At 41.9% G+C, this 69,264-nt stretch overlaps 2 protein-coding genes and 1 pseudogene across 2 annotated transcripts; all 3 read left to right on the top strand.

Moving 5' to 3' along the window:
* Positions 1 to 20,298: 20,298 nt before the first annotated feature.
* On the top strand, positions 20,299 to 25,026 carry LOC133912291 (cyclin-L1-1-like). Its single transcript, XM_062354958.1, has 8 exons — positions 20,299 to 20,757; positions 22,028 to 22,109; positions 22,200 to 22,340; positions 22,570 to 22,736; positions 23,692 to 23,953; positions 24,041 to 24,389; positions 24,478 to 24,519; positions 24,610 to 25,026. The coding sequence occupies exons 1-8, from the start codon at positions 20,606 to 20,608 to the stop codon at positions 24,669 to 24,671; spliced, it is 1,257 nt and encodes a 418-aa protein (XP_062210942.1). The 5' UTR covers positions 20,299 to 20,605; the 3' UTR covers positions 24,672 to 25,026.
* Positions 25,027 to 25,707: 681 nt separating this feature from the next.
* Positions 25,708 to 27,047, top strand: LOC133883332 (E2F transcription factor-like E2FE; annotated as a pseudogene).
* Positions 27,048 to 29,095: 2,048 nt separating this feature from the next.
* On the top strand, positions 29,096 to 34,237 carry LOC133912282 (sucrose-phosphatase 1). Its single transcript, XM_062354946.1, has 9 exons — positions 29,096 to 29,287; positions 30,422 to 30,490; positions 30,595 to 30,894; positions 30,992 to 31,093; positions 31,201 to 31,395; positions 31,486 to 31,773; positions 32,041 to 32,227; positions 33,920 to 33,966; positions 34,097 to 34,237. The coding sequence occupies exons 2-9, from the start codon at positions 30,431 to 30,433 to the stop codon at positions 34,187 to 34,189; spliced, it is 1,272 nt and encodes a 423-aa protein (XP_062210930.1). The 5' UTR covers positions 29,096 to 29,287; positions 30,422 to 30,430; the 3' UTR covers positions 34,190 to 34,237.
* Positions 34,238 to 69,264: the final 35,027 nt, after the last annotated feature.

The raw sequence follows: 69,264 nt of genomic DNA, 5'->3' as shown, positions 1-69,264 counted from the left end.
AGGATAATGAACTGAACAACATATGGATGATTGAATAAAATTGCTCTCAGATAAATATAACAATTGGCCCCAGGACTATGATATCCTGCTCCCTAATTGTCCATTTGACACATCACAAGCTGGGTTAGAAGCTAAGATCACAACTAGATGTAAAACTGAAAAAAAACAATGTTCTCTGAAATTGAGCTTTCTTCCTGGACAATGCTGCTGGACATAAAAGCTGATAGTGAGAGGATTACTCTTTGAGAAACAAACACTAACCGAGTAGTAAAATATCAGAGCAGTACCAAAAGGTTTTCCTGCTCTTCCAGAATTCAATCAAAACAAGATGAATTGATTGAACAAATACAGTAGCTCCTAGTCCAGGAATCAAGCCTAACTGGCAATGTATAGACTACCAACAATAAGCACAGGGACTGAACAATGGAATGCACCACTACTATCAGGGCAATCTGTGCCGATCCAACAATAGAGAACAAACAGATTTAATACCTATTGCACTTAGACATCTAGCCCAACCTCAGTGTTCTATTTGATCATCACAGAGCATATCACCTCCAACATAGCACTTCCACCAACACAACAGCACCACCAATCGATTGCTTGAGCATCAAAGTTCTAAACACCACAACCGAGCTCACTCGGCTCAATTTCAATTGACTAAACCACCCAGTGGTGAAACTAGAACTCAATTACCAAATCAACCATTAATCTCACAGTACTTATCACTTCGCAACAACCACAAAACCCGTCTGGGAGGTGGAGGGAGACGACGGGCGATGGAGTACTCACCGCGATGATGTATTGGAGCTCAGGAGGATGAGAATGGTGCCGGGGAGGAGGACGAGAATGGCACCGGGGAGGAGGACGGCAACGGCTACGAGGAGGAGGATGACGGCATCGAGGAGGACAGGAATGGCACTGAGCAGGAGGACGACGACGGCGATGAGGAGGACACAGACAACGGGCATGGGCTCATGGACCTCTGGTGGTGTGGGCTCCTCGGCGACAGGAGGTGTTTCGGCGGACGGCATAGGGAACGAGAAAAAATTTCTAAGTGTCAAAGGGTGTAGGGTATCGAGCTATTTTATAGGTGAGGACTTTCACTGCCGGCTCAATATGACCACCGGCAGTGAAATGTTACCTTCACTGCCGGTTCACTAGGACAACCGGCAGTGAAACTACTTTCACTGCCGGCTCAATAAGTACACCGGCAGTGAAACCCCTTTCATTGATGGTGCCGCAGGGTGCAAAAAATTTATTTTAACTTCACGCACGCGCAGAGACTCGAACCCAAGCCCTACACCAAGTAAGATTGAACAAACCACTATGCTACTCAGGTGATTTCGACTGAGTTTATACTATCTATATTTATTAACATTAGGTTGACCTAGCAGACCTAATACATATTTATTTAAATTTGAACTTGCTATGTACCAAAATTAATTTTTGTATATACCTAAAATCAAAAATCAATATGGTCAGTAATAAATATATCTTCCACCATGCACTACAAATTGAAGCTTCCATAACAAAAGTGAGGTATAATTGCATCTAAAACAAATTCATACATAGTAATTAATACAATTTAGCTACTTTGTCTTAACGATTCACCCTTCATTATGATCACGACGTACATAGGGAGGTTTGTCGGCGTCTTCCATGGGACCTAGGTTGACGTCCTCTCCAAAAGGAGGTAGCACGTTGAATTGATTGTAGTCTTCCTCGTCACAACATTCTCCACTCCGACAATCCTTTTTTTCCCCTGAAGAACCACGTCGCGCTCCTCCTTATTAGCAGGGTCCGGGTCCTTAACATAGAAGATTTGCATAACATCATTCACAAGTACCAATGGTTCTTCTTTGTATCTAACGAGTTTTTGGTCCACTATAGAGTCAGACCCATTGGCACCGGAAAAGAGGAACATTTAGCACTCCATAGTCGAGCTCCCAGATCTCCTTTATGAATCCGTAATAGGTCTCCCTATTTCCATTGCAGTCGTAGACATCTATACGGGCACCGCTATTTTGGTTGGAGCTCTTATTATCTTGAGCTCTCGTATAAAATGTATAGCCATTCTTGTCATATCCTTGGAATGTGAGGATTATAGTAGACGGTCTGTGAGACAACACATTCAACTGAGCACACTCTATCTGCTTATGCATCACTTGTCTGCGTAACCAAGCGTCAAAATGATCTCTGTGCTCTCGCGCGATCCAAACAACGGACTTCCCTGGGTTTCTGGTGCGTAGCATCTTCTGATGTTCTTCGACATACGGGTTCACTACAACTGATTGTTGTAGAATTGCAAAATGTGCTTGCGTGAATGAAACAAGGTCGTTAGTGCGAAATGCGTTTGCACCTATCGTCCCTTTCCCCTGTACCCTTCCCTCATGGTGAGATACATGCACACCAATCTATTTGAGATTCATGTAGTCAACGCAGAGATCAATGACCTCATCGGTTCCCCAGCTCTTAGCCATGCAGCCTTCCGGCCGATTTCGGTTACGAACATATTTCTTAAGAACTCCCATGAACCTCTCGGAAGGGTATATTTGATGCAGAAACATGGGGCCAAGAATTCATATCTCTTTCACAATGTGAACAATGAGATGCGCCATGATATCAAAAAACGATGGAGGGAACAACGCCTCAAGCTAGGATAGAGTCTCGACCATGTCTTCCTGCAGCTTATCTAGCTTGGTCGAATTGATGACCTTCTGTGATATCGTGTTGAATAATGAACATAGCTTTATGATTGGGTTTCAGACCTTCAGTAGAATACCTTTAATTGCAATTGGAAGTATCTATGTCATCATCACATGACAATCATAAGACTTCAAGCCAGTTAATTTCAAGTCTTTCATGTTTACTAGTCTCTTTATGTTGGCGGAGTAACCGGATGGAACTTTGATGCCATGCAAGCACTTGCACATTGTAATTTTCTCCACCTTGCTTAGATTGTAGCTCATGGGGCCAAGATATTTGTTGCTTTCCTCCATCTCTTCGGGATGTAGATCATGTCTGAGTTTTAAACATTTTAGATCCTTCCGTGCTTGTTTTGCCAGGTATGTCTAGTAACGTACCAATCAAGCTATCACACACATTCTTCTTAATGGGCATGACATCGATTGTGTGTCGACCACTAAATCTGACCAATATGCTAAGTCATAAAAGACATATTTCTTTTTGAACATAGGAGCTCTAAGATTAGATTTCGAAACCGGTTTACTCCTGCGTCCCTTTCAAAGGATAACCCTAAGTCCCTTTATCATCTCATATACCTGTCTCCCAGTGTGATGCTTAGGAGGTAATCGAGTCTCAACTTCCCCATCAAAAGCTCTCCTGTTGTTGCAGTACGGGTGATCCTTGAGAAGAAATTTATGATGACCTAGGTACACCATTTTTTAGCAGTTCTTCAGCCATAAGCTCTCTATTTCATCCAAGCAATGCATGCATGCACAGTAGCCTTTAACAGTCTGGCCCGATAGGTTGCCAATGGCTATCCAATCTTGGATTGTTACGAACAACATTGCGCATTGGGTGAAGTTCTCTCGTTTGTATGCATCTCATACCTGCACATCATCGTTTCACAGTATTACAAGATCTTTCATTAATGGTTTCAGGTAGACATCGATATCGTTGCCAGGTTGCCTCGGCCCTGTTATTAGCACTGGCATTATAATGTACTTCCGCTTCATACACAACCAAGGAGGAAGGTTGTAGACACATAGAGTCACATGCCAAGTGCTATGACTACTGCTCATGTTGTCGAATGGATTCATCCTATCCGCACTCAACCCAAATCTTATATTCCTCACATCTTTTGCAAAGGGCTTCTTGTATGTCTTATCGATGTTTCTCCACTGCGTAGAATCAGCAGGCTGTCTCAACATTCCATCATCCTTGCGCTCATCGGCGTGCCATCGCATCAATTCGGCATGCCTTTTGTTCGTGAATAAACGCTCCAAACGGAGGACTATAGGAAAATACCACATCACATTCACGAGATGCCTTTTCTTCTTTCCTTCACCATCGATATCATCACCGTCCCGATTATACCGTGCTACACCACAGATGAGACACGCTTGCATGTCTGCATGCTCTCCGCGATACAACATGAAATCGTTTGGACATGCATGTATTTTCTGTACTTTCAACCCCAATGGGCACATAACCTGCTTGGCCTGGTACGTGTTTTCTGGAAGCACATTTTTCTTTGGAAGCAATTTCTTCAAGAACAGTAACAACTCTGTGAAGCTTGTAGCAGACCACCCGTTGCTTGCCTTCAATTGCAATAGTGACAACATGGTACGTAACTTTGTGTACTCCTTCTCGCAGCTCGGGAATAACGGTGTTTTAAAGTCCTCTAACATATACTGAAACTTTTGAAACTCTCTTTCATTGGTGAAGTTCCCCTCCCCATCGCGCAACATCTGCTCCAGATCATCGACATCGGTGTCAGCCAACATCTCCTCTAGATCATCATCGGCCAACGTATCTCCGGCATGCAACATATCGATGTATTCGTCGACTAGCATATTGGTACACATGTCTTTGTCTTCTCTTTCAATGTATTGCCCTTCCTGTATGATCTCAGCTTCACCGTGCTCGGTCCAACGGGTATAGCTAGGTATAAAACCCATTGGTATCAAGTGGGAATGTATCTGTTAGGTGGTGGAGAATTGCTTCTTGTTCTCACAATCTACGCATGGACAGCATATGTATTGAGACTATGTATTTGACTTGTGCGTCGCGGTTTGTACCAGGAAACAATCCACGCCGTTCTTATACTCTACGCTCACACGGCTCGCATCGTACATCCATCTTCTGTCTATCTACAATTATATCATTATTGTAAATCCAAATTCATAACATCTAGAACATTTTACGATCACCAACAAATAAATTACCTCATCATCTCCTACCGGCAATTGGCCCGGGTTGGAGGAGCCGCCTTTGCATGCTTTCGTGTCCCCTTCCGATGAGTATTTGTTGGTGCCATCCCTAGAAATTTTCTTTATTATTCAACACCTTATCTATGTCTCATTAATGAAATATGAAAAATAAATACGCTCATACATAAATATAATTGAATCTTGCTATAAACCTAAATATCATGGCAAATTTTTCTAATTCATTAAAAATCAAAATAAATACGCTCATACCTAAAATTTTCATATTGGGAATATGCTAATTAATTAAAATAGAAAAAATATAATTGGAGCTTTCTACATACCTAAATATCATGGCTAAATTTTCTAATTCACTAAAAATCAACCATAAATATGCTCATACATAAAGTTTCTATATTGGAGCTTGCTAATTAATTAAAATATAAAAAATATAATTGGAGTTTCCTATATACCTTAATATCATGGCTAAATTTTGTAATTCATTAAAAACCAAAAATAAATATGCTCATACATATAACTAATGTAAATCAATAATAAAGACGCTTTCCACCAGAATTGAAGTTTCCATATCATAAATGAGGTATAATTGCATCTACATTGTCTCAAAACATCATGGCCATAGATTCATCTCCATCATTTCAAAATATAGAGAAATTTAGCAAATGAAATTCAAATAGAAATGGATTGGAGAGGAAGTTACACACCTTAGAACAACTAGGCATGAGGATTCCTCAAAATTTGAAGCCACCAAGATCCTGGTGAGCAAAAATTGCCACCACCAAGTAAGAACAGAGCTCCTCTCTGTTGTGCTCGAGCTTGCGGAAGGAGAGGACGCCTTTTATATAGCCGGGACATCACTGCCGGCTCATTTAACCAGCCGGCAGTGATGTTATGCTATCACTGTCGGTCGGTGGATTAAGCCGGCAGTGATGAGTGAGCAGTGCATCACTAGCGGCTCAATCCATCAACCGGCAGTGATGGCCTTTATCACTGCTGGTTCATAAGCCATAATGGCTGATTCTTCCCACACAACTTATGAACCGGCAGTGATTGTAACACCCTGCTTTACAACTAAGCCTAATTATTTGAAAATAGGAAATTTTGGCAGCATTTCCTCTATAAGACGGTATAACTGACCAAAAGAGATCACAGGCAGACAGTATGTGATATAACCAGCATATATATAGAAACCTTCACGACGCTACCAGCGTCGTACCACGACATAAACGAAGCAAACGACAGACCATCAAAACACCACTTATAACACTGGTTGAGCTATCAACATGGTGATGAGGTAGTGTGTGCGGCTACCAAGATCCATCCCCAAAATGCACGTCAACATCTAAACATACCTGTAAAGATTTAACAGGGGGTGAGACGAGCTCAGCAAGTAACTGCTATGAATATAAACACATCTCACTTAGTTCAAAAGTATTTGGGAAATAAACATTCTTCTCACATCAACAAGAAAAACACATGGTTTTAAAGAGAATAGCCTTTCAGATCATTTGTCGAGAAAGTAACGACAAACTTCAACCCGGTCTCCCACAAAATATGGCATTCAATCCCCAGAATTCTGTATTCTCCAGATATCATAAAAAAAATGAATGAATACCATGATGCAACTCCATTTGAGAGCTGGACGATGCCAACATCTCATGCAACTCCATGTACCGGTACGAATCACGCACGATGGCAGTGATCGGCCTTTATCACCATATGAAGTGCATAAATGCATATGTATGCATGTGAATTGACGTCAATTCTTTATTCCTTTTTGAATGACTCGTGATAAAAACCACAACTGATTCATGAAGACAAAGGTACACTCCAAATCAATAAGAAAAGCATGGATTTAAATAATCAAATGCAACATCATCCATGATTTGAATGAATTAAAAAAACCATATACTTCGATTTTATTTGCAAAAGAAGTAAGACATGAATATAAACATAGCACGGAACCACACCCCCCACGTTACTTGCCTTTTACCAAAAGCGACGAAGAAAAATTCGATCAAGAATGCCCAGAAGTAGTACCACCTGTACATGTTGTTGGTGATATGCCCTAGAGGCGATTGAGTTTGCGGATTGGATCTGCTAATGGGCTTTAATATTGATTAAAGGACCATTAGGGTTTAGAGTCATAATGGGCTTTAATGTTGATTAAAAGCCCATTAGCGTGCTCTATATAAGAATAGGCAGGGGCCAAGGCGCAAGGTGTTCTTTAGAAACCCTAGCCGCCTCCTATTCCCGAACTCCCTTCGAAACCCTAGCCGGGCGCGCGGTGCTAGCACACCGGCGCACGGCGATTCCATCCTTGTACGTGTGGATACCGTGGAGGCGCTGCTACTATTGCGGTGCTGATCTGCTCGGGAGTACTCGGGACGTACCCGCGAGTACTCGGAAGGTGCTCGGGACGTGCTCGGGACGAGGTTGACGATCGACTACTTGACGCGCACGACGTTGGATTGGTCTGCTCCAACTCTTCTTCCGCTGCACTGCTCGTCAAGTGGTAACGATTCATGATCCCCTACTCGCATGGCTTCCTGGTTGAATGCGGTAGAGAAAATTTATTTTGTGCTAGCGTAGCCTACCCGCAACCCTTCAGTGGTATCAGAGCCATCCTGCGTAGTTTTCGATCTGGATCAGTCATATATAGAAGATATGTGATAGAAATAGATTAGATCTATTGTTTTTGATCAGTTCATATGATGGATTGATCAATGCACGGTTGGTTAGGTGAATTAGAGATCGGATGAGATGCCAGTCGATGAAACCACATAGCCAAAAAGATTAGCTCGATCTCCCACCTGTTTTTGCGTGCGACTTGCCCCTACCGGCTGGAATCACCATCGGGGCTAACTGCGTGCATCGCGACATGGTCGGGAGAACAGCAGATCGAGGTCGTGTGTGCTGTCATCGTTTCTGGAAAAACCTCACGCGATGATCAATAGGATTGATCTAATGGAAATTGAGGCATTATGAATGACTCGGAATTGGCTCGATACGATCGATCCGATGAGATTTTCATAGCGATTTCATAGATGCGATCTATGTATTTCCGAGAGGTTTTCAGGGCGCTGCCCTGAAACCCGCGGGGGGCGGCTCCCCCCTCGACCCCCCGCCCGCTGACCGGTCAGCGGGACCGCCGTTGCGTACACGCATAGATTGTTGTAATAACATGATCCCATCACGACATTAGAATTCGATTCTACGCTTAACTCGTTTTTGCAGAGAATGTTGTGACTGGTATGGCCTTGTGATATGTGATGCATGTGTGTAATTTTTCATGGCCTGCGTGTCATGGTTAATTGCAGCCCAAGGCTGTCATGTTATTGTATAACGGCCTGCGTGTCGACTTGTGATGCTTCTTCTCATGTAATTTATCTAGTGCTATTAGGTGTAATAGACTAGAACAAGATCATGGAGATTTGAAGCATGATGACCCGGAGGACAGGAACCGTGGCGATGAAGATCACCATGTGAAGGGGCCATACTATGTCACAGTTAATATGATTGCCTGTGATGTTTTTATGTTCCTGTCATACTATTCTTTCATGTTTTATATGTGGTGGATATGATTTTCATGATAGAGTAGTTTCCCTCAGAAAAATCAAGAGTAATTGATGCCCTTCCAATAGCTGCACCTACAAAGGTTTTGATCATTGTGTGGTAGGTCTGCCAAAGCAGGGTGCCATCATTTATCTTAACCAGTTAGAGTGGATGTCGGACATCCACACGCATAGTATTGGTTTACTTGATAAAGCTATCAAAACGGTTTTGGGCTTTGGGGCATGATGTTGGGCGCCGGGGCATTCGATGCCACCCAGCAAACAAGAGTCACATAGGGATGTGATTAGCAAGGCGTTGCTTACCTATGTCACTAAGTTTCTAGCAGTGATGCCAAAGCTCACTAGAACTTAGTTGAATATGGATCTTGATCCTCTATATGTTGTTAGAGGGAAAACACATATAGTGGAGTATCTTTTGTTAAATTGTTTAATAGAAGATTCACATAGGCATAGTGCTGAACCTGCATTTTCTGTTGTAGATCATGGCACCGGCCGCTAGTAACACTTCCAGTTTTAATTTGCGATCGATTCTTGAAAAAGAGAAGCTTTCTGGAACAAACTTTATTGATTGGTATAGAAATCTGAGAATTGTTCTCAAACAAGAGAAAAAGGAATATGTTCTAGAGGTCCCCTATCCTGATGAACCAGCTGATAATGCTCCTGCCGCGGATCGGAGGGCTTATGAGAAGCACACCAACGATTCACTGGATGTTAGCTGCCTCATGCTTGCCTGTATGTCCTCTGAGCTTCAGAAGCAATATGAGAACAGGGATGCCCATGATATGATTGTGGGACTCCGAGGCATGTTTGAGAACCAAGCTCGGGCCGAGAGGTACAACACCTCAAAGTCCTTGTTTGCGTGCAGGTTAACAGAAGGCAGTCCAGTCAGTCCTCATGTGATCAAAATGATTGGTTACATTGAAAGCCTGGAAAAACTTGGTTTTCCCCTTAGCCCTGAGTTGGCTACGGATGTAATTCTCCAGTCGCTCCCTGCGAGCTTCGAGCCGTTCATTTTGAACTTTCATATGAACAGCATGGAGAAAAGCATGGCTGAATTGCATGGGATGCTAAAACTGCTGAGGAAAGCATTAAGAAGAGCTCTAGTCATGTGATGATGGTTCAAAAGGATAGCAAGAAGAGAAAGCGCAAGGACAAGGCTAAAACTTCGGATGAGATCTCGAGTTCTAAGCCTAAACCTGTTGGAAAGCCCAAGGCTGGCCCTGCCGCTTCTGACACTTGCCACCACTGCCATAAGTCTGGTCATTGGCGGAGGAACTGCAAATTGTACTTGGAAGAACTCAAAAAGAAGAAGGGAAGTAAGACTTCATCTTCAGGTATAAATGTTATTGAAATTAATCTTGCTACTCGTCCTGATGATTCATGGGTATTTGATACCGGATCAATGATTCATACTTGCAAATCGTTGCAGGGACTGAAAAGGACTAGGAAGTGTGCAAGAGGCGAACTGGATGCTCGCGTCGGCAATGGTGCAAAAGTTGCTGCGTTGGCCGTTGGTGTTTACTCCTTATCGCTACCCTCAGGATTAGTTTTGGAATTAAATAATTGTTATTATATTCCTGCCTTGGGCAAAAACATTATCTCTTCTTCATGTTTGGAAGAAGACGGTTATGAATTCATAATAAAGAACAAGTGTTGTTCGATATTTTTGAATGGTATGCTCTATGGTAATTGTCCATTAGTAAATGGATTATATATATTGGATCTTGAGGATATAACTATCTATAACATTGATACAAAGAAGCCTCGGCTTAATGATTTGAATCCCACTTTTGTTTGGCATTGTCGATTAGGTCATATAAATGAGAAGCGTATGCAGAAGCTCCATAAAGATGGTCTTCTACATTCATTTGATTTCGAATCATTTGATACATGCGAGTCTTGTTTACTTGGCAAGATGACTAAGACGCCTTTCACTGGTCGAAGTGAGAGGACAAATGAATTATTGGCCCTAGTACATACAGATGTATGTGGACCGATGAGTTCTACAGCTAGAGGTGGTTTTCAGTATTTCATTACTTTCACCGATGACTTTAGTAGATATGGTTACATCTACCTAATGAGGCACAAGTCTGAATCCTTTGAAAAGTTCAAGGAGTTCCAGAATGAAGTACAAAATCATATAGGCAAGACAATTAAATTTCTGCGATCAGATCATGGAGGTGAATATTTGAGCCATGAATTTGGTGATCATCTAAGGCAATGTGGAATCGTTCCACAATTGACTCCACCGGGCACGCCACAATGGAATGGGGTGTCCGAGCGGAGGAACCGAACTTTGTTAGACATGGTCCGGTCGATGATGAGCCAATCTGATCTTCCATTGTCCTTCTGGGGATACGCTCTAGAAACTGCTGCTTTCACGTTAAACAGGGTTCCATCTAAGGCTGTAGAGAGGACACCATATGAGATATGGACCGGGAAGCGTCCCGGATTGTCTTTCCTTAAGATATGGGGTTGTGAGGCTTATGTAAAACGTTTGTCGTCTGATAAGCTCACTCCCAAATCTGATAAATGCTTCTTTGTGGGGTATCCTAGGGAAACCAAAGGATATTATTTCTATAACCGGGAACAAGGCAAAGTGTTTGTCGCCCGGAATGGTGTCTTTCTTGAGAAAGAGTTTCTCGCGAAGAGAGTTAGTGGGAGCACGGTGCAACTCGAAGAAATTCGGGAACCACTTGAAAGTGTTTCAGCTCCTATTGAACCACAACTCGGTATGCAAGATGTTGCAGAACCTGTTGTCGAGACACCAGCCCCACGTCGGTCGGAAAGGTTCAGTCGTGCACCCGAGCGGTTTATGTTCCTAACCACGGGGCAGCGCGACATATTATTGTTGGACAATGATGAACCTAAGACTTACTCGGAAGCGATGGTGGGACCAGACTCCGAAAAATGGCTTGGAGCCATGAGATCCGAGTTAGAATCCATGAGAGAAAACCAAGTTTGGAACTTGGTCGATCCACCTGATGGTGTGAAAACTATCGAGTGTAAATGGGTTTTTAAGAAAAAGATAGACGTTGATGGAAATGTTCACATCTATAAGGCACGATTGGTGGCGAAAGGTTTCAGGCAAATTCAAGGTGTTGATTATGATGAAACGTTTTCGCCCGTCGCAATGCTAAAGTCTATTCGGATTCTCCTAGCAATTGCTGCATATTTCGACTACGAGATATGGCAAATGGATGTCAAAACGGCTTTCCTTAATGGAAACCTAAGTGAGGATGTGTACATGACACAGCCTGAAGGTTTTGTCAATCCGAAAAATGCTGGGAAGATTTGCAAGCTGCAAAAGTCCATCTATGGACTAAAGCAAGCTTCTCGGAGTTGGAATCTTCGTTTTGATGAAGTGATCAAAGGGTTTGGTTTCATCAAGAATGAAGAAGAGCCTTGTGTTTACAAAAGGACTAGTGGGAGTGCACTTGTGTTTCTGGTCTTATATGTGGATGACATATTATTGATCGGAAATAATATTCCAATGCTCGATGCTGTCAAATCTTCATTGCAAAAGAGTTTTTCAATGAAAGATTTAGGAGAGGCAGCATACATATTGGGCATAAAGATCTATAGAGATAGGTCGAAAAGACTAATCGGATTAAGCCAGAGCACGTACATTGACAAGGTATTGAATCGGTTCAATATGCAAGATTCCAAGAAAGGTTTCTTGCCAATGTCACATGGCATCACTCTCAGCAAGAATCAATGTCCTAAGACATCTGATGAGCTCGAGAGGATGAGTGCGATCCCGTATGCTTCTGCTATCGGGTCCATCATGTATGCTATGTTTTGTACACGCCCAGATGTCTCCTATGCTCTAAGTGTTACGAGCAGATATCAATCGAACCCAGGTGAATGTCACTGGGCTATAGTAAAGAATATCCTCAAGTACATGAGAAGAACTAAGGATATGTTCCTAGTCTATGGAGGTGAGGAGGAGCTCGTTGTAAATGGTTACACCGATGCTAGCTTCCAAACCGACAAGGACGACTCGAGATCGCAGTCTGGTTTTGTGTTCTGCCTTAATGGAGGTGCGGTGAGTTGGAAGAGTTCCAAGCAAGAAACGGTTGCTGATTCCACGACGGAGGCCGAGTATATCGCAGCTTCAGAAGCTGCAAAAGAGGCTGTTTGGATCAGAAAATTTGTTTCTGAGTTGGGTGTGGTCCCTAGTGCGTCCAGTCCAATGGACCTCTATTGTGACAATAGTGGTGCCATTGCACAAGCCAAGGAGCCTAGGTCGCACCAGAAGTCCAAGCACATACTTCGGCGCTATCACCTCATTCGAGAGATTATTGATAGAGGTGATGTAAAGATATGCAAGGTGCACACGGATTCGAATATTGCTGATCCGTTGACGAAGCCTCTCCCACAGCCCAAGCATGAGGCACACTTGAGCTCTATGGGTATTAGATACTTGCGGGATAGACTCTAGTGCATGTGAGAGAATGTGTTCTGTCTATGCTAATGTACTTTTGGATAATTGTTATCTGGTTCCATGAATAATTATCATTTACATTGATCAGCAAGTATGTGACTTGTTTGTGAAACTCTTTGTTTTTATGATGTTATTCTAAATAGTCCCTAATCTCATATCATTGTGTGGGACAATAATGATTTATAGATTAGCACATTTGACTGAATGATGATCATGTTTCACGGATCATAGATATGGAGATATCAAATCAGTAATGTGGACACATGTTAGAGAACATGATGTTGGATAGACCCACCCTGAGATACTGCTGGGATTGTTATTTTTAATGTGCCATCAGTTGTTATCTCAAATGGTGTACCTACAGAATCCTTTGACCTGAGATCATCATTGATTCCAGAATGTGTAGTAACACACTTAGGGGCTTCCAAACGCTATTCCGTAACTGGGTAGTTATAAAGGTTGCTTTCGGGTATGTTATGAAACATGTCGTGGGATGTGAGTGATCAAGATGGAATTTACCCCTCCTAAATAACGGGAGAGATATCTCTGGGCCCCTCGAGGTAGTTGGATTGGAAAGTGCATGGCCATGCCAATGTGATTAAAGAGTTAATCATGGTGAATCCACTACTTGATCGAGTGAATGGTCGAGCTATCACAAGGGTGGCACGAATCTCGCCTTGAGCTTGACTGGTATCGTGTGGTAAAGGGATTGGTGCATGAGTATATCAAGGTTCAGCCGATATGATCTTTGTGTGCATTCGGGAGTCAATATGTCCTGCTAGGTACCGCTATTGACTTGCAATTCGGAAAAGGGTTTCCGGATAGCGGCCGTTTACACATGAACCTAACGGGTCACACACTTAAGGGGATGGAATATAAAACTTGTACTGACTCTAGTGCAAGTGGGAGATTGTTGGTGATATGCCCTAGAGGCGATTGAGTTTGCGGATTGGATCTGCTAATGGGCTTTAATATTGATTAAAGGACCATTAGGGTTTAGAGTCATAATGGGCTTTAATGTTGATTAAAAGCCCATTAGCGTGCTCTATATAAGAATAGGCAGGGGCCAAGGCGCAAGGTGTTCTTTAGAAACCCTAGCCGCCTCCTATTCCCGAACTCCCTTCGAAACCCTAGCCGGGCGCGCGGTGCTAGCACACCGGCGCACGGCGATTCCATCCTTGTACGTGTGGATACCGTGGAGGCGCTGCTACTATTGCGGTGCTGATCTGCTCGGGAGTACTCGGGACGTACCCGCGAGTACTCGGAAGGTGCTCGGGACGTGCTCGGGACGAGGTTGACGATCGACTACTTGACGCGCACGACGTTGGATTGGTCTGCTCCAACTCTTCTTCCGCTGCACTGCTCGTCAAGTGGTAACGATTCATGATCCCCTACTCGCATGGCTTCCTGGTTGAATGCGGTAGAGAAAATTTATTTTGTGCTAGCGTAGCCTACCCGCAACCCTTCACATGTATGTTAGTAGCACTAAAACACATAAAATATGAAGCGTCAACTCTACGTCTGAAAACATCGCGTATACGCCTATATTTTGGAAAACCGAACAAAAACTGTATCACAAGAAATGATACACTATTTCCAATTCAGAGTCGAACTAAAACTCTCACTAATTAGACTTCGCTTCGATGAACGAATTGAATACTTCGACTCGGATGTTGTATCTTCGAATCAATAAAGATTATCGAAATGAATCAGACTATTGATCACATGAAATGATACGACAGGAATTGATTGATTTAATTCAATCCAACCACAAACGTCCAGGAATTACCGAGAAATCACCTTCGAAGGATTGACGACGAATCCGATAGAATTCCGAAATTTCCAACTTTTCCCCTTTTTTCTCTTTTTTTCTTTTTTCTTCTCTTTTCTTTTCTTTTCTCTTTCTTCCTTTCTCTTTTTTTTCTTCTCTCTCTTTTTTCCTTTTCTTCTTCCTGGCTTCTCTTCTTCCGCGCTGCTTCGGCCGGCTGTCTTCCTTCTCGGTCAGAACACAGAGAGAGAGGGAGTGCGGCAGCCGGCGGCGGCGCACAGCAGCCGGCGGCAGCGACGGCGGCGCACAGCAGCCGGCGGCAGCGACGGCAGCGCCCGGCTCGTAGGCACACGGCGGCGCGCAGCAGCGGCGATGGCGCACGATAGCCGGACCGGCAAGCGGTGGCGTGGTGCAGCGGCGCGACGAGCAGCGGCAGGGCGGCGGTGTTGCGTGGGGGTGCAGTAACCGGCGACGGCGCACGACAGCGGGAGCACAACGCGCATCGGAGAGAGAGAGAGAGAGAGAGAGAGAGAGAGAGAGAGAAACACGGCGCGTGAATAGTCTGGATGGATCGGGTTGAGGACCGATCCATCCAGTACTTATCCTTTTTTATTTTTTATTTTTAAAACAACGAACGGTCTAAAATTATTGGGCTTGCTACGGGTCACAAAATGCCCGGAACGGACATATGAATAGCAAAATGGGTTCGTCTCGACGAGATGAACGCAACCACGGTCTCCGATCGTCCATACGAGCCACGGATCAAAAAGTCAAAATTCTGGTCAAATCTTTTTTTCTCTCTCAAAAATTTGGTATTACAGTGATGCCCTATCACTGCCGGTCCATTAGGAACCGGCAGTGATGAGCTAGCATATAAGGTCAGTTCTGTAGTAGTGATGGATGCGGATGGTTTGTATTTTACTCAATATAAGGCTAGATGTAACCACCATGAAGTTAGATATGAAGATGGTATACTTGTAAGCTAATTATCCTGAATACGGAAACTATCCTTTATTCGAGAAGGATTCCTAGATATTTGAGAGTCTAACGATCCGAGTATGATATGTTCAGAGAAGTCCGAGTAGGATATGCTCTAGGTTCTCCTGACTATATAACGCGAGGAAAGGAGTACGCCCAAGAGAACCGAAAGCAAAAGCAACAAAGCTAAACATAAGTAGAGCAATCAAGCCTTACTAATTCATGCCTTCATGTCTTTGAAATCGTGATCCCATAATCAAGTCTAGTGGGATAAAAGACTAATACCTATTGAAGATCCACTGCACAATCATTTACCTGACTAAATCTTCAGTAATAGATACACAAGAATCTATCTAGTTCTTAGGGTTAGATTCATCCACACCATTATACTCTTCGATCCTGAGAACAAGACATAATGTAGGGCTATTAGCTAACTTAGAAGTCTAAACATGTATAACTCTGTATCTCTTCGTGATATATTTTGACAACTACACGTAAATATTCCTATTTTTATTTATATATTACCCATAATCGTGTACAAATTCTCAACACGGAGCCACAGGAGGTAGATATGCATGACCGAGGTGGCACTACAGACGCGACTATAGAAGAATAGTTCATGGCCAGTGCATGAATTGCTCTTCTCTAGTGCGATGTCAAGCTACATCACATGTTTATAGAGTACTACACTACCACTAGTCTATACTAAAGTACTACTAATCCATGCTGCATGCCTGCATCTCGTTCTCACTTCTCTCGCTTTCGGTCAACACCGGCCCATTGCCCACACCAGCCACCAGGCAAGCCGCACTCGCACGAGGAGCCCACAGGAGGCAGGATCATAGGTCGGCACGAAAAGTATAATGACATAGTGGTAAAATTGGAAATTTAGACAACATACTGCAGCGTATTTACAAAAATAGACAATAGATGAGTGTATTTGTAAATTTAGCATATGTATTCGGAACCTCAAAATCTGAAATCTTGCTTTCGGTTACTGAAATACCGAAAAAACACCGACCCCACAGTTTTCGAAAACTGAGGTGCCGAATACGGCACTGTGCACCGTATTCGGTACCTCAGTTACCGAAAACTCTCTGTATTCGGCAACTGAGATGCCGAATACGATACACAGTGCCGTATTTGGCAACTTAGTTTCTAAAAACCACCCACGTGGTGTCATGTTTTGATACTTCCTCTCTTTCTTTTTAGAAACACGTGTGAATATATAAGAGCGGTATAGATAACAGCTGCACCAGAGAGAATCCTCAGGTGGAGACTGCCGCAAACTGACAGGATTTAGCGGGCACGCACCACAAGGCTTCACGGGTAGGGACGGTATTTTATAAGAAAGAGAAGAAAAAATTAATCTAACCTAAACCTGATTGCCTTCCTGAGGACGATCATCCAAACATTGGCCCTATTTTAGTTCACATATATATCTTATGTATTTGCACATAGCCGAAATAAAATTCTTGTTAACGGCACTAATTCAGTTACTGAAATTTCTTGTCGCCGCTCAACGTCGTGTCGTGTTGATTTCTGTATCCCTTTTGATGAATTCATCGGGTCATAGAATTTTCACCAAACTGTATGGCGAATTTTTATTTTGTGATTCAACTTATTTCTTATATGGAACGAAAAGATGTAAAATAAATCGTAGAATCGCTTGTTCAACAATGGGACATAGCTGATAAATATTTCATTGCAGGCTATAATTTTTTTAACAATAGTAGTTGTAAAGCATAAGTAGCATGAAACTCGGTACAGAGGTTACATACGATGATGAAGATTACATGTAACATGGGGTTTTTCATCTTAGCGCGAATAGACCCTACACATAAAGAGCGGATAACTCGGCCCCGCTAACTCGGCCCTGCATGTACCATGCCGAAGGATCCTCGTGCGGAAGTGTAGACAGCCCTAGAACGTGCTCCGATGGAGTCCAGTGTGCCGAAGGCTCGTCATGCTGGTACCAATGTGAACTTCCAGGTTCATCGAGATCTTGGGAGGACTGTCCGCCGAGTAGATCAATGAAGGTGGCGGTCGCCTGTATTGCAGGAGCGCAGTCAAAAGCATTCGTGTCGCTCCAGCCAGGGGTCTGCTGCGTGCAGTCAACGACGTCCTCCTGATGAGTCGATGCTGCAGCCAGAGGTGTCATCGTAGCCGGAGGTGCCAGTGAACCCAGCGTAAACTGCTCGGGCACAGGTGGCTACGTGCACTCCTCGGCCTCAGCATCGGAACTGCTTCATGGTTCAATAAATAGGTGAATAACAAGTTTCATGGTTCAAATAAAAATACAATGTCTGTGATGCCAGTACCATACGATATATTACAAAATAAGTAGTACAATTAACAGGTGAATAATAGCGGGACGTTCTCCATAATAAATATGAAAAATCATATTGTATCTGCTAAACAAAGGTACACGTAATTTTTTTTCTAATTTTACCGGATAATGACATTCATATAATTATACTAAGCACACAATCTAATTACAATGCTGAAAGAAATTCATGATATCAAAATAATTAAATAATCTAATTATACAAACTAATCAAATTCATATAATCAAACTAAGCATTGTAATTAATTAATCTAAATACTCTAATTTATCAAATAATCTAATTCATATAATCTAATTAAATAAACTAAGTACTCTAAGTACTCTAATTAAATAATCTAAGTAATCTAATTAAGTAATTAAATAATCTAATTCGTATAATCTAAGTACTCTAATTAAATAAACTAAGTACTCTAATTAAATAATCTAAGTACTCTAATAATGTAATTAAATAATCTAATTCATATAATCAAAGTACTCTAATTTATCAAATTAATATAATTAAACAAATATAATTGAACGGATTAAACAATCTACTTCCGAAAGAACTAATCTACTTCTGAACGGACTAACCAAATAAGCTAATTACTCTAAATACTATTACTAACCTAAGTATTGACTAGGTAATCTAAGAACTAATCGGTACGAAAGTGAGCGCTCTCGAAGTGTTAAACTGGCGCTACTGCTGCTTGCGTTGCTCCTCTTCTGCTGCTTCCTATACTCGAGCTGCTGCTCCTCTGCTGATGCTCCTCGCGTTCCTCCTCTGCTGCTCCCTTCTCTTCTCCCCTCTCTGCATTGCTGCTGCTCCCTTCTCCTCTACCAGCGACTTCATTTTATGTAGCACTGGACGCGAAAGCACCGACACCTCTACGCGCCGCACGCGACCAAAGCAACGATGAGACGTGATGCGACCGCATTGCACCAACTTTGCAAAAAGCTTTAGCACGGGATCTTTGGAATGAGCACATGCATGAAAAAATCACTAGCTCGCCAAAAGCATCACGGGTGCTAAAGCAATTGACGTGACGCGGACTTGACGTGATGTTCGGCCTGCTGTTTTCAGAAACTGAGGTTCCGAATACGGCACTGAGGTGTCGAATATGGTGCACAGTGCCGTATTCGGCACCTCAGTTTCTGAAAACTGTGGGGCCAACGTTTTTTTGGTATTTCAGTAACCGAAAACAAGATTTTGGATTTTGAGTTACCGAATACGAGTGCTAGATTTACAAATACGTCGATATATTGTCTAATTTCGTAAATACGGCCGCGTATGTTGTCTAAATTCCCAAATTGGCCTGACATAGTCGCCGTGGATAGTGAACTATTTTCTAACACTCTGATTGCCAATCAAATTTCGGGGTCACTGAGTAAACTACCATATGTGCAATGTTAGTTATAGTCTTTCACCTAGAATGTTAGTGTTTTGTCATGTTCGCAAGGAATGATGGCTCTATCTTATATCAATAAATATTCATATGGTTAACAAGCATACCAAATGTATATGAAAGATAATATTTTTTTCTTTCATGTGAAATAATAATATCAAGAAGCCGACGAGAAGGTAGAATGAATTATGAAGTAACTACTCGCAGTGGATAGTGAACTCTTTTCTAACACTCTGATTGCCAATCAAATTTCAAGGCCACTGAGTAAACTATCACACGTGCAATATTAGCTTTTTCTTTAACACCGGTACCTTTTGTCCGGAGCCTTCTTTAGAGGCCTTATAATAGGATGTGATATCATGGGATCGATCCCAGGTGAGCTGGCTCCACAATGGAAGGCCAAGCCAACCGAGCTACGCTGCTTCGCACGTGCAATGTTAGCTATAGTCTTTCTCCTAGAATGTTAGTGTTTTGTCATATCCACGAGGAATGGTGGCTCTATCTTCTTAACAAGCATACCAAACTTATAAGAAAGATAATAAATTTTCTTTCATGTGAAATAATAATATCAAGAACCGTAGAAGAAAGTAAATGAATTATATAATATCACATCTGTCTTGCTTCTATTTGAGAATGGAAAGGGTATTTCAGCAGAAACTCAACAAACAAACTAGTTGTAATGAGACGGATGCGTGATACATCCATGTCGCAGCTCAGCGACCGCACAACATGCTCAGGATGGTGATCAATACGCCGTTTGCGTGTTGACTTGATCGATCACCAGCACCGACCAGGTGGGCCGTGAGCACCATGGTAGTGCTCGGAAGCCTCTTTGCCCCTCTTTCCCCGGACTCGAATCCTGGACGTTGCTTTCAAACGGACGGACCAGATCGCCCATAGATACAGCCACCTCCACTCCAAATCGACACGAGCACCCGCAGGCCGCAGCTCGCGAGCTTGGTTTCATCCCCTTCTCCGGCGCACTCTTTCTTCCGACCATCTACAACCGCCGCCGCTTTCGTGCCCTCACCCTGCCCCTCCCCATCGCACCAGTCTCCTCCCCGCCGCTGCCGCGTGTCGCATCGCTGCAGCGACCGTCGCCCTGGCGGCGCGCGGGGGCGGCTCCGGCCCGAGTAGAGGTGGGCGGTGAGGCGGCTGGGGACCAAGGGTGGCGAGGCGGCCCAAGTAGAGGATGATCTACACGGCGATCGACACGTTCTACTTGACGGACGAGCAGCTGCGGGACTCGCCGTCGCGCAAGGATGGGATCGACGAGGCCACCGAGACCGCTCTCCGCGTCTACGGCTGCGACCTCGTCCAGGAGAGCGGAATCCTCCTCAGGCTGTATCCTCTTCTCTATCGTCCCTCTCGCTCCCGCACCCACCCTCTCCCGGCCTCCTCTCTCTGTCCAAATCCAATCGTTAGGGCCTTAGGGTGTTTCTCAAGTTTCCTAGGGTTTGGTAATTAGCTTCCGTTGGAAGACCTATTACTAATTGAGCTCGTTCAAGTGGCGTTTGTTGGGTTATTTGCTTGCTTTTAGTCTTAATTCGATTGATTTCGCTTGGGATTAGGTTTTTTGGCTCCTTAGATTTGTGGGTTCCGTTAGTGTTCTGGGTCAATGAGGTGATTCCATTTTCGAATTCTCCATCTAACCTAAGAAAATGGTAACTATCTTCGAGTTCAGTTGCTGGATGCTTTCGGGTCCTCCACCTTATGTGGGAACGTGTACACATATTTAGGTTGCAATGTTGTTGTTGTAGGTTGCAAATTGGGCCTTTCTGTGGAAGAAAATGCTTGTAGACGAGTCACGCATCTGTAACTAATCTGCTTAATTACTTGGTTTGTTACATTGTAGCAGTAAAGGAGTACCTTTCTTGCTTAACTAAGCTGAATACCTGATAAGTGATGAGTTGTCAGAGGATGAGTTTTATCTGCCTCTGCATTTCTTTCTGGGTAGCCATTTTATTTGTAGAATTAGCTTCTGCTCATGTCACTAAGATGTTGTTCAATACCAACTGTGAGATGTGCACTTTTGCTGTGTTTGTTAGGCTAGGATGATATGGTTCTGGATCGGTATCTATTATCCAGATCTGTTAGCTATTATTTGTCCGTTGTTGCATGGTTTATCCTGGTCAATGAAATACAATGCTATGCTGAATAAAATGGTACTTTTGGTTAACAGTGTGTTGCTAGACTATTATTCTGTTTTTTTTTGTCGTTACACCATCTTAGATTCTGCCTGCCAGGATAACCATAAAAATAAAAAAGAAACAAGAAAAAAGAAGATGGAAGAATATAGAGAGTTGATGCCATCTTCAATTTAATTTAGCACCGCAGAAAGCAATATAGATGAAGCTCCATTATAAATGATATACTGAAGTGCAAACTTTGTTTTCATTATGGACGATTTGAGGTTATCATAATGATTTTTCACTGTTTTAGTGTTATTGGCAGTTTTTTACTACAGAATAGAAAGTTATATTGGGGGGTTTCAATTTTTTTTTTACCATTTTCTATGTAGCTTGAACATAGCTGGACCCTTTCTCTCTAAATTTAGTTTTTCTGTGCATATCTTAAAATTTATATATTTTGTGGATTCCTTTACTCACCAAAGACCACAAGCAGTGATGGCCACGGCGCAAGTATTGTTCCATCGCTTTTACTGCAAAAAATCATTTGTTCGATTTAGTGTTAAGGTAAATATCTTTTTCTGCAGTTACTCTGATTGAACCATTCTTAGACTTTTCTGAGTTGAACTAAAGGGTCTGTTTGTTTGTGCGGTGCAGAGAGTTGCTGCTAGCTGTGTTTGGCTGGCAGGGAAGTTGGAGGAGAGTCCAAGGAAATCAAAGTATATTATCTTTGTCTTCCACAGAATGGAATGTAGACGAGAAAACTTGCCAATTGAACACTTAGATGTCTTTTCAAAGGTATATTTTGTTCAGCTAAACATAATTAAAGTTCCTTTTTTCTTCAAGCCTTCCCACACCTTTATGCTTGATATTTATAGCAGGAAAAAGTTAGAATCATTGCTATCATTTGTTTTCTCATTCCTAATGATGTACCTTATTGTGTTGTTGATTTACTTCTTTTCGAAGAAAATTCATGTTAACTTCATGGATGATTATGCTAAAGCTGTAACTGTGATCTTTGTTACAGAAATATTCAGAACTGAGGCACGACCTGATAAGGACAGAACGACATCTGTTAAAGGAGATGGGGTTTATTTGCCATGTCGAACACCCCCATAAGTTCATATCAAACTACCTTGCAACACTTGAAGCCCCTGAGCTGACACAAGAGGCATGGAACCTTGCCAACGATAGGTACTTCGTCAGATCCTAGATTATCTATCTTAATGTAGTTAAAATTGTTGTTGCACGTATGGGTTACAATGCGTTCTGCTTATTATTTTTTGTTGTATGGAGGAGGTAATATTTCACTTGGTTGTTTGTGACTTTGTTACACTACCTCAACATGAATGTTGGTTTGTAATATATTTACCTAAAAATTTCATTCACTATTACCTTTCCCATTAGACACAAATGTCATGTGTTGGTACAACTGTATAACAGCCACATCCTTGAAATGCTATGTTTTGTTAATATCATATTCTCCAGAGGCTTTTCCCATTTATTCTGCAATGTGCATGTTTGGGCAAGTGCAACTGTTGATTATTTTATTCTTTGCAACCTTACTAAGCTTGTGAGTATCGATTTCAGTCCCATAACTTGTGCTAGTGCAATTTCTATCCTATTGTGAACCACATCGCTGTCATCAAGTTCCTGTAATCCATGTAGACATAGATTTTCTATCCATGACATGTAGATGATAGCTGTAATGTTGTATTGAGTATTGACAAATCCTTTACTTATTTTTCTTCGTTGGGGGAATGGCAAACAGTAGGAAGAAGATAGCACTACAAATATATCAACAAAAACAATTGTACAAAAGATAAAGGGGTAAATAAAAAAATAAACTGAAAAAAAAAGATCAGCTCAAATCAGTGAACAACGTTTGCCTTTTCAGGATGACATACAACTAGACATCTCAGAATAATGAGCTCTGAGAGTCACAAACCAAAGTGATTTGAAAGACTGCAAGAGCCTTGTACCAACGCCTCTGCACCGCACGTTGTGACACATTTAGGGATCTACAATTTATTTTGCTCATGGCACACTTTTCTTCAACAGAGATTCAAAGTCTTTTGGCTTGTTATTGTGCCTTTTGCAGTTAGATATGCACTTCACTAATATCTTCAATCTATATTTTGTATATCAGCTTGCGGACAACTCTCTGTGTACGATTCAAGAGTGAAGTAGTAGCATGTGGAGTTGTGTATGCTGCAGCTAGGAGGCACCGTGTTCCCCTCCCGGAAGACCCTCCTTGGTGGACTGTCTTTGATGCTGATGAAGCAGGAATTCAGGAAGTTTGCAGAGTTCTTGCTCACCTCTACAGCCTCCCCAAGGCACAATACATACCAGTGTATAAAGATAATGATTCCTTTACTGTTAGAAGGACCTCTGATTCACAGGCTTCAAAGGTAATAAAGAATACCACTCAAAATGATTGGACACATGGAGTTTATTTTGTAAGAATGATTATTGAATCTATTTGCATTTATCTGCAGGAAAGTCCAGCAAATGCTGTTGCTAGTGATAAGGGTACCCCTATACCCTCAGGTTCTAGCCAGGAGAAGGATTCAGTGACTAAGGCTGGATCAAACAAGGTGAAAGAAAAAAGTGACGACGAAGGTAAGCCATTGCCTGTTGAACTCAATGGAAAAGAAGACCTCACTGTGAACTCGAAGGGTGAGAAGTCAGAGTCCAATGTTGACCGGAGTCGGGAAAGAGAAAGAGAAAGAGATAGATCAAGAGGGCCCCATGATGGCAAGGGTAGGGACTCTGATCGTGATAGCAGGGGCCGTGGCTCCGATCACGAGAGGGGTCGGAGGCACCGTTCTAGGGACAAAAGTTCAGGTATTGCCATGAACCAACCTGATTTTTCGTTATCCTGTTTGAAGCATGCTATGTTATTCTCATATGACATGATGCCCCTCCAATGCAGGATATTCGGACAAGGAGAAGTCAAGGCGCCACTCATCACGAGGTATATTTGCACAGCAGCCTCTCTTCATGGCCCCATTTTGTTTTACTTGGAGTTTATGTTTCTTATCTTGCTTTTTTGTTATGTTTTTAGACAGGGGTGACTACTACAGTTCGCACTCGTCTCGTGAAAAAGATCGGCACAGGCACCATTGATCAAGCTGAACTAGCTGCATGGAGACCACTAGTGCGGGTATCATCTCATCAGTCGTGTTGCACTGTACATGCGAATGGCACTCCAGGCCATGTTTCCCTTGTCTCCATTATTTTTGCAACTGGATTTTGTAACATGCAAGACAATCTAGCTATACAGAGCTGTGGGCAACTTGAATTTGTAGATAGTGGACAAGAAGCTATTGGCCGGCGTGCACCATTGCATTGCCGTGTTAAATTGGCATTGTAACGGAGCTCGTGGAATGTTTTGGTAAACGTTCGTGTTGCTTGTGAATACCTTGTTGAAATTATAAAATACAAGCCTCTGCTACGAGGAGTGTCAGGGATTTGTGCGACTTCAGGTTTTGATTGCTAATAATTCGACGAGATCTCATGTGCGAAGTGGCATCCATGATAATGCATAGTCGTGACATGTCTTGTAAACACCTAGTGGTGATGTAATCCTAATACTAGTGCTTTCTTTTACCCTCGGCTTTACCATGGAGATAGTTTTAATAAAGAAATACAGCACCGAAGCAAGATATTTGTTTATGAAAAGTAATCTAAAACACTAATTTGGTATTGAATATTTAAGAACAAATTTGGCACCATATTTAACATAAACTTTTTTTAAGAAACCCTAGTGCAAAATGCACACACATTTCACAGAACTATAAAATAATTTGGCCTTACAACAGCTGCGACCCATTTACATATCTCATATATTTCTATGATGTATAGCTTTTTATAGTTTGTGAAAACATAAATTTCATATGACTAGAGATTGGTTGTGGAATCATTAGACGTGTAGTCTCTACTATATAAAACACGAGTTAGTTCTCACGTCACCTCTTCTCATATCCACCTCTCATTTCTACTTACTTAAAAAATACATAATGGTTCTCGCATCGTCATGTGTCCTACCTCCACGTCATACTCTCCCCCACGTGACAAGGGATTCCCTCCTTTTCCTCTCCGCCACTTCAACCAAACCCTCTGAGCTCTGATAAAAAGAACCCTTCGAGCTCGTGCGCCTGCGATGGACGCCTCTGCCACCACCAGGCCCTCCTCCTCCGGCGCCGGCGCCCGCGCAGCCCCCACCCCACCCTCACCCCTGTCGATGGCTCCCCAGGTGGCCGTGAAGGGAGCTGACGTCGGCACTGGCGTGGGGCGCTCCTGCCGCCGCCACGCGTACAGCCGCAAGCAGAAGTCGCTCGGTTTGCTTTGCTCCAAGTAAGGCTCTATTCCTCTCTCGCCTTAATTGGTGCAGGATGCTCTTGACATTTGGTTCTTTAACTTAGGGTTCCTTCTCATGCTGCGAGGTTGTAGCTTGGTGGCGCTGTACGACCGGGAGGACGTGGAGGCGGTGGGGTTGACGACACGGCCAAGCAACTCGATGTCGAGCGATGCTGGATCTACAACATCATCAATGTGCTCGAGAGCATCGGGGTGAGGCTTGATTTCCTTGCTCTTGTTCTTGGCACGCAATTATCTTTCTCGTTGTTCCAAATCTCGATGTGCTCTCCTGTTTTAACACTTGGGGCTCGGGGAACATCTTGCGGATTCTTGTGAGGAGGGCCAAGAATCGGTATGCATGGCTTGGCTTCGAGGGAGTCCCTGCTACGCTGAAGGAACTCAAGGTTTGGATTGCATCCCCTGTTCTTTTCCACCAAATTTGAGTTTGACCTCCGAATTCCAGCAAGATTATTAACGGTTCCCCCTTTTATTCTTTTATTTTGATCAGGAGAGGGCATTGAGTGAACTGTCTGGTTCAACAGTGGCACTGCCTCTGGAGGAATCATCTGCTACTAATGTTGGATTTTTTCTACTTGATTTGTTTGCCACTGGCCGTGCTACAAATTTCTTGCTACTGATAGAACAAGTATCTCTGGGTTTTATGATTGCAAAGGCCTCATATGATGATAAATTGGTTGACGATGATGAGGATGTCGAGAGCGAGAAGCTCAGCCAAGCAGTGGACAATTTGTCTGATAAGCCTGATGCACCCTGCTGCCGGCTCAAATCTGGTATAGCTGCTTCGCCATGATCTTGTCGTACTGTTTTTCCTGGTGACTCTTATGTTTATGTGCGGAGACCTAAAGTTTTATCTTTTGGGTGTTGTATTTGCATATCATAGGAAGGAGAAGTCGCTTGGACTACTCACTTAGAATTTTGTCAAGCTCTTCCTCACCATGGAGGTGATCAACAATTGTCCCTGTAGTTAATCTCAATGGGGGTATTGTCCTTTGTGGTTTATTGTAATGGGGCTTGTATTGGGTGCAAGTTGAGATGATCTCACTTGATGAAGCTACACGGCTACTCCTTGGAGAGGAACATGTAGAGAGCAATATGAGAAGTCAGTACTTGCATTTCTTATGATTTTCTTGGTGACTCTTATGTTTATGTGCGTAAGCTCGGAAGGTTTGGTTGAAACGAGTGCGTGGATATGATTAACATGAAGATGATTGGTTGTTTAGTGGTTGCAGTGCTTCAATAATGCTAACAATGTTATAGCTTGAAATATACTTCGACGATGATGTCTGATTCCTTTCTTCTTTTCTTGGGTCCCTGAATTTTCCTTTGAGGATCCTGATGTATTTCCATCTCTCTCCTTATTTATGCACTTTTTCATGGAAGTTAAATTCCTCTCTTCCTATTAGATTTCTTCTTTGTAAGTTCCAGAATAGCTACCATTACATTTTGAAGCAACGGACTAAATTCATGTAGTTCAGAGCTCGTCACAACTATGCAATGAGGTTTAGTTGGTTGTAGTGTGGTACCAAGTTTGAACGCAGATAATTTTGAACAATTGTATACTAGGTCTTTATCCTAGATGTGATATCCTAGATGCTAATACATATTATCTTCTGTAAGCACATATTAGCCCTTATCATAACTTTCTCATCCGTTTTCAATATATGAAGCAAAGTGAGGTAATATTTATGATGTTAGTTTCATTCAACATTTATCTACTGCTAGATTTTAATATTCCCATTTAAAAGATAAAAATGGGGTCTTGTAATGAAACAATGAAAGCACGGGTTTGTATAGTATGTATAGTTTTTGAAAGATATAGGAATCAAGCATATATTAAAAATAGACTACGATTTTCTGGTTTTTGTTCTTTTCTTGTGTTTGGTGATTGCTGTGGTTTCCCTTCCTGATTTTGTCTATTTTCTTTTGACCCGCTGTTCTCTTACTTGGCTAAGGCCTGCAGCAAAATGTGTGGGCATGCTGTTATTATATCTCAATCAACCAGAAATCATATTTGGTTCTTTTTATTTTTTAGACCACTCTTCAAATTTTGAAAGACTAATATAATGCGCACAAGCCCTTTTCATCTTTAGTTGACCATATGTTAATTACCACCGGTATATGAGGAGCATGCACTACACTGGTTATAGTTACATTGAACAAACATCTCCTGCTATATTTTAATATTCTTATCGAAAGATAAAAATATGGTCTTTGCCTATTACATGTAATGGCAAATATCTTAATAGATTGTCTGCCTGAATTCACTTGCTAAGACGTGTGCGGATAATGTCATATAGCTTAACAGATTCTCTACTGAATTCAGTTCCTTTACTTTGTGTTATCTTATTTCGGTTACATCCCTTCCCTTTCTTCACTCATACATGATGGCATCAATTATGTTGTCAAATATTAGGTTTTTGATGAGGAGGCTAATCAAGATGCAAAACATTTGCTAAGTTGCTAGCATGATTGTGGAGCTTAGCAGTTGCAAGTGTGAGTGCATGACTGTATAGCAATTTCTACTCTCTCGAATAAATATCTTATAATGAGTTTACCTTGAGCTATAAAAAAATCGGATGTATTTTTTGCTGATTGGTTGTATGGTAATATTTTGTATTAGATTCATCTAGTTAACTATATTATTACGTGAAATTTTTTAGTTCTTATTGCAACGCATGGACATTCAACTAGTTACATTATTATATGATTTTTTTTATTCTCATTGCAACGCACAAATATTTGACAAGTTTAAGAAAAATCCTAACATTTGAATAATTTATCAACTTTTGTCATCCACTCTTATCCTCTAACCTCCTTATCTCATTACCGGCTACAGATATGAGATTCGTTTTACTAATAAAAATAAATAAATAAATTAAGAGAGAAATTAGTAAATAATCTTCTTATTTTTCGGATCCCATCAGAAAATCAAATTATGAAATCAGATGTATTCGTTCGATGATACTCTCATAACACATTCACATCTCTATATTTTGAATTTATACTATATCTAATATTTATATTTTCGTTTCAACAGTCTATGGAAATGTTAAGCCAAAATGCGTAGCTTTATTTTCTATGGGTGGCATTATTGGCATCTGGCTGGAGATGTGGCATCGAATCTTGGGCCGTTCCGTGCCGATAGGGGATGGACGGACGGGTGGCGCGTCCTCGCCACTATCGAATCGATTTTCCTCCCAACCGCAGCGCACAAATAAAAACCAACGAAAGAAAAAGCGGCCGCCCGATTACCCCCGAAACAAGCGCCAACGAAGTGGGATCGCACTCCCATCTCCATTCTCCGCGCCGAGCACGCCCCCATCCGGATCCGGTCGGGCTCGGATCCATCTCTGCTCTCGTCGGTAAGGAATCCCTGGCTGCCCTGCCCTGCCCTGCTCGGATGGAATCGTTTGTTCTGAATCTTCTCGTTTTCCTTGATGCGGAGTGGACAACTGATCGCGGAATCAGTTTATTTTCCAAAATTTTCGGGCTTCGACTGAATCCCCCCTCCCCCGCCGTGCGCGTCATGTGCGGCCCTGTCGCGCTCTGCCGTGCTCTTCTGACGCATAGTGCTGGCCGCTCAAGATCAGTGGTTGGAATTAGAGCTGCCACGAAATTCCGAGCTCATTACCGCAGCTTTGTAATTTTGATTTCTTTGCCCGTTTTGGTATTTTCGTTCTGGAATTACTTCTTGATGATTGGATTGGATGGCTCGTGCCCATCGATTTGAACTGAACTGAAACGTTTCAGTGTAAAAGATTTTAGGAGCAGTGACTTTTCACCTCGCCTATCATGTCTTTGCTGTGCAAAGTAATAGAATTACTTAATTTACATACTTCTCTGATTTAAGGATCTAGTTTTCCCGATAAGAGATATAGGGCTTGTTTGGTTGCTGCCCTCGTCAAATTGCCTGGCCTGAGCTTGTTCCTGAGAGCTCCCAAGTAGTGTTTGGTTGGTGCCCTGATGTGCTGCCGGACTCGGGCAACGAGCTCAGGCTCAGGCGTCCGAAATCGAGCGCCTGAACTCGCGCGTCTCGCTCGTGCTTGTGCTCGCGCTCGCGCCTTAGTCCTCCTCTTTCTGTCCCACCAAACATCTTCTTTCTCCTCATGCCTGAGAGCAGGCATCTATTTTGCTCACGCATCCCGACAAGGGCAGCAACCAAACAGGCCCATATTCTTGTAAAACTGGACTGGAGGGCTCTGTATTTTAGTATATCCTAAGCTGGTGTCACAAATATGCTTTCTTGAGTACATTCCTGGATGAAGTTGAGGGCAATAGTTACAAGTGTCTCAAGACAATGCAAGTTGAAATTGAGATTCAATGAAGGTGTAAAAATTATGACAAGCTAAAAGATACCAGTTGTTGGGGATGCCATCTAGGAACACTTTTCACCTTATACTTTGACGATTTGTGAAGTTATCAGTTCATGATTTGGAAATGATGCCAACGCCATAAACGGAATTTCCAATTACTGTTCATAACCATCTTCTTTACAGGTTGCTAAAATGGATAAGCTCAATGGTTCTGCACGTCTAATGATTGTTTCAGATCTTGACCATACAATGGTATGTGTGTCTTTCAACTCATATCCTGGATTTTTCCTGACCTAATTAAGGGTTTCTTTATGTACTTTTAATGTTGATTCTTTTCGGGCGTCTAAAATTTGCAGGTTGATCATCATGACGAGGAGAACCTGTCCTTGCTTAGGTTCAGTGCCCTGTGGGAATCTGTTTACTGTCAGGATTCTCTACTTGTCTTTTCGACTGGAAGATCGCCTACTCTGTATAAGGAATTGAGGAAAGAGAAGCCTATGCTGACTCCAGACATCACCATCATGTCTGTGGGCACTGAGATAACATATGGTGAGGCAATGGTTCCTGATGACGGCTGGGAAGAATATCTGAACAATAAGTGGGACAGGAATATTGTTGTAGAGGAAACTGCAAGCTTTGCTGAGCTGAAGCTTCAGGCACGTTAGATTACTTGCATGGCTGCTCTCTATATTTATATTCATTTTGATTGTAAAACTAATTGTGCTTTATTGTTGTACATTTGCATGGATACAGCCAGAGACAGAACAGCGTCCACACAAGGTCAGCTTTTTTGTTGACAAGAAGACTGCTCCAGAAGTGATAAAGTCTCTTTCCAAGAAGTTGGAGAAACGTGGGGTGAGACAGCATGCGTCTTATAACATTGTGTTTTGCTTTTTGAAAAATTTCTTCTGTTTATGTTTTGATTTCATATTCTGATTGACTTCTTTATTTCTTGAAAACAGCTAGATGCGAAAATAATATACAGTGGTGGCCAGGACCTTGATGTACTACCTCAAGGAGCAGGAAAGGGTCAAGCACTTGCATATTTGCTCAAGAAGTTAAACTCCTGTGGAAAGCCACCCAACAATACTCTTGTTTGTGGTGACTCTGGTAATGATGCAGAATTATTTAGCATCCCTGGTGTACATGGTGTCATGGTCAGTATACAATATATTGCATGAAGTTTCTAGCAAAGTTCATGACTGAATGAATGAGTTTATTGCAACTCCAAAGTTTTAAATGTTTAGGTCAGCAATGCCCAAGAGGAACTACTTCAGTGGTATGCAGATAATGCGAAGGATAATCCTAAGATAATTCATGCAACTGAGAGGTGTGCAGCTGGTATTATACAAGCTATTGGACACTTCAAGCTAGGTCCTAATGTTTCTCCTAGAGATGTGGAGTTCCCTTATGCGAAGGAGGCCTCTTTCATGCCTACAGATGCTGTAGTAAAGTTCTACGTTCTCTATGAGAAGTGGCGCAGGGCTGATGTTCCAAAGTCTGATTCTGTTATACAGTACTTCAAAAACATCACTGTAAGTACACAACATCCCTGGTTGAATTTCTTTATTAACTAACTTTTCTCATAGTTTTATTTTCTAGCTCTCTAGTGTCTCAGTGGCATGTGGTCTAGCCAATATGTGCTAACATGTAATTTTTCCCTTGCATTTATAGTATTATTCTTAAAAACTTCCCAGAATTTCCTAAATTTCAAGAAAATGTCAGAGAATACACATGGTAATGCGCAAGTATTGTTTTGTTAAGCTTTTAAACTAATTCCTTCTTGTTATTGTGTATGCTAGCACGCAAATGGAGTTATTATCCATCCTGCTGGTCTTGAATGTTCGTTCCATTCATCCATTGATTTATTGGGATCATCTTATGGCGACAAACAAGGGAAAAAATACCAAGCATGGGTGGACAGACTTGTTGTCACACAAACTGGACCAGACAGTTGGGTGGTGAGATTTGACTTGTGGGAATCAGAAGGTGAGTCTTCATAGTTACAGAGAATAACCAAATTAACTAAAATAGCCATCATATTCAGTTTGTGCAAGCTGTAAATAACCTTTCCCAGTTTGTTTGTCTGTTCAATATTTCAATCACAAGAATCTCTTTACCATATAATATGTAAAATTGTAAGCACCAGTTATTTGTTTATGAATGTGATAACATATTTATACAAAATTTACAACAGTACATACCAATGTTGGACACTCTGATTTTTCATCCATTAGTCCTATCATTATGTGTTCTGCAAATAACAACTGGTTCATCCAGTTGGAGTAACACAAATATGATATATGAAGTGCAGACTGTTGTATGACTTCCTCTTCTACCATCCAGCCAGAAGATGTAGTTAATTAAGTATGTAATATGTATAGTCTAAATAATATATTTTTATTTCGCAAAAGAACCTTTTACTAGATAGGTAAATGCCAAGGATTAGTTGATGGAAATGATTGTAGATTCATGAAGTGCTTTGCAACAGTACGCTCCATTGTTGGAAGTATTCGATGATCATTCATTAGTCATATCCTTGTATCTTTCTCAAATATTAAGTGGTTCATCCAGTTGGTATAGTTGTTTACATGATGATACTTGGTATGGGAATAAGATGAAAAGAATTTCATATTTATGATGGGTTACAATACTGAAAAGGGTATTGGTTTCAACTGTAGAATTTGTGATTTTCTGCTGTGGATGGTTTGTAGGTATAAAATGCATGTGGTAGAGAAGTGTAGATAATCATTTTAGTGCCTTAGCTGTTTAAATTCTTCTCTAGTTTATTAAAGAGAATTTTCACTTAATAGTTTGGGTGCTCAAAGTCTTGAGAATTAATTCCTCGTATGCCATGGAACTTCCAAAATCCTTCATTGTGTCACTAATAAGGTGAGTCTGGGCCTACTAGTCAGTGAGACAATGAGTGACATACAAGGAATGAGACAAACATTCAATGGCATATAACAAATTTCCAAGCAAGTTTAAATGGCCATTATTTCATTTAGTCAGATGTATTTCTGATTTCTCCATATAAGAGGCCTACAGATTAGCATGAATAAACAGATAATAGTTCATAGAGCAGCTTAATTTGGTTCTAAGAGTTGCTATTATTTCAGTCACTAAAAAAGAAGAAAAGAATGTTGCTATTGTTTCTCTGAGTGGTAGGCCATACAGCACCTGGAATGTAAAATTCTAGCTACATGCCTCTGTACGTTTTTAAGGCCACATCTCATTTCAACTGAAGGGGACTGGATGTGTTCCGGTGTTCCCATGGGAAGAGCTGGGGACTGGGGACTGGGGAGGTGCATGCGGCTGCTGGTTTGATCGCTTGGTCAGCTGTGGATGCGAAATAAATCACGCTTGGTCTAAAAGACTGATTTAAATAGAAAACAGTTTTGTGAACTCGTGGTATTTCTTGGTCTCCTTCTGTACCTTCATTAAACATATTCTACTATTTTTATGTATTTGGTTCATATGCAAGCTCAACCATGTGATATATCAGTTACATTAACGAGACTTTTTCTCTAATTCTATCCAATGTAGGACAAAGCATACAATATGTTGAATGTGGCTTTCTACTTTATGTTTTATCCTGTCTAAGGGTGCCGCAATTACCCATTTTATTATTTTTTTCACAATTAATTCTCACTTGAATGTTTCATGCACTCCTACTTCCAGGTGATGTGCGTGTGTGCTCTTTGTCGAGTCTTGCTTTGAATTTAAAGGTACACCGTCGTCGTTTTGCTAAAATACCATCTTACTTCTGTACACATACTTATCTTTTGCAACAGATATGTTTGCAAAAGTTCATACAACAGCTGTTTACCTATGCTATTTCTGTTTTTCTTATGCCAGCCTGAAACCCCTGAGGGCTTCGTGCTAACACACATCCACAAGACATGGCTCAATGGATACTCTTCAGGGGTTGAGCAGGCGTCTAAGCTTTAGACCTATTTACCGTCTCCACAGCAAATGGAATTTTCTTGAGGATAAAATAATGTACCTGCTCGTCTGAGAGAATCTCTTTTTCCTGTTTGTTTATAATGTTAACTTTTTCTGAAAAACCCGCTGGAGGATATCCAGTGAGAAATTGGTGCCTACTTAGGGCCTGTTTGTTTCAGCTAGAGATTCTGAAAAGCAGTTTATAAAAGCTGGATTGTGAAAATTTGGGTTGTAAAAAGCTGGATTGTGAAAAAATTTTAGGTTGTAGATTCTAAAAAACTTTGATGGACAGTTTGGTAAAATGGACTTTCACAACCTATCAAAAGCTGAGAAAAACCAGTTTCTCAGATTCCCACAATCCAACCAGCAGATTTTAAAAAGCTATAACCAAAAGCTGTCTGTTTGTTTCAGCTTCGGATTGTAAAAGCTGAAAGCCACAACCCGAAGCTGAAACAAACAGGACCTTATTAGTTATGTAATATAAATGTTCCGTCAAATGACTGTCATGAGAAGATAAGTGATTCATCTCAGTATATACTAATTTTGATGAATAATGCGATGACATTGTACCGATATATGTTGTACAGTCAAGGTCTCATGACTCATGTTTAGTACATTGTTACCATTGTCGATCCAAGTACTGGTGTGCTTGATGGTCAGCTGCCTCCTGCCAGCAAGGAAGAACCTTGCTCAAATGTGCCTGGAGACGACGCTCCTACCTTCCAGAGTATGGACGAGGATCCTACAACATCATAAGAGGAAGTCAGAGAAGCATACCACAGTGCTTTGGTGAACGTGAGCCGTCCGATTGAGGTCAACGCAATGGACGCGATGCTATAATGAACTGTTAGACAATCTCTAACTATATTCTTTTCATTTCGTTCTTTTTCTGATTTCTTTTTTCATTTCCATATTTTTTATTTTTTCTCATCTTTAATCGTTTGTTTCAAAGGGATTCAGGAAAGGAAAAGAGAGAAGATCCTAGGGTGAAAGAAATAACAGAGAGAATTCCTTTAAAAACTGTTAAAGATGATCTTAGTCTCTTGCATAATACTTTTTTTTTCACATCGGGGACACACCGTAACACATGTACACATAGGTGCGTCCTAGTAGCACAAGATTAGAAGGCTAGACTCACGTGCCGAATCTAGGACTCAAATTCAAGTAAGTATGATACACCATCAGGATGTTAACCAGTTCTCTGTTCTCTTGGATGAGTTGTTTTTTTGGCCCCTTTGGCTAAATTCTATATTTCACCATGTAGAAAATCCACGAACTCGTGAAACAGGTCGCTTACCCCGTAAGTCCGGAGAACTCAGGTTCTGAATTCTGATGACGGTTTTGCTAACCCAGGTTCTTTTCAAGCTGGCCCTCAGCTCCATCAGCTTCCTAGAGTCATCGTTCAAGGGTGACATGGTGTGGGTTGGGCGTGGTATGGTGGACTAAGATGAGGGACCCCGCGAAACTGATACACATGTGGCGAGCCCTCATTAGCCGGCGGGTGGGGTGGGATGAGTTTTCGGTATTTTTTCAATCTCTCAATATGGTAAAAACAACAGAACACAATTGACATTGACTATATCTTTTTTCTTCTTGAAGATAATATTTGAATATATTATTTCGATCAATAATTCAAATATATTATTCCAGTAAATCACGTACCGGTTGAACATATCTTCTAAAAAGTTGAGTAAGGTCTTTACAATTGTTGAATTAGGTTTCACAAATTATCGAATCAATTCTTTTGAATTGTTGAATAATTATGAAAGAAAAAACAATGATGAATTTAACTCACATGATTAACATACAAGACATAGAAAGAAAAAGTGAATAAAAATACATATGTGCACTTCGTGGGCTACCTGATGAATTGGGCCGTTTGATTTGAAGAAATTGAACAGTTGTTAGTTAGTTTAGATGACGTCCACCAAAAGGGTCAGCCCATATAAGCACAATAAAAATATCTATCTCTACTATATAAAACACTAGTTAATTCTCGCATCAGTTCTTCTCCCTACTCTCCTTCCATCTAACAAAAATATTTAAAATTTGAATAATTTACTCACTTTTGCTATCCATCCTCATCGTCCAGTCTCTCCATCTCGTTACTTGCTACGGATATAGGACCCGTTTTACTAATAAAAATAAATGAAAAAATTAGAAGGAAAATTAGTAAATAATCTTCTTCTCCTTTTTTTATCTCATCTAAAATCAAACTATGGCACCACTTTTGACGTATTCGTTCGACAGTGCTCCCATGATGCATCAACACCTCCATATATTGAATTTGTATTTGATGTTACCGTATCCAATATTTTTGTTTTTGTTACAATGCATGTGCACTTAGCTAGTATATTCTAAATAGCTACATTTTTGTATTTATTTATCCTTTTTATCTCTACTTTTTCCTATATTTTATTTCCCATGGTCAAAGTTTACAATTGTTTGCCTTTATATGCAATCAAAAATTTAAAATATTTTTAAAAAATCCCCAAAAGAATGTCATTTGGAACATCCACACGGTAAAAAACACTGCTTTGACCACTAATTAATAGTATAAATTATATAAAAAATATAGTAAAGTGGTAATACGTCAACACTACTTTTCAAGACAAATCTAGCTATACCATTTTTAAAAGTTCAATCAAATTTCCAAAAAGATATTAATGGTCAAAATATAAACATGCTAAATGCACACAACCTAAAATGATACTCTTTTATGACTAGAGGGAGTATCATCATGTTGGGAACAGATAGTCATATGCTTGGCCTTCCTAGCTGTGTTCCCGACGAAAAAGTCATCATGCCTAAATAGTGTTTTTTTAAGAACCGGACCCCCTTGTCTGGGGCCTATATTAGAGGCAAAATCGGGGGTGTGTGACACCTAGGAATCGAACTTGGGTGGGCGCGGCCACACCCTGTGGTTTTGCCGCCGCACTCGAATAGTGTATTTTGTGATATGAAATAATATTTATGTGTAATTTTTAGCTTTTTTGATACGGTATGATAGTAGAAGTGTATTTTTTTCAAGTGTGGTTTTGGGATATAGTTAGTCAATAAAAATATAGTTTTGGAAGACTGATCCAATCTTTGTGTAGGTTTGTAAACTTTACTCACAAAAGAATGAACTGAGATGTGGGGCCAATTAAGTGCTGAGACAATCTAGAGCCAATTTGTTGGCGAGGTTGTCTTTAGATGGACGACTTGTGCATGTCTTATAGGCAACATTCATATCTCTAACATGCCCTAAACAAAGAAAGATCGAAAGTAAATCTCCGGTCAAATAATAAACTTTGTAGAATGACCCGTCACCTCTAATTGACACACCAACATATAGAGTGGGTGTCACTACGTGAAAAAACGTTAAGGGTCGTAAGGGATATAAGTAACGGGTCCCACACCCGTCATCCTGACCGCGTCACTGATGACTAGTTATTAGTGACAAGTCCTTACCCGTCACTATTGAGGTCATCGGTGACACTATTGAGGTCATTGGTGACAAGTGAAAGGATCGAATGACCCAAGAGGGGGAGGTGAATTGGGCAATTAAAACTTCTACTGAAATCTAGAATAAATAGCAACCTTAGCTTAGAAGAAAGGAAATGCGACTACACGAATAAGCTAAGAGAGGGCAACAAAACAAGCAAGCAAAGACAATAAGAAAATGCAAAATTTGAAAGCTTTCAAGAATGTAAATGCTCAAATTAAATTACAGAATAGTAAAGAGATGGACAATAGACCACGGATTTTTTCCCGAGGTATCGAGGAGTTGGTACTCCCCCTGGTCCTCGTTGGAGCATCCATCAAGTATATCACTCCCCCTTGAGTTACCAAGACTTAAGTGCTCCCTCATGATTGCTATTTCTCCATCTTTGGATTGGCGGGCATCAAACTAAGTACATATCTCTTCCCGGGACTTCCACAAGAACTCCAAGAGCTCACCGAGAACACCTCCAATTACCATGACCGGCTAGATGTTGCCAACCACCAAGAGTAACAAGCCAATAATTTCACTTGATCAAGATCAAGTCTAGACTATAGCTAGATGCACACTTGTTACTCTTCAAGCACTATAAATGTCCTTAGTCTTCAATTAGGGACTTAGAAATCAACTCAAGTACTCTTTCTTGCTTTTAGATGACACACACAGTGTCTGAGTTTTTCTGGGTCGCTAACCAACCGAATGAAACTAAGTGGAGGGGTATTTATAGGTTAGAGATCCAAATTATAGCAGTTGCCTAACCACCTATTTTTTTCTGTTAACACTGGATGATCCGGCGAGTATCTCTTTACTCACACTGGACAATCCGGTGAGTTCAAACTTCAATCCTCCACTGTGCCATCTGTCATTAGCCGTTGTACTGTTAGTAGTCCGGTGTATCCATCCGGTGAACAAACACTCAATATCGGACTAGCCAAAACTACCCGTTGTAACCCTCTCTAAAAATATTACTTCGGTGTAGTCTCCAATCAACTCACCAGACCATCCGGTGAGTATATCATCTTCAATTTGCCTCTGGAAAAATTAGTCTGGTGATCCCACACTTTATCACCGGATCATCCAGTGAGTTCAACTTCATTTTCCTAAGCAAGTTCACTTTCGCTGAAATTAGTCCGGTGATTTCACCACACTAACACCAGACCATTTGGTATAACACTTCTAAAATTTTTGGACCCATGTCAACAAAAACAATCATCCAGTGGTACATGACTTGAACACCGGATCATACTGAACATATAGAATGATTCTCTGACTTGTGCAAATAAAGCTTCGGTGAGATCACTTCTGGTAGGACCGGATCATCCGATGCACTGAAAATTTTTTGAGCTCGTCCAATTCATCCTTATCTTGAGCTCTACCTTCTTCACATCAAAATCATGGGCTTCTATGAGCTACCTAGTGCTAGAGTTTCACAAGTGTGCATCAAACTAAGTCTAGACTCAACTAGGTCAAGCTATAACTCTTAGCCCCTCTTTATAGTACGGTCAAAAGACTAAAACAATAAAACATATACTATTCTAAGTGTCTTTTATCTCCTTTCTGATACTTAGAACTAGAAGATCCTCAATCTTGATGCACATGTCCTTTGATCGACCATTTAATCTCCTTAGGGACCAAGAATATCCACTTATTATTGTGAACTAAGATTTTTGATTCTCTTCGAAACAAATTGTTAGTCACAATGATACGGTTGTCATTAATCACCGAAACACTTACCACTTACCTAGGGGCCTAGATGCTATAATCTTTCCCTTTTTGGTGATTAATGACAACACATATGAGAAGATATGTATATGCATTGAAGTACACCCTATCATACTAGGCAATTGACAACATATAACAATAAAGCAAGAGAAAGCCTAACACTAGAACAACATATCATGCTAGAAGAAATAGAATTAAGCACGTATGAAAATAAACACAATGTGATGGCAAGAAGCAAAAGGACTATCATTACAAAAAACCCATAAGATCCAACAAGCCGAACCTAGCTACCCGAAAGCTAAACTAGACCCCCTTGAAACTAGCAAGCTCACTAGAACTCAAATCTAACTATCTCTCTCCAAAACTCCCCCTAACACTAGACTCTCTCCCCCTTTGGCATCTAAGAACCAAAAGGAGAACATATCTACCCATCTGGAGCTGAAGGAGACGAGTGAGCTGACACTGCCGAGGAAGGCTGCACCACGCACTGAGAGGCATCAGCATCGGAGTCGGATGCAGATGAGATAATCTCAATGTCAGCGTCATCAGCTGGAGGGGATGCTCCTGCTATAGGCTGACCCTGCATTGTGCCTGGACGAGGGTCGGAGCTGGAGGTGTCGGCCCCCTGGGCGGCCATCTCCTGGTCAACCAGATTGAGCACCTCCTGAAGGGTAGGATCGACCTCATCAAGCGCAGGCTGCGAGACAGCTAGAGGCACAACATGAGGATCCTGAGCAGGGACTGTTGGCTGCAGCGAGTCCTTGAAATAGAGAGGTCCAGTGGGTAGAGGTGATGTCAGTGAAGTAAGCACTGGCCTCGAAGATGTCTCGACAGGTATTAGAGAAGGTACTCCGATGGTGAAGAGAGCTGACAGGGGAAAATCTAACCCTGGAGTAGTCAATAGACCGCTGACACTACCTGGGAGAGGACTGGCATCTAGAGTAGGTGCTAGAGGTGCAGCTGGTAACTGAAGGCCAGTGTGCTGGAACAAGAACGAGAACATGCAAGCATTGTTCTCAATGTCCAACTGAAGCATTGAGAACATGGCCTGCTGCTGCTGCTCAAGAGACTACAAGAACACCATCTACTGCTCCTACTGGAGTATCATGTCAGCCTGGTGTTTCGCCTGCATCTCAGCCTGTGCTGCTAGCTGCTGCTACATCTGTTGAAGGATCAGGGCAAGCTTTGAAGGCTGCGTAGAAGGGGTCATTGAAGGAGCTGTCTCAAGCACTGAAGAAGTAAGAACAAATGTATGAGGGGCTGCCTGAGAAGAACCTCCTACATCAGCATTGTGTGACCTAGCAACTGGAGGAAAGTACTCAATATCGTCCGAGTCCGAGTCACTGTCCACGTCAAAGATAAACCGAGGTAGCTTTGCCTCAGCCTCTGCTAGGGCCTGGTCCTCTGCTGCTTCTCTCTCACGCTCATCAACTGGGATTAGCTCCTGAGCGTGAACCATGATTCGATGACCATGACGTCTATCTGTGAGAGCAGAAGGAGCATACTCCTTGAAGCGAGTGGGGGAATCCTCATAGGCCTTGAGGAACTCGGGATACCTGATGGCGTGAGAAAGCAAATGAGATATGAAGTGCGTGTACGACTGTTATCTAGCCAAGGACATCCTCTTTGCTATGGCATCCTCAATCTCACACAAGATCAGATCCATGAAGTCAAAACAACGGTGAGTGAGGATGGACAAAATCAACCACTACTGCAAGCTGGTGATGGCCTCTCCGTAGCTGATCCTCAGCACAAACTGTGTCTCAAGGTCAAGTGGATGGCCTTCGATACAAGTGCAGCATATTTGGCAGTCATGGCGAACCTGGAGTGAAGCGCTTTCTGAAAAGCGGTCTGATCTCCTCATCAGTCAGAAAGATGCCACAAACCAGAGGACGGTGAGGGGGTTCAGTGTTCGGATGAATGACCTCGTGCAGATACCTAGAGCTTGCTTGAACCCCCAGAGCCTCAAGAAAATTATTCTTGTATAATCTGAAAGTGTCGCCCTAGAACATGAACTGAATAAAGTTCCTCTCTGGTGCAATCCATACCGTGGCGTAAAACATTCTGACCCAGTCCTCTACATATCTGTCCATGTCAGTGAGCATAGAAGAAAGTACAGGGAAGGCGTCAAAGTGCTACCTCATGTCCACTCCCCCTACAGCTGACTACATATAGCACCAGTTAAGCGTCTTGTGCTAGCTCAAACTAACATTGTTCCTATGATAGGAGTGGAAGAAGCTCTCCTACAGAACTGTCCAGAATCGGGGATCAACCCCCTCATCCCTGACCTTAGGAAACCACTCATCTACTGGCACAAAACACAACTTCTTAATCCTTGATGATTTGTAAGAAATCACATTGATGAGCTTGAGCTCTGCCTCTGTCTGCGGTTGCTCTGGCTGCTGCTCCTCCTCAACTGGCTCTGGCTCCTGACGAGCCCTCTTCTGACTGCCTGACTAGTCGGAAGTTGTCGAGCCCAACCTCCCTGTAGGGTGGGTGTGAGTGGATCGACGCGGAGTAGGGGAGTCGTCGCGGATCGTGAAACCTTGCCGCGTTTCTGCTACCTCTGCTGCTGCAAGGCTCTATCCCACTCCTTCTGAGCTATCAACTTCTTCTTCGGCCGCTCAATGACCTTGCCCTTGCCCTTATTAGTGCGCGCTCATGACCCATCTTATAGATACAAAGATGATAACATGATGAGCGCTTGCATCAGGTATAAGGAAAAGACATGATTTTGAGCCGAATTGAACCCTGGAGCATGAATATGATATGAATTCAGATGACCATGCTTTCTAAATATGACAATTGCTTGAAATTGCAACATATTGACACGAATTTGCATTGAATTCATTGAAATTTGATCAAATTTCACTCAAATTCAATCTAGGATTTTGAATTTGGAACAATTTTGTCCGAAAATGTGCTCACCGAGATCAAACGGAGGAAGGAGATGACGGAGAGGGAAACACGATGGCTGGAGAAGAGCACGACGATGAGCTGGAGACGCCGCCGATGAGCTAGAGCACAACGGCGGTTGGCGGTGGAGCAGGGGTGGTGACAGACGGTGCTAGGGCGGCGCGGACGGCGCTGGTGCAGCGCAGATGACGCTTGGGGCGATGACTGATGGCGGGACGATGGCGGATGGCAATGGAGCAGGGGCGAGCTGGAGCCGATGACGACGAGCGAGAGCACGACGATGACTGGCGGTGGAGCTGGGGCGGCGACGACCGGCGAAGAACTCGAAAGACTGAGATGAGTCGGTCAAGGACGAAGCCTTATATGATAGGTGGGTCCCGCGAAAAATTTGAACATCGAATGGTTCGGTGATGCTAACACTGAAGCACCGAACCAATATTTCCAGAGAGCTTGTCAAAGTTGAGCTGAGACCTCTTTCACACACTGGATGCTTCGATGGGTACAAATTGAACACCGGACACTGCCACCGGACCAATTCTCAGGGAATTTTCAAAACTGAACACTAGATACTCTGCTGATGTCACACTGAACGCCAAAGAGGGTCACCGGACCAATATGGAAACCTTCTGACTTTTCTTGCCACTAACTGAGCACCGGAAGGTCCGGTCCTGAACCATTGCAAACATCAGACCTTTTCTGAGTAAAGAGACCATCTGCACACACTGGACTGTCCGCTGGAGCTGAGTTGATCACCGGAGGGATGCACCAAAGATTTGATGGAAAAAGCTGAGCTGACAGACAGAGCACCGGATCCATTGAGGGACGAAAAGGAGTACCGGACCATCCGGTGAGAAGAGAAAGTTTCTTCTGAACTAAAATCTCTCGTTGAGTCCAAACTTCAAATAACCACACAACAAAAAACACATGTTTGGACCAATTTGAGTGAAACTTCTCCCTCTCAAACACTCATTTGCAAATATTTGCCAAAAGGCTATAGCATACATAATTTTTCAACAAGTAATAAGAACCAAATAAAACAGGAGGGAGAAAACTCCAAGGAAATGTATGAGCCATATTTCCTATGAAATTAAAGCTTAAGACTTTAAATTCACAAGGACACAACTCAATAGGCATTAAGCACTTACGTCTTTCTAATCATACTCATGGAGCTGTATGTTCACATCGAGAGCAAACAACAATCTCAAAGAATGATATCCTCCTTTGTGATCTCTCCACCACCAATGCACATGCAATACAAAACAAGTGTATGAAAGTAAACATGAGTGCAAGCTATATGACATGTGAAGGCATAGCGTAAAATAAATCTATCTCATCATATTACTTCCCTTTTCAAGCTTGTTCATGGTGAACCCATCAACATGCCTTGAGAGATACTAGGGAACCACCATCTCAAGCAAAACCCATGTTCACCACTATCTTGAGATGGTTACACAAGCACCTATCATGAATGCATCTATATGACAAGACATCACATGACGTTAGAAGCATCTATCATGTTCAACTCACTTCGTAATCTACAAAAGGTTGCTTCATCTAGAGGTTTTGTGAAGACATCTGCCAATTGATCTTCCGACCTTATACCACTAAGAGAGATATCATTATTAGCCACATGGTCTCTAAGGAAGTGATAGCGAATATCAATGTGCTTTGTGCGAGAGTGTTGAACGGAATTATTTGCAATTTTTACGGCACTCTCATTGTCACAAAGGAGTGGAACCTTCTCTAGACGAACTCCAAAGTCTAACAAGGTTTGCTTCATATAAAGGATTTGAGCACAACATGCTCTGGTGGCAATATATTCTGCTTCCGCGGTGGACAAGGCTACCGAGTTTTTCTTTTGAGATGACTAAGAAACCAGAGATTGCCCTAGAAAGTGGCACCCACCCGAAGTACTCTTACGATCCACACAGCATCTGGTAAAGTCTGAATCCGAGTAACCCAAGAGTAGAAAACTAACACTTTTCGGGTACCACAAGGCTATACTAGGTGTATGCTTTAGGTATCTAAGGATTCTTTTAACCGTGCTAAGATGCGATTCCTTAGGATTAGCTTGAAAGCGAGCACACATGTATACACTAAACATAATATCGGGTCTAGATGCGGTAAGGTAAAGAAGTGACCCAATCATAGAACGATAAAACTTTTGGTCAACCAGTTTACCCGTTTCATCCAAGTCGAGATGTCCATTTATAGGCATTGGAGTCTTGATTGGCTCGCAATCATCCATTTTGAACTTCTTGAGGATGTCCCTCGTGTATTTCTCTTGATGGATGAACGTCCTTTTCTTCAATTGCTTGGTTTGAAATCCAAGAAAGTAGTTGAGCTCGCCAATCATCGACATCTCGAACTCTCTAGACATCATGTCACTAAATTCCTTGCAAAACTCTTTGTTAGTTGAACCAAATATTATATCATTAATATAAATTTGACATAAGAAAAACTCATTGTCGATGATCTTTGTGAACAATGTAGTGTCCACCCTCCCGATCTTGAATCCTTGGTTGATGAGGAAGTCATGTAGGTGTTCGTACCAAGGTCTTGGGGCTTGCTTGAGTCCATAAAGCGCCTTGTGTAACCTATAGTCATAATTAAGATATCTAAGATCTTTGAAACCGGAAAGTTGTTCAACATAGACAGATCCATTAATGAAGCCATTTAAGATTGCACTCTTCACATCCATTTGATAAAGCTTAATGTTATGATGTAAAGAAAATACAAGAAGGATATAGATGGCTTCAAGCCTTGCGCGACTAGTCTTACCTTGTTGCGTACCACCACACCATGTTCATCCTGCTTGTTGCGAAAGACCCACTTGGTTCCAACACATTCTTATCTTGGGGCCTCTCTTCACGAATCCATACTTCATCGGGTGAAGTTGTTGAGTTCCTCTTGCATCGCCATCACCTAATCCGGATCCTTAAGAGCCTCATCTACATGTATGGGTTCCAAACAAGAGACAAATGAGTAATATTCACAAAATGAAGCATATTGACGAGAGTGAGTTCTTACTCCCCTTGATGGACTCCCAATGATCAAGTCAATTGGGTGATCCTTGGAAATATGCGAGTGCTTCACTTGTGGTTCTTGAGGTGTGTCTTGTGGTGGTCTAACATCTTGAGCTTGATCTTCCTCTTGAGAGATATGGATATCATGTGACGGAAGTGGTTGATCATCCTTGTCCTCATTTTCATCAACTTGAGGTGCCATGGAGCTGTGTGGAATTGAAGTAGAAGGTACATCTTCATCATCCTCCTTAGGCTTGATATCCCTAATTGCCATATTCTTCATTGCATCTTCCAAGGGTTCATCATGTACATCATCATAAGAAACACCTTCTCCTTGGGAGCCATTAGATTCATCAAACTCTACATCAATGGTTTCTTCAACAAGACCGGTGGTATTGTTGAATACTAGATATGCTTTGGAGCTAGATGCATAACCAACAAAAAAAACTAATATCGCAACATTTTTCAAACTTTCCTAGACATTCTTTTTTCTTGAAGATAAAGAACTTACAACCGAACACCCGAAAGTATGAGATATTTGGTTTCCTCCCAATGAGAAGTTCGTATGGTGTTTTTTTCAAGAGTCGATGGTGATACACTCGATTGGATGCATGACACGTCGTGTTGATTGCTTCCTCCCAAAACTTTTCCAACGTACCATACTCATCCAACATTGCTCTTGCAAGAGTGATCAATGTCTTGTTCTTACTCTCCACCATGCTATTTTGTTGAGGGGTGTAGGTTGATGAGAAGTCATGCTTGATGCCTCTATCATCACAAAATTCTTCAATGTATGTGTTTTTGAACTCCGTGCTGTTGTCACTCCAGATCTTAACAAGTGTGGCCTCAAATTCATTTTGAGCCAACTTTGTGAACTTCTTGAAGATCCCAATGGTCTTGCTCTTGTTATCTAGAAAGAAAGTCCAAGTATACCTTGTATAATCATAAAAAATGACAAGGCAATAGAGATTACCACCAAGACTTTTGTATGTAGTTGGTCCAAAGAGATCCATGTGTAGTAGCTTCAAGGGTCTTGATGTAGACATCATGGACTTGTATGGATGTGAGCTTGCAACTTACTTTCCTGTTTGGCAAGCGCTACACACCTTGTCCTTCTCGAATACAATATCCTTCAAACCAACTACCATTCCATTTTTGACACCTTCTTGAGTTGGCCCATTCCAATGTGTGCAAGTCGACGATGCCAAAACCAACCCATAGATGTCTTGGTGAAGAGGCATGTAGTCAAGCTAGCTTCATTAAAGGAGAAATCCACAAGATTAGATCATTATGCTTTTTTATAGTCATGATAATGTTAACATCACTAAATAAACATGTGAAGCCTAAATCACATAGTTGAGGTACGAAAAGCAAATTAAAGCTAAGTGATTCTACTAAAAGAACATTAAAAATAGTGAGATCATTTGAGATTGCTATCTTACCCAAACCTACCATATTTTCCTTAGAGTTATCACCAAATGTGACTTTGTCATGATTGCCCACATCATCTTCTAGTGAGGTGAACATCTTTGCATTCCGGTCATATGTTGTGTAGATCCACTATCAAGCACCCAATACTTTTCACCGGCTTTGTAGTTCACCTACACACATGGATCAAGCTTTTTGTTTAGGTACCTAACCGAGTTTGGTACCTTTGAAGTGACTCACAAGAGCTTTAGGCACCCAAATTTGCCTAGGAAGCTTTTTCTTAGCTTGAGTTCCAATGAATTAAGCCATGGCTTTTCCACTTTTAAGTTTATGCAATAGAAAATAGTGATTAAAAGTAGACTTGTACTTGGAAGGCAAGGTAGGAAGGGGTTTAGTAGGAATTGGACACTACCTTGTGTGGTGACCGGTGACTTCACAATGTTGGCAATATGAGCCAACTTCCTTGATGAAGCAATTCTTGATCTCCGGTGACTTGATGATCTTATTCACCGGTTTGAGAAAGCATCTAAGGCCTCTCTTGTTGTATTAAAATGCATTCTTTATGAGAATTTTCTTGTGCTTGTACTCCCCCTTAGTCAACCGGGTCACAGATGAATTGAGATTTGAAATCTCCTCTTTGAGCTCTTGCTCTCTTGCATGGTTAGTCTTAGAAGATGATATATGACAATTCACTCATGCTAGGATTAATGGCATCATAAGCTAAATCAAGTTCTTGATATTTGCATTTCAAGTCAATATGCTCAAGTATTAGTTTCTTGTTACTAGCCTCAAGAGACTTTCTAGATGAAACTACTTCATAATATTTTTTAAGCACATTATTGTATTTAATAAGCAACTCATCATGACTAGAACTAAGCGTAGTATTAGTATTTTCAAGAGACTTGATTTCTGCTTTTTGTTTGTTGATGATAATAGCATAATCATTCATAAGCTTAGATAGATCATTAGGAGAAAGACCATCATCATCACTACTATCCTCTTCCTTACTACTCACCTTGTTATTACCTTTTACCATAAGGCACACAGGTGGTGGAAGTAGAGATGGATCATCATTGGCGATGGCGAGGCCCGCGAAGTTGTTGTCTTCATCATCGCTTGAATCATCATTTGAGCTTTCGCCGGAGACCCATTCACAACAATGTATGCCTTGCGGCCTCCACCATTCTTGTTGAAGAGATTCTTATTCTTCTTGTCTTGATCCTTCTTCTTATGCTTATCCTCATCCTCAATTGCATCAATCTTCTTGGACTTGTTCTTGTTTCTCTTGTCAGGATGAGGGTAATCATATGAAATGTGGCCAAGGTTACCACAGTTGTAGCACTTCTTCTTGTCTCCACCATCGAACTTGTCAAATTTCTTTGGGCAAAATTTGTTTTTCTTGGGATCATAGTTGTAGCCCTTCTTTTGAAACTTGAAGATCATCCTTGTGGTTCTTCTCATGAGAAGAGCAAGTTCGGTGTTGAAGTCGTCATCATCATCATCACCATCTTCATTATTTTCACTTGATGATGGAAGCTTCATCATCATCTTCTTCTTGTTAATCATATTTTCCTTGAGAGCAAAATTCTTCTTGGATGAAGACTCACGTTCTCCAAACAAGAACATCTCATGAGCACATATCTTCCCAACGACATTGATGATAGTCATGTCATTGATGTCCCTTTCATTAAGAAGAGAGATGACAATGTTGTATTGTGGCTTGGAAAGCACCATCAAGATCCTACGAATAACATCTCCTTGAGATAATTGAGTGAGTTCAAGAGAATTGATTTGTTCCACAAGAATATTCATGCGAGAATACATATCATTGTATAACTCATTAGGAAGCATCTTGAATTGATTAAGAGCATTTATAAACACATGATATCTTTCCTCAAAAATTTTCCTAGAACCCTCATGAATTTCACAAAGAGCGGTCCAAATCTCATTGGCAAATTCCTTGCTCCTAACTCTAGAAAAAATATCTTTACTAATTTCCTCAAATATAACATTCTTAGCCTTAGTATTCCGCCTAACTTGTTGGTTGGTAAAAGGTTGATCAAACCCAATGGAGACGGCTAGCCAAACTTTGGGGGAAATAGCCTCAAGATAGCTCGCCATGCGAACTTTTCAATAGGCGAAGTTCTTTCCCTCGAACTTTGTCATGCTACTTCCACTCCCCGGGGCTATTGCTTTAGGATTTTAAACCTATCAAGAGCACGAGGCTCTGATACCAATTGAAAGTATCGAATGGCCCAAGAGGGGGGGGGGTGAATTGGGAAATTAAAAACTTCTACCGAAATCTAGAACAAATAGCAACCTTAGCCTAGAAGAAAAGAAATACGACTAGGAGAGGGCAACAAAACAAGCAAGCAAAGGCACTAAAAAAATGCGAAATTTGAAAGCTTGCAAGAATGTAAATGCTCAAATTAAATTGTGGATAGTAAACAGATGGACAAGAGAACATGAATTTTTTCCCGAGGTATCGAGGAGTTGGCACTCCCCATAGGCCTCGTTGTTGCATCCACCGAGGATATCGCTCCCCCTTGAGTCACCAAGACTCAAGTGCTCCCTCATGATTGACACTTTTCCATTCGAGATTGGCGGGCATCAAACCAAGTACATAGCTCTTATCAGGGTTCCCACAAGAACTTCATGAGTTCACCGAGAACACCTCCAATCACCAAGACCGGTTAGGTGTTACCAACCACCAAGAGTAACAAGCCAATAGTTTCACTTGACCAAGATCAAGCCTAGGCTATAAATAGATGCATACTTGCTACTCTCCAAGTACTAATAAAGTCCTTAGTCTTCAATTAGGGACTTAGAAATCAACTCAAGTGCTTTCTCTTGCTTCTAGATAACACACACAGTGTATGAGCTTCTCTGGGTCGCTAACCAACCGAATGAAACCAAGTGGAGGGGTATTTATAGATAGAGACCCAAATTGTAGCTATTGCCTAACCACCCACTTTTTCTGTTAACAACGGATGATTCGGTGAGTATCTCTTTACTCACATTGGACAATCTGGTGAGTTTAAAGTTCAATCCTCCACTGTCATTAGCCGTTGTACTATTAATAGTACTGTGTATCCATCCGGTGAACACACACTCAATACCGGACTATCTTGTGAGTGTAACCCAGCCAAAACTACCCGTTATAACCCTCTCTGAAAATATTACTCCGGTTTAGTCTCCAATCAACTCATCGGACCATCCAGTGAGTATACCATCTTCAATTTGCCTCTGGAAAAATTAGTCCGGTGATCCCACACTTCCATCATCGGATCATCTGGTGAGTTCAACTTCATTTTCCTGAGCAAGTTCACTTCTGCTCAAATTAGTCTGATGATTTCACCACACTAAGACCGGACCATCCAGTGTAACACTTGTAAAATTTTTGGACACATGTCAGCAAAAAACAATTCATCCGGTGGTACATGACTTGAACACCGGATCATACCGAACATATAGGATGATTCTCTGACTTGTGCAAATAGAGCTCCAGTGAGATCACTTCTGGCAGGATCGGATCATCCAGTGCACTGAAATAACTTTGAGCTCATCCAATTCAGCCTTATCTTGAGCGTAGATTGGATTTGGCAGCCATCTTCTCCCTACAAGCAACAGCAACACCCAAATCCATATCGACAAACACTAGCTTGAATAGTATTGATCACAGAATCGCAAAGGTTACAAAGTTTCAATCAATTCATTACAGAATCACAAATATTACAAAGTTCCGATAAACTCATATTACATAAGGTCTCACAATCTAAGGGTTCTATAGTGGAAATCGTCATGTGGGTTGATGACTTCAGACACCAAGAACTCAGTGATCCGTTATCGAATCTCTGGGAGTGCACTATCATTGAAAAATGAAGCTGAAAAATCCTGCATAATTTGATGCGTAAAACCAATGTCATATTATCATGGAAATAAACTAATTACTAAAATTAGTTATGAATAATCTCATATTGAACTTACATCGCACGATTTGATATCCTTCATGCAGAGCGTGAGGAGCATGTTCCACATAACATAGAATCTGCAGGCATTGTCTAGTGGTTATTGGTGGCACTGCTGCAAAGAAAAATTTAGTGTTACATCAAAAGGAAAAAACAGCAACAAAGAGTTTTTGGTACTCTGTTTGGTAGCACTTACCGCGAAGCTGGTCTTGTGTGTCAGTCTGCGGCCGTCTTCCTTGTTGTAGTCAGGTTGAGCTTGAAGGTACTTGTCAAAAGCACTGCATAAAGATGGATCGATTAGGGAGCATTTGAATGTTAGAAAAGTTAAATATGTAAACTAAGTCAGGCAGAACTTACACGTCGAGGAGTCCTTTTATAGCGTTGTAATCACGCTGTCTAAGTTTGCCTTTTGGTCCTACTGGTCTTGACGAGTCGAGGTAGAATACCAAGTCCCACTTGAGGTAAATGACCAGTAAGATCCAATAGCCACCGCTGTTGTGGGCGCCCATCAAGTATTGAATTTTGGAATATTGTTGCATTGCCCTGGCCACATAGTCCATAGCATAGTTAGGGTGAAGTTGGATGACTGATATTGTAATGGTCTCAAGGTCAAGACATGCGATGGAATCCTTGTTTTTCTTTGTTTTTTTTCATCAAGTGTCTATAGATAAGAACATAGTTAGATTCAAGACTTAGTGGTATTAATTCATAAATATTCAGTTTTAAGGGACTTACAATGTGAAGATCCGTAATAACAAAATGTCCAGACCATCAAGGTTGAAGAGGTCGTATAAGTCATTGAAACCCACAATGAAGTAGCTATCTTCATTACTTAAGAGGTGTTGTCGTTTGTACTGTACGACTATAGATGTGGCATTGCTATCTCTAGAAGTTTGTATGTAGTAATTATGCATGTCGACACATACTTTTCCCGCCCTTGCTAGGCCATCTACTGTCATCATGGGCTTCCCATATTGGAATTTCGTGTTGGCACTAGTCCACACTGCTCCAATGTTTGTGGGTTTCTTTGCCGGTACAATGGCCTTCAACATCTTCGGTAGGTGCTTCTTAGAGCCTTTCTTCTTAGCCTCCTTTTCCTTCTTATTTTGACTCTCTAGGGGAGATGGAATTGGATCTAGAAGCGAGGTTGCCGAATGCGGAGGAGAAGGCAGTGGAGCCAGCTTCTCTGGTGGAGGAGAAGGCAACACCTTCTCTGGAAGTTGGGGGCGGCGCGGTGGTGCACTTGGAGCTTGTCCCGACTAGGATGCACTGGAAACAACGATGTTGCCCCTCTTCCACTGGATCCTTTGACGAAGAGCTTCACCTAGAGTTGTGAGTTCATCATTGGGGGGAGCTCCAACACGTGATCGGTGGCATTGCTATGTACCATATCCACCGTAACTATGGCATAGCCTGCACGTATCGGGATCGTATGTAAGATATAGACACTTGGAAGCACCTGGCACCTTGCAACCTCGATGTGATACCCGCTAGGCCTGATTACAAGGCTGCAGGGTATGGACCCTTCTAGTAGGTCAATCGTATTTGGCTTAGTCACAATAGTAGCTGTTTATTGCTCGACATCCTTGGAGACATAGCTACTCTTCCCTGCAGCTCCGGGCTACCTTTTGCCGGCATGGAAATATGTATTCCCTGTGATACAAGCTGCTCCATGGTGTTTGCGTAAACTTTTAGGGTGAGTCCTGTGTTAATGCCCGTGTCAATGCATCCACGTCCACTGTAGACCTCTTCATCTTCTTGTACATCCCGAGGTCTTTAGGAAAGCCGTATTCCAGCCCTGGGAACTTGATACACCTCGCACTCGACTTGGGTGCTTCGAGTTTTCCAGTGTCACTGAGAGAACATTATGTTTCCTGACCCTAGTGAATGAACCTTGGCTGGCTTTGGCTGCCTTTTCTTTAACTTTTTCTGTGGCTGCCTGGGTTTCGCTATTTCTGAATGTGATTTCTCCGCTTTCAGACAGCTCACCCCTTGCATGCAAATATGACCGCGATCGTCCTGAGAATTGCAACCAAGGATTCTCGCAGCTTTCTCTGGCTAACTTTTCATCCTCTGCCTGCCATTTTGGCCTTTTCCCAACGTAGCCGGTTGCACCAGTCCTATGGTTGTGCTTGTTCCTACCCTGAAGCTGCTTCTTCTCCTCACTCTCCTTTTTGAACTACTCTGTATTCTTTATCTGCACAAAAGCATCATAATCTTCCTCTTTCAAGTGCTTGTAGCTCTCGAATGGCGCCACCCCTTTAGCCATGTACCGATTCACAAGCTTGCTCTTAAAGCTTCAGTGAAGTTTCGCAATCACTTTCATTGATGCATTGACTGTGATGATCGTTTGACGCTCGCTCATGTTTCTAGGGTACTCCATATACTCCTTGACGATATTATCGATCAAGTCCCTCTTTGCTTCATCACTGAGATCGTCAAATTTAGTTGTTATCAGCACCCTCTACCGAGCAATGAGCCCTGCGACCCTCTGTAATCTATTTAGGGCCTTTTCATCCGTAGGCAGCCCGTCAGCATCGATTCCCATGACGGTAACCTTGTCTGTCGACCACTGTGTTTGTGACCTTGCCTTTCGGGCTCGTTCACCACTACCAGATGTCTGGCTTGGAGACTGCGCTTCCACCATCTAGAGAGAAAACAAGGGGAGTTGACATAAACAAAAAATATTCCTCCATTCAACAAGTTTAAAATGCATTGACTCATATCAAGACCTCTTAGGTGGGATTGTATTCTTCGTCACTTGCCCAATGTCAGCTCTCCTGCATCGGTGTCGGTTCAGGGCTCAGGCTATGATACTGGCTTTCGCTGCTGCCGGAGGAGGACGTCAGGTACGGGCTTGGTCTCCTATTTGCCCCATCTCGTTTCGGGGTGACCTCTAGTGCTAGCATCCTCTGTGCTTTTGGTTTCTCAGGGGTGACAGTCCTCTTCTGCCCCATGGTTTCTTAGACGAAAGAAAATGAATCAAGGTTAAGAACAAGAAAACTTGTTTTTAAGTTATGTTCTTGGCTAGGTTCTACCAATTCCAGTTCCCCTTTTTCTAATTAAGAACTAGAGATATTATGATCAAATCATGCTACACTTAGGCATTGCAATGATGACTACACAATCTGAGCAAAAAACATATTGATTGATCGTCTATGGATTACATGCACACATACACATATGTCAGATTGTAATTGGATTTAAACCATATATCTAGCTGGAGTACTCTACCAACAATATAATTAACTAGCTAACCAAAGTGGACTGCTCTAAGCAAACTAGAAAGATTGGTAATCATTGGGCACATGTAGGACCTCAGCTTGAACAAGAACTAATTAGCACTCGAAAACTCATGTACACAGATCACTTCAGTTATATGAGACAATTAGAGGAAACAGAAGGTCACGACGTGATATGATTGGATCAGTTGTGAGACGGGGGATGTGTTCTAGGGCCCGCCTTGCCTTGGGCATTAGCACACAAGCACCAAACAAGGTCATATACACATATTTATGAGTATACATAGCTGCATAAAGGAGTTTGGAAAACATTTGTTTCAAAAGACATGAGTTGTGAATCCATTGCACACTATGTTGTGAAGCATAAACATCATTCATCATGTAAAGAGCTGAACACCAGGAAGATATATCATAAATTGCTTTCAGATGGTTTTCTACAGCTGGCCCCAGAACAAAGAATGTTCTGCTCCCTAACTGTACTTTAATCATATCACAAACTGGACAAGATATTGAGATCACACCTAGATGTGGATCTACAAAAAAGAAGTTCTTTGAATTGGCTACACCTCCTAGACAGAGCTGCTGTACAGGCGCTAAAGCACTGAACTAATCAGACTTGCTGCTCTTTCTTACACTAAGCAAACAAAATGAGCTAGACCAAACATTATAGCAACACATGTCTAGGGACCTAAGCAACAAGAAGTAAACTGAGAACCACAAATTCTCAAAATCGTTATACATGAACTGATCAGAGAGAAACAAAGCACAATAATCAGCTATTGCCCATGCCAATCAAAAATAAGAGAACTAAACAGGACCACATTTATTGTACTCAACTCCCTAGCCCAATTTCAATTCATATCATCATCACCTAGCAATTACCCGCAAGCAACCTTACTGTCTAGATCAAGAGGAGGAAAAACTCACAGACCAACCATCCAGATTAACAGAGAGAGGGAAAAGAGGAATGAAACCGAAATACTCACAGTGAGATCTGGGGAGGAGAAGACCGGGGAGGAGGTGGTCGGGCGCGTGCCTCGGGGAGGAGGCTGGGCGGCGCGTCAGGGAGGAGAAAGCCAGGTGGTGCATCGGGGAGTCAGAGGCCGGGCGACGCCTTAGGTAGCTTGGAAGCTGGGGGCACGCGTCGAGGAGGAGGAGACCGGAGAGGAGGACGCCAGGTGGTGCGTTGGGGAGGAGGAGACTTGGGAGGAGGAGGTCGGGCAGCTAAGAGGCTTTGGGTGGCGAACCCTAGCGCGGGCAAGCGGAGGAGGCAAAAAGACTTAGGAGAAATGATAGTGCGCATGTGCAGGGACTAGCTAGGGCTATATACCCATTTAAAAAAAAAGCTAGAGCTATACACATACAAGTCATAGGTGATGGATGATGAATATCACTTGTCACCTATAACCATCACCCATCACCTATTATATGTTATAGGTGACGGGTGAGGATTGTCACCCATCTCCTATAATCTTAGCCCATCACCTATGACTTATAATATGTGACTGGTTAATTATATAGGTGACGGGTGACATTATTCACCCGTCACCTTTTACTTAAGTTCAAATTCATTAATTGTTATGTGGAAGCAAACACTTAGTATTACAAATTTGAAATTAACATTACAAATTCAAATAACTTGAAACCTAAAATTCAATTTGATATATTAATATTACATATTTGACATTAATATTTCAAATTTAATATATTTAAATTCAAATTTAACATTAATATTACAAATTTGACACTCAAATTTGAATTTGCTATTTTCCTGCTTTCTAGACATGGATCCCTTCATTATGGTTGGAGCATAGGTATGGAGTTTTCTCGCTTGGAAAAAGGCATGGCACGATTGTAGTAGCAAAATGGGGGATTTCATTGAACTGATTGAACTCCTCCTCATCAATGACGTTTGCAACTCCGATGATGCATCTTTTCCCAACGAGAACCACATGACGTTTCTTCTTTGTTGTGTTTGTCACATAAAAGACTTGGTGAACATCTTTAGCGAGTACGAAGAGTTCAAACTTGTATCCGACATGTTTGAGATCAACGTTAGTGAATCCATATTTGTCATTAGTGACACCCTTTGCCCCATTCACACAACGACACCGAAACAGGGCTACCTTGAATCCCAAGTAGTTCAGTTCCTAAATCTCCTCTATTTGACCATAGTATATGCCCCTCTGCATATTATTGTCATAAGCATCTATACGGACACCATTATTTTGGTATATGCTCTTCTCATCTTAGACAACCGTGTAAAATGTGTATCCATTTATATCGTACCCTTGATATGTCATAATTGTGTATATAGGGCCCGATGCCAGTTTTTTTATCAAAGCACTTTTAGGAGTACTCGATTGGCTGATTCGATCTCGGAACCAAGTCGTGAACCTTCGCATATATTACCTTGCAACCTAAGCTTCAGTTGCCCCGGATTCTCTTCAAGTAGCATTTGCTTGTGCTCATCGACATATGGGCACACTTCGCTCATTTGTTGCAGCACGAGGAAATGAGCTTGGTCGTATACCATCTGATCAGGAGTTATTGCCATCTTCCCCAAGACCCCTACCCTGTGAGCCTCCCCTCATGGCGAGACTTAAGCATGCCAATTGGGTTATTTGGGTCAATGTAATTAACAGATCACTCCAATGCCTCCTCCGTCGCATAACCCTGCACGATGCATACCTCAGGAAAGGATCAATTCCTTACATACGACTTGAGAACTCCCATATATCTCTCGTATGGAAACATGTGATGCAGGAACACAGGGCCAATGTACTATATCTCCTTCACAAGATGAGTAGTGAGATGTACCATGATATCAAAAACGGATGGAGGGAAATACACCTTAAGAATACATAGAATCTCAAAGTATTTTTTTCTAGCTCCTTCAGGGAGTCTGGATCGAGTACCTTTTGTTCAATTGCATTGAGAAAAAAACACAGGCTCATGATAGCCTCATAAACCTTAATTGGGAGGATGTTCCTAATAGCTACTGCAAGCAGTGATGTCACCATCACATGGCAATCATGGGACTTCATCAAGGTGAAATTTATTTTTAGCTCTTTCACCGAAATAAGTCTTTCGATATTGGATGAGTAATCGGAGGGAACTTTCACACTGTGCAAGAACTTGCAGAATTCTTTTTTCTCCTTCTTGGAGAGAGTGATAGCTGCTGGGGGTAGGTGTTTTCCGTTGTCCGTATCATGTGCATGGAGCTCCAGCCTTAAGCCCATTTTTTCAAGGTCAGCTCGTGCGTTCTTATGATCCTTTTCTTTTTCCTTCATTTGGAGCAATGTACCGATCAGACTCTCATAGATATTCTTCTTTATTTGTTTGCATGTTGTCGATAGAGTGACGAACATCTAATTTTTCCTAATACTCCAGCTCGAATAGTATTGATTTCTTGTTCCACATTCCTAACTATTCATCATCTTTGGAGGATTGTTTTTTCTTGCCAAGGACAACATTGATATTCTTAACCTGACTGTGGAAATATTCCCCGCTGAAATGTTTTGGAGGTAACACTTTCTCTCTTGTGCCATCGAACTGCTTGTCCATGTTTCTCTATAGGTGCTTCCTGGGAAGGAAATGTCGATGCCGCATGTACACTATTTCCTTTGAGTTGTTCAACCTCAAACTGCATGTGTCATCTAAGCAATAGGGGCAAGCTTCATCTTTTCTTTTGCTCTGACCTGACAAGTTACAAAGTGCTGGCAGATCGTTGATGGTGACAAACAATATAGTGTGCAAGGTAAAATACTCTTACTTGTACTGATCCCAAACTTTAATGCCTTTTGACTAGAGTTTCTTAAGATCATTGGCTAAAGGCCTGAGGTACACATCGATATCATTGCTAGATTGTTTAGGTCCTGATAACAAGATCGACAATATAATGTATTCTGCTTGTTGCAAAGCCAGGGTGGAAGGTTGTAAATCGATAATACAACATGACAGGTGCTATGTGAGGTACTCATGTTACCGAATGGATTCATGCCATCTGTGCTCATAGCAAACCTAATATTTCTCAATTCTTCAGCGAACCAATCAAATATGCGGAATCCGCCGGGTGCCGTATCATTGCATTGTTCTTACGACCCTCCTTATGCCAACGCACCAATTGAACCTCATTTCTGTTGGCAAACAGATGTTTCAGACAGGGAATTACAGGAAAATACCACATGACCTTCCTAAGGGTCCCTTTACTTTTCTTGCTTCATCCCTGTCACCACCGTTATTTCTACGCTTATATCGATCGGTTCCACAAAAGGGGCATTGATCCAGCTCTGCATATTCTCCACAAAACAAGATACGATCTTGCCTACATGGATGTATTTTTTCTATTTCCAGTCCTAAAGAATAAATTATCTTCTTCGCGTCGTAGACGTCCTCGGGCACCAAGTTCCCATCCGTTAACATGCCCTTTAGCAGATCTAGCAATACTTCAAAACTCTTGTCAGTCTAACCATGAGTTGCCTTCAGCTGTAGAAGCTTTAGGTTCTCAAATATCCACGTGTACTTCTCCTTACAATTGGGTTAAAGGGGTGTCTTGGAATCCCGCACAAATTCCTGAAATTTTGCAAACTCACCATTGTTATACTAGTCGTGCCGCTTGACATCCCGCACCATTTGATCCATATTCTCTATAAAATTCTTGAGATCATTATCATTGAAACCTAATATGTCCTCATCCCTGAGATCATGATCCATTTCACCGGGTGTAAGTCCTTAATCCACACTATCGACATGAAGGACCCGATCCATCTCTCCCTTGTTAAGGTCTTCCTCGCCAGTTTGTTTCAACATGTATAATTCTCTTTAAATCCATATATGATCAAGTGTGCATGGATATTGTCTGGTTTCAGAAACTTCTTATCATTCTTGCAGTCGCAACTTGCACAATACATTACTGTTTTACCACGATATTTCAAATCCGCCAAGGCATCACTCATGAAATGCTTCACCCCGCTCAGGTACTCTAGGCAAGTCTGGGACTCAAGATACATCCAACTTCTGTCCATCATCTACAATTATGTAAAAATATTGATTATTCATTAACAATTATATTAATTTCATGGTTAAACATGTGATTAAAAATTTCATACAAATACACTAGATCTGTGATATCTTGCGGTAGATCAGGCAAATCTAGTATCAAATCTAACATAAATACAACTCACTTCTACTAAGATTTTAGATAAAGATGCCAAATGGCCAATTACAACTCAAAACACAATAAATCTACTAAATAGGGATTAGAGGAGGAGAAAAGGCGGATATACAAACCTTTAAAGACCTAGCATTAATTCAAACTTCAAATCAACAAGAAATTAGAAAATCTCTAGCAGAACCGGTGAAAATCGCAAGCACTATACGGGCGGCACTATTGAGTAACTGTTCGCCCGCATAGTAACTGATAAACTCTTAAAACAGATCCATATAATAAGTGACATGTGATAATATCACCGGTCACTTATTACTTCTTATTCGTGACGGGTCATATTACGACCCGTCATTTATCACTGGCTTAGGGAGACCCGTCATCTATGCCAAGTCATAAGTGACGGATCATAACATGACTTGTTACTTATGATTGATGCAGGGAGACCCGTCACTTATGATTATGTTATAAGTGATGAGTGTAGTCATTACTCGTCACTCATATTATAGGTGACGGATAATATTGGGACTTGTCATCTTTTATCTGATATCTATGATAAATCTATACCCTATCACGACCTAAAGCAATATAAGTGATGGATCGTATAATGACCCGTCACTAAATTATATCTCCTTATACGATTCGACACTAAATTATGTCTTCATTGTTATTTTTCGCAGTGTGTATATGTTACCAGCGGGAAACAGTTTAACCTCTAACGACTTTTGGTCTGGGGCTCGTCACGGCGGGGAGTCGTACGGGGCATGTTGCAATTGGAGGCGGGCAACTCCTTTGGCTGTGTTTGGACCTCGTGACGGTGGACCGACGGGGACGCATCAACAGGCTTTTTGCTAGATTTTTTTTTTTAAAAAAGAGAGCATATGTCATCACCAAAGCCATACATGAGTCATGCATGACGGATTTACGCTAGCTGAAGGCTAAAGCAGTGTAGCCATAGATTGATTGGTCGAGCTGCCACTTGCAGTTTGTAAGTTCTTTAAGGTACAAAGAGCTTTTGTTCTTTAAAGTCGTCGCTGCCCTAGCTTAGATCTTGATTATGTGCAAAGTATACTTGCGTGCGTGGAAAGTCGCCTGTGGAAATTTGACAATTTTGTAGTTAAAACCTTTTTAAGCATGGTCCCTTTGGGCTTTGAGAATAAAGCTAATCACCTGTTGAAAAATAAGCACACATTTAGATTTAATTTAATTTCTAGATAAATCATAAATTAGAATTGATATACCATCTAATTATACAATAAAACTATAATCTAGACATGTATCTAACATAACTACATATATCTAATATACTCTATAACATTAACGACAAAATATTGCTCACCTTGATAGATATTATTAAAAAAAATTAATCATAGCAAACATACTGATCGGTTGTGAGAGACGAAGAAGGCGACAACGAGAAGGAAGCATATTGTGAGCAGTCAGTAGCGATGAGAAAGCAAATTACGAGTAGTCGTGTGAAGCGTTTTCGAAAAACCTTATTTACTCTCTTTCGGTGCAAGATCGCAAGGACGACGAGTTCCAGAGACCTGCTCTCCCGATTACCGGTGCATACCGACAGAGCGGGACGGAACAAACTACATGTGGCGGTGCAACGGAGAGGAATAGGAAAAACCCTTAATTAATTGTCCTTTGTGGCGGCGGTCGGTAGGTATATATAGGGAAGATTGTGTGGTTGAGACATACCACGATCAAACTTAGTTATATGCCACAATCAGACTTTTAACCAACACAATTTTCATATACAACTATGTTGGCCGTTTTCCCACACAATAAAAATAATAAAACTGCAAAAGGCCGTATCTGCTCAAGCAACTGGACACAATTTTAACAAACTATTCACGTAGTTGTCGTGCGCCTACGCCCTTCTCTCTCGCCCCAGCCACAATCTAGTGAGGCGAGGCGAGTGCGCGCATGTATTCTTCTACTCGTCACATCCACATGTGCTAGTAAGTTGGAGGACACAACTCATTATAAATTGGTCTCTCTCCACCTCTACTTAGTAATATGGGACTAAACACCATATCCTCTAGGCTTATTGGCCCTATAAGATTTATCGATAATTATCCAGAAAATAAAATGGCCAAGCCCATGAAAATTCTAACACCACCAGCCAATGAAAAACAATAACTTTGACTTCAAAAGTTCCCTGCTCTACCTAAAAAAAATATTCTGAGTTCTATCTAAAAAAAGATAGCTTCAGTTCAATTCTAAAGACAAAGATAGCGCTCGGTTAGTTTTTTTTTTGTAATTTTTTCAACTTAGAATGAACAAAGTATTTGAGATTTAATCATGTGAAGTTTGTAATTTAACCAAAGGTTATAGTCTTGATCGTGTTCAGTATAGCATATAAGAGGTCAGGATTTAATCTTTTGGTGGTATCTAGATATATATTCTAGAATTATTAAGGATGTTCAAAAAAATATTTAATCTCCAGTAGTTGTGAAGTGCATAAATTCCCTATAATATTAACACTACTATAGAAAAGGTTATATCCGCCCCTCTTTCACTATCGATTCGTAAATAATCGACAGTAATAACATGAATCAACAGTAATAATAGGAACATTATCACTGCCATTCGTTATATTAACCGGCAATGATAATAGAAGATAGTCCATCTTCGAAAATTTATAATTTTTTTACACGGAGTCGGATGGAGACAAACTTTATATGAAAATTATAGCTCTCGACGAAATTTTTAACTTTTTAGTTGATAAATTTTTATTTAAAGTCATATAAATGCCAAATAATAATTTAAATAGTTGTGTAGGAAAAAAATTAAAAGAATAAATTACCCTATAGTTATTAACTAAAATTGTGAGATAAGATGGTAAGAAAACTTCGTGTGAGGGGTGAGATTACGGGTTCGACTCCCGCAAACTTCTTTGGTGTGTAATTTACTATATTCAATGAATCGACTCCCACAGAAGCCATGGGGGTTCGTCACAAGCCACAAAAGTCATAGGGGATCGTTGGTGCAATTTTTTTTCGAAAAAACATGGGATTTGTGACCGACTATCACTGCCGGTTCGTAACACAAACTGCCAGTGATAACTCTCTTTCTGCCAGTTCTAAAACCGGTAGTGATACTACCGAGTATCACTGCCACTTAATCATTATCGATGATGTTATTTTGACCTAGCAATAATGACCTTTTTTAGTAGTGTAATTAAGGTAGCAAAACATTTCATTAAAAGAAGGAAATAGTCCATTTTACCCCCCAAACTATGTCGTTGGTCCAGATAACCCCCTAAACTATTAAACCGTCTATTTTACTCTCCCGAACTATCAATACTGAATCATTTTACATCCTAAAGTGGTTTTGTACCCGGTTTGGCTGACATATATGCCATATCACCTTGTGGGGCCCATATCTTTCTTTTTTCCTTTCTCCATCGAAGCAGAGAGAGAGGGGCAGGCGGTGGCTCGGTTGGGCAACAATGTGCAGGGGTAGGCAGCAGCCAGGGGTGGCCTCCCTCCCTCTTATCTCTCCCTCACGACCGACACAGAGAGCAACGAGCTTCGATGGCTGGCTGGACGATGGTGTCATCGACCTGGACAGCGGTTCCGGGAGCACCAGTGGGCTCCCAGGGACCGGTCTTGAGCGTCGGGCGTGTGAGGCAGTATCCATGGGTGTGGGAATAGTGCGATGGTGGTGTAGCCATGCACTCGACATAATGGCATGTGCATGAGCATCTAGAGGTACTAGGGACCGAGAAATTGCAGTTGGGTGGAAGAGGGGCTCACCGGAGAGTGCTGGCAACAAGAGCGGCGGCGGAGGTAGGGGGTCAACGTCGTGGCAAAGCTCCGGGCGTCGGGGGCTGAAATCACGCACGGGGATAGAGTTAGTGGGGTCCCTAGATGGTTCAAACGAGAGGAATTTGATCGGGGCTCACCGAGGTGGAAGAACAGCATCGCACAATAGAGGCATGCAGGCGAAGGTGACGAGTTAGCGAGGCAGAGTAGCGCGGTAGAGGCGTGGCAAGGGGCATGGTATCGAGGAGGTTGCGATGTGCATTAGCTCGGGACGGCGCAGGCCAGCAGCGGTACGCGTGATGCGACAGTGCAGAGGGCCGTGGGAGCTACGACCCCGAGGAGCGTGGAACCAAGTGGTGGCGCAGGCTGTTGTGATGGAGCAGAGCTGGCACGGCGGCCTAGCGGTGGCGCGAGCTGGCATAGAGGAGTGGGCTGGCTGGCGCGACGGAGTTGTGGCACGAAGGAGCGTGCGACGAGATGTAGGCTGGTAGGCAGCAAGTAGAGAGAGAGAGAGAGAGAGAGAGAGAGAGAGAGAGAGAGAGAGAGAGAGAGAGAGAGATGACATGGCATGGGTAGTGGCGGGAGAGGAAGACTGGCCGAGCTCGCTGATGGCGGCCCCTCAGTGGTGGCCCGAGGCTGAGTGGGGCCCAGCCCAGTGGCGCAAGAGGCGTGCCATAGCGGTGGACGGCGCGTGGGTGGCGCGGTGTGGCATGCTAGCCTGAGCCTGGCTGAGTGGTGGTGCGGTGCGCTTGCGATTGAGCAGCGGCGTGGCTTGGCCATAGCAGAGGAGGGGAGATGGGCTCGGCCTGGCGGTGGCTTGGGTCGGTCGGCATGGAAGGAGGAGCAGAGGGAGAGCACGGGGAGGAGGACAGTGGAGGCCGACGGTGATGTGGTGAGACTGACAGCTGGGCCCCACATGGTGGTGTGGCAGCCACGTGTGCAAAACCGGGTACAAAACCACTGTATGGGATAAAATGATCTGGTATTGATAGTACAGGAGAGGAAAATAGGTGGTTTAATAGTTTAGGAGTTATTTGGACCAACAATATAGTTTGGAGAGTAAACTTAACTTTTTCCTTAAAAGATACAGCAACATATTATTTATTTTAAAAAAATCGGCAATGGATGAAGTCACCCCGGGTTGTCTTAAGAGAGTGGAGAACTGAACACCGTAGAAACATACTCACATGATTAGGAGCAACCAGGTTCGAGACGGTTTCTCAACTAGAACTCTACTAACGAAGATATCGCTCACTCCACATGCAAATTGCATATAGAAAAATTAAGGAGCCACAGGATCCAACAGTGCATCTATCAATGGTCCTTTGCTACGTATGGGCATATATTATTGAAGTGTCCATACCGGAAAATATTTATTCCACAGCAGAGTTAATCAAGAAACTACGGAATAGAGGCCCCTGTTACTTTTCTCGTCTACACACGATAGGACCTTTCAAATATTTACATGTAAATTGCAAAAAACTATAAATATTATACCATTTGTAACACAAACTACAAGTATTATACATAGTAACATAAAATTACAAATATTGTACATTAATTTTATACAAAACCTAATTTTAATTAGATTCAATCAAAAAATGGTTTTATATTTCTCTAAAAATTCTAGAACTGCTTGTAAGTGTTTCATAATCCATGTGTAACCTATTTAATTAGATTCATCTAAAAAGCCACTGTATAATTTAAACTAAAATTCTCAAAAAGACTATTTTTATAACTCCTAATAATTGTTAAGGCTTAAAATAAAACCTAAAAAATATGAGAAAATTTACTATATTCTTCTTCTATGGTGGACTAATTTTAAAATTATTTTCAGCCCTAGTTGATATGATAAAAAAATAAGTTCCTTTGTAAGTATATAAATAGAGAAATAAAAAAAAACTCATATATAAGAAAATATTAGTAAATTTTCTCATATTTTCAGATTTTATTTGAGTTACTAACCATTGTTAGGAGTTATGGAAGTAGCATATTTGAAGAATTTTAGTTTCAATTCTACATAGGTTTTTTAGTTTAATCCAATTAAAATAGGCTGCATCTGCATTATGGAACATATACATCTAAGATTTTTGAGAAACTTAAGACTATTTTATTTTTTTGGTAAATCTAATTAAAATTGGGTTTTGTTCGAAATTATTGCACAATACTTAGTTTTGTGTTATTAGGTACAATACATGTAGTTTTGTGTTACAAATGACACAATACTTATAGTTTTTTAACAATTCACTTAATATTTACTGTATAAAGTGAGTACAACTCTGATGTATTTAGAAGGGACAATTAAAAAAAAATCAGTACTCCTGGTGTTATTACAAATTTATCATAAAAAATTAAAAAATAATATTAAAATTATCATTAGAGTGATACCTTTTAAAAAAATAAAAATCAGAGTGGTATTTGCAAACGCTCCTATTTAGAAACGGGAAAACTAATTGAAGCTCATACGAGAGAACAGAGATCAAATTAGATAAATCAAGGCTCTCTAAACAAAAGAAGAGCAATCATATTGAGCCTTCTGTTAAATCCATCCCTCGATCGGCCCTTGGCTCGCTAGTAGCCATGAGCAATGCAAGCCTCCCAGAAGAGCCTGTCGCTCTCGGTGTCGCGGGCGGCGGCATCCTCCGTCGACGGCGGAGGGCAAGCTCCCTCGCCGCCTAACACCACGACGTGGCGTGCCGCGACCGCGGTCTCCATCATCCAGCACTCCCAGGACACGAGCTTCGACGTTCTCCCGACGTGGAGCTCCATCCGGTCCTCGCCGCCGCTGCATGACTCGGCGTCGCCATCGTCAGCGTCGAAGGCGGACGAGCCGTCGGCAGCTGCCGCCAGATCGGCGGACTCCGAGTCGCCGGTGGCCTCTAGCAGTAATTCCCACGAAGCCGCCGGCGCCGGCGAGCCGCAGGAGGGCTCCGAGCTGCGCTGGTTTGCGCACTCCATGTCCATGAGCTGCAGACTGGAGGGGGAGTCAGGGAAGAGAGAGAGAGATGGTGACTTGGTGAGCGTGAAGCTGAAGCTACAGACAGCGGCAGGCGGGGGCTCAAGAAATGTGAGGCGCGGTTGCTGCTCAATCGGTCGGTCGTGACGGCGACCGTCAAAAGATCATTTCCGAGGCTGTCTCGTAGTCGTATGTACGGACGGGTGCTGCGCGCGCGTAATCCTCGAGTCCCGTTCATATTCGTGAGCCCATATCGTACTCCGTAGCCTGCACAGTCGGTTAGTCAAGATGAAGATGGGTTAATCAAGTTAATTAATATTGATGAAGTATAAGTGAATTATCTATATTTTTTAATTATCTTAGACTTCTCGGTCAACTAATTGATATATATGGTGTGTTTATTTGGACTCGTTCTAACTGTTTATACGGCCTTTTGGTGTCTACAAGCACAAGCTCAAAACAAAGGCTTATTTTTTGATAAGTACTTATAAGAAGCACTTAAAAAAATGAACTAGGAGAAAAAGCTTCCTAGAGGGTTCTTCCTGCAGCTCCCCTTGGCTTATTAGACAATCTCTAACTGAATCCTTATCTCATCCATTACTTTATTTATTTTTTTGCAAAAAAAACGCTCAAACGGCTCTTCAACCGATCCCTCATCCGACTCCTTAGTTTTGAGGAATCCCTACTTTGCATCCCTCGATCATCAGATGTAGGAAGCATCTGCCGACTCCCTATCTCTCAACAACCGCTCCTTCTCGCAACGAACATCTCCTTCGCCGACCATGCCAGGTATGCCTTCTACCCCCTCCCCAGTCCCACCGCTAACCACGCCGCAGGCTCCTTCGCTTGCCCCACGCCGTCGGCTCCTCTGCTTTGCCCCGTGCTGCTAGCTCCTCTGCTTGCCCCGCGCCGCTACATTTTCTCATAGAAAAGTTTGAACTTTTTTATGAGTATAAATACTTTTATCATGTAGATCATGTTACAAGAAAATCAACAAAATTTGTTTAACTTAATTTGAAGCTCAGATGAATTAGTTATTAATTTTACAAGATTGAGATAATTTTTGGGTTTTTTTTAACTTCACTGAAAATCGAGAAAACCGCTCGATAAATCGAGAAAAATAAGAGGTTACCGACAAAACCGAGCAGTTAACAACAATGCGGAAAATTCAAGAAAACCGCTCGATAAATCGAGAAAATCGATTGGTAACCGGTCCAATTCGACTGGTTACTGATTGGCTAAAATCGCAATTTTTCTCCCAAATTTCAAATTTATACAAATGAATTTTATCCGAAATTTTTTGAAAATTCGAGCGGTTACCGCGGTAATCACACTTTTTCTGTTACCGCCGGAGCTCGGTAACCGAACTCCGGTCGGTAACGTAAACCTTGATTGTAGGTAGTATTAGTACCTTAGGTGATCCATGTTAACAAATTATAACTATTTATATCACATACTGGAGTAGCGCACAGGGGGCGGAGGCATGCAAGACTGGGCATTTGTGAATGCCAAGCACATACAGAGGTGGACAAAAAGCCGCGGTGGATGTCATTATTCCTGCTGGATAACACGACGATGCTACGTACTGGGAGTACCTTTTGTGGTACCATCCTCACACGCGTGCCACCTTACTCAGCGGACTTATAGAGCCGGCCCCTAGACCCTTCCCCAAGGATCATGCCTGCCTTTTTCATGTTGTGGTAAGTGATATGGTAGTTATAACGATTTTTATTTATTAAACCTATGTATTACTGACATGGCCCTCATCTTATATAGAGCGAAGAGGCAAACAAGATGCATAAACAGGCGGAGCAAGTTTGTGGGGAAGCAAGTAGGTCATCAATGTAGAGGGATCAGAACTCTCTCTGGGACTATATGAGGACGAAAGGGTCCCGCTTCCTATCCACTATACGTGGTCTAGGTGGTTGTGCCCCACGTTAGAGGGGGGGTATGACATACTAGCTAAGGACCCGTCTCGTGCCTCCCACAGCAGACGCTAGTCTAGTGCCTATGATGAACCCATTTCAGCACACTCGCTAGAGGCATCTTTGGCTTCGGAGGATCATGTGTCATGTTTTGGTGCTGAGGACGAGGAGTGTACGCAGGCTCCTGAGCCCGAGTAGTGTACACTGGGTTCAGAGGCCTCGTAGTGGACACAGCCTCCCCAGACTACGGTTACACCTTTGCCTGTAGCATCGACTCATCACGAGGATGTCATTGATTGCACATAGTAGATGTCTAACTGGAGCGGCACACATGATTTTGACTGGGATGCTACAATGCGAGGCACAAGCTTCACCGATCTCCTCACGGACAGTACCCCCAATATCCCAATGCACCTGGGGGTTCACCAATGGTACCAGTAAGGTGAGCCTTCAGTACACCAGACTCCATCGAAGCACGTTCTAGGGGTGTCCGCACTTTCATCTGAGGATCCTTCGTCATTGTACATGGAGGCCCAAGTCAGCGGGTCCAGATACACGTTCGGTGGGGGTCCCACATGGGGGGCCGATGATGATGACGGGCAAGGGCACACGAGGTAGGGGCTAGCATAGGCTGCTAAGATGAGGGCCACATGTCAGGACTCCGACCTTAGGTTCCCCTGTGCCTCCTGTATCATTCCCTGGACCAAGTAGCTGATACACATAAAATTCAACAGAATGATATCAAATACATACATTGAATAAAATAAGTAAAATAATTACCTAAAAGGCACAAAAAATGGTATAGTAGATAAGGATCCATAGCAAACCAGCCAGGTAGAAGAGCCTACATCAGAGCGGAGCGAACAATGATGCAACCCAATGCCACAAGCAACTCAGGTGCGGACGCAACCATAGACTTCTTCTCTTCGATTTCAAATGGGTTGAGGTTGCTCTCCATTTCAATAATTTGAAAGCAACAAGACTAGGTACGGAAGGTACTCAACAAGTCCTATACTACTTCAAGGGTTTGATAGATGCATAATGGATATTTCAAGGATAAGGTTTTACGACATAGTTTTAAGCGTAAAGCATGTTTTATGTAGATATCCAGTTATATCATCTATGATTGACTTTAAAACAATTTAAATAGTTCAAAATCAGAAAACAAGCTATTTCTAGGGGTTTCTCGGTCCTTGGAGGGGCTACACCTCACTCTGTAGTACCTTTTCTCATATCTGGTGTACCTCTAGTACCACATAGATCCTAGTGGATTTAGCTAGTAACCTCATCACACGGATATCTAGTCCACACACTCACTCATCAAGACATACGCACCAGAGTCTAGTAAAAAAAGTTCTGCCTTCACATGTCCATGACCGTGGACATGACTATTCGAACAATTTTACAGAGGTTGTACAACTTTACCCACACGATATGCTCAGTTTCCAACCGTTGCAACCAAATGAGCGAA

Source organism: Phragmites australis, chromosome 1, assembly GCF_958298935.1.
Source record: "Phragmites australis chromosome 1, lpPhrAust1.1, whole genome shotgun sequence".
In the NCBI taxonomy this organism is placed as follows: domain Eukaryota; kingdom Viridiplantae; phylum Streptophyta; class Magnoliopsida; order Poales; family Poaceae; genus Phragmites; species Phragmites australis.
Note: the sequence above shows the minus strand (reverse complement) of the source record. Positions and strands in the feature narration are given on the sequence as shown.

What these genes read in the sequence shown, in the direction of transcription:
- LOC133912282 (XM_062354946.1), top strand. Translation starts at nt 30,431, where the DNA reads ATGGATAAGCTCAATGGTTCTGCACGTCTAATGATTGTTTCAGATCTT. An exon ending in AGAAGTTGGAGAAACGTGGG is followed by an intron (nt 31,094 to 31,200) that starts GTGAGACAGCAT and finishes TCTTGAAAACAG; the next exon opens with CTAGATGCGAAAATAATATA. An exon ending in CTGGTGTACATGGTGTCATG is followed by an intron (nt 31,396 to 31,485) that starts GTCAGTATACAA and finishes TTAAATGTTTAG; the next exon opens with GTCAGCAATGCCCAAGAGGA.
- LOC133912291 (XM_062354958.1), top strand. Translation starts at nt 20,606, where the DNA reads ATGATCTACACGGCGATCGACACGTTCTACTTGACGGACGAGCAGCTG. An exon ending in ACTTAGATGTCTTTTCAAAG is followed by an intron (nt 22,341 to 22,569) that starts GTATATTTTGTT and finishes TCTTTGTTACAG; the next exon opens with AAATATTCAGAACTGAGGCA. An exon ending in TGGAACCTTGCCAACGATAG is followed by an intron (nt 22,737 to 23,691) that starts GTACTTCGTCAG and finishes TTTGTATATCAG; the next exon opens with CTTGCGGACAACTCTCTGTG.